General features: G+C 52.3%; 1 protein-coding gene across 1 annotated transcript; it reads right to left on the bottom strand.

Moving 5' to 3' along the window:
• Positions 1-14,322: 14,322 nt before the first annotated feature.
• Klf13 (Kruppel like factor 13) lies at positions 14,323-66,546 on the bottom strand. The gene is made up of 2 exons (XM_028872846.2): positions 65,494-66,546; positions 14,323-19,491 (listed from the first exon to the last, which is right to left on the bottom strand). The coding sequence occupies exons 1-2, from the start codon at positions 66,071-66,073 to the stop codon at positions 19,202-19,204; spliced, it is 870 nt and encodes a 289-aa protein (XP_028728679.1). The 5' UTR covers positions 66,074-66,546; the 3' UTR covers positions 14,323-19,201.
• Between the last annotated feature and the right edge of the window lie 5,030 nt (positions 66,547-71,576).

Raw genomic sequence — 71,576 nt, 5'->3', positions numbered from 1 at the left:
GCTACCCACAGAAGTCCTGGAAAACAGCTGACCCCACCATGTGCCCCAGAGCCCAGAAGCTGCAAAACCACACAGTTCATCTGGACTCCCACCCCACGGTTTTGAAAAGCAGTATGTCCAGAAAACAAAAAACAAAAAAACCCTGGATCTGGAGAAGCCATGCCCTCCCTGCTCCTGGCTCTCAGTCACAAACACTATGCTCAGATTTCTCCCCCATGCTGTGGGGCAGGGTCTTGGGGACCCACTTTCCAGACCAATTTGCTCTCCCCATAGAGGCAGATCTGAGCTCTCATTCTTTAATTTTCCCCTGGTGTTTATTTTGCACCTTTTCTCAGAAAACCTACCACCAGGAACAACCTTGTTTGCTTGCTGCCTCGTGTCTGTGAAGGTGAGCCCTGGCAGAGGCACCTGGACTCACACACACACACACACACACACACACACACACACACACACACACACACTGTGCAGGTTTAATACAGCTGCTGAATTCCTCTTCTTGGGCAGGAGACGCTAGGACATGGTCTTCCAGGGCTAGCTCTTGTTTCTTCGCGTATGTCTGTTTCCTCATCTGTAGGGCAGGTGGCTGTGGGGAGGAAATGAACACAGACCCGGTCGGTACCTGGAGCTGTTACTAACACATTTGAGCGTCATTTCGGCAGGAATGCTGCTTATCATTACCCTCAGGCCCATACCAGCTGGAGTCTACCTGGTGCCTGCCTCTGCTTCCCAGGTTCTTCTTCAGTCGGGATAAGCGGACTACTAGTGGCCAAAAAAACGGAAAGTGTGGAAGGAGGCTGAACAGCCATGTCACCCATCCTTGGGGCCAAGAAACACTGAAGAGGTTGGGGATGACAGTCTGTACTCTGTACTAGGGATTCTTAGAAGGCCTCCCTCGTGAGGAACATGGGAGCAGAGCCCGAAGGAAGTGGAGTGCACACCCCAACATCCACATCAGAAAGTGCTCACCAAGTTCCCAGTCCCAAAACACTAGTGACTTTTCCTGTAACAAATACTCCAGGTTCTCATTAGAAAAGGAGCATTGGATAAAATGGCTTGCTGCCAAGTCTGACTATCTGAGTTTGATCCCCGAGACTCACACCATGGAGAAACGACTCCACAGAGCACACAAGAGAATGAGCGGGAGGGGAAGGAAGGGATTCTAAAAAGAAAGGTCCTATGGACCAGCCTCCAGCTTGTTAAGGCTATCCAAGGCCCCAGGCAGAGACAGGGGAATGCTGTTCTTGTTCCAGCCAGGGCTGAGCCCAGAGTGGCAGCCATGAGATGGTGTGGCCTCCTCTCAGTGAAATGGAGGTGAAAACTTATACCTGTCCAACCCGGTGTGCAAGCCTTGACCACACACTCAGAGCTATGAAGAAGAGGCCACCTTTGCTTCAGAAACAGACCTTCTGGAAGTATCTAGTAGGGGAGGTCTACACATACATCCAGGGCCTGGAATCCCTCACTTTGAAACAAGGACAGACTCCAGAGTTTCCAAAATGTCACCTACTGAGACCACTCCACTTTGAGGCCCGGGGACGGATCATCCTCCTAATCTGTCCTGGGAAGAGAAGACGGAGCTGCAGTAGCCTCAGGAGAGCCTGGAACACAGGAAGGGACTCATCACAGGGCCACCTGCAGACCTGGAGGACAGGATATGTGGTCAGGGACCGGTGACCCTGGGGGGTAATGGTGACAAGGACTGATGGGGTGAGGCTCAGGGACAGGCTGGCCAAGTCATGAGGGGTGGGGCAGTTCAGGTAGGCCACAGGGGCGGAGCCTCAGCCCTCCTCCCTAATGATGAGGTGGGGCCTCCTCTCTTGTGGGCAGTCTATACGAGTGCCTAAAACTTAAAAGTGCAGAGCTCGAGACAGCTCAGGGTAAAGGCTTCTTCTTGCTCCCTAGACTTCTGGGTCCCATGCTCCCAGATCCACAGTTGTTCTCTGACCAGCCCTTACTTACCCCCACCTCAATAGTAACTTAAAAGCAAAAACAAGACTGTAACCTTACAGGACACTGCCAGCAATTACGGTTACCCAAACATCCGGTTTCAGTCTTGAGCAGCGCTTGAGCAAGTGGATGGCTGCCCAGGTGGGTCCAACAGGAAGGTGGGCACGGTGACGGTCCCATCTCCACCCACCCCCAAGAGGCTGCAGCATATGCTGTGGGAACCAAAGTGAGAGGGAGCAAGAACAGGCCTGAAGCACTCAGGGGATGTGTGGAGCCAGGGGTTCACGATCTCCAGGGACCACTGCCCTAGGGAATCTGCCCCTGTGCTGGGGTGAGGCTCGCCCCTGAGAAAGCTGACCTGGGGCCCTAGACACTGTGCAGGCAGTTAAGGGGAGTAGCAGGTCTTGAGGACCCCCAACCTCCTCCTCACGAGTCTTTGGGTCTCCCGCCGCCGCCGAGTAGGCGCTATCAGCCCAGACGTGAATCATGAGCCTTCCTGGTTTCCACAGAAAACACCAGAGGGCAAGCAGTTCAGAATTCCAGGAATTTACAAGAGCCTTGGGAAGCTGTGGGAGGGTTTCCTGGCCTGGTCCCTCTGCCCTTCCTCTCCCGCTCCTTTGACTCTGTCCCTGGGAGCCCCTGAAGGACTGAACAGGGAAGTACCCCCACTGTCCCCAAAGACTGACGCACACACACAGCTCCCTCTGTCTCCAATGGCCCATGAGCTGTTACCCACACAGACTCTCCCCAATTCACACCCCCCGCCCCTGTAGCTCCATTCAGCCCTCCATAGACTTTACAGCCGTCTATAACTTCCCCCACAGACCCTCACCCCACGTGTCCCCACAACCAATTACCCAACTACATCCGCTTAGCTTCCCACAGCCAATGCAGCCTCCTCAGCCTCCTGCTCCAGAGAAGGGCTCTGCCCGTGACAGGAGTCCTTCAGCCCCCCAGTAAGAATTGAACAGGGAACAAAGTACCACACAGAGGGGGCCATGACACTTCCTGGGGACATGGGACATGCCACAGGTGGTCCAGGTTTCAGAAGATAAATTGGACTTGAAGGCAAAATGACTCTTTCAGCTTCAGGAAAACAGGAAAAAGGAGAAAGTAAACACAGGCTAATCCCGAGAGAAGACACAGAGGATCAAGTCAGTAAGTCTACCTTCCACTAAGGAATTCCTGAGAGAGAAGATGGAGGAAGGGGAATGAGCAAAACTGCTGGAAGGAAACACTTAGGACTGAAGAGGGTCCTCGGATGGAAAAGGTCGCCCACCGCGTGCCCGTGAAGGAGTGACCTTAGAGAGAGGTATGTGGGAGCACAAAGCGGCAAGGAGGGACTGCCTGGCAGATTTCGAAGATGGTAAATGTACATTTGTTACATGGACTGAGAACTTCAGGGCATCTGGCTTCCTGTCTGCAGCAATGGACGCGCAACGGTCAAGAAGCAACATTGAGCCTCATTTTCTGTATCGGGCCAAACTATCAGCTGAGTATGCAACAGAATAAAGATATTTTTAAGATCTCAAACAAGAATAATAGACTAAAACAAATCACACCTCCTATATATCCTTCTTGGGGGTGGTTCCTGAAGGATGTATTCCAGCAATGTGAGAAAGAAAATTAAGCAAGAGAAAGACATGGGATTTGGACTATTTACTCAGTGACCCACCCAAGCCGGTGGAGTCCCAGGCCTAGCAGCGAGTGGCCAGACTAGGGTAGAAGGCGGGAAGGAGGTGTAGCCGTGTAGAAAAGTGATGGAGAAAAGTCACTGCCACACTACTAACAAAGCTATAGAGACGAAAATGTGTGCAACCAAACCACGCTTCAAAACCACACGTTCAAGCAAAACATCAGCTTTCAGCTACTGGGTGGAAAGGGAGTCATCTCATCTCCTTTTAAAAACATAAATATAGATTGTGTGTGTGTGTGTGTGTGTGTGTGTGTGTGTGTGTGTGTGTGTATTTGCGCACATGCACAGTAGCCCAAAGAGGCCAGAAAATGATGCTGCACTCCTTAGAGCAGGAGTTACAGGAGGCTGTGAGCAGTTCAAAGTGAGTGCTGAGAACTGAACTCAGGTCCTCTGGACGAACAGTGAGCGCTCTTGAGAGCTGAGTTATCTATCCAACCTGTTTGGTTTGTTTATTCTTTAGAGTCAGGTCTCCCTATATTTCTGAAGTCGGCAGAGAATTCCAGAGGACCTTGGATCAGAGGTGCAAGCGACCATGCTTGGCTTCCAGTTTGCTCTTGACGTTAGAAATATCTTCCTTACATGGTATGAGGTAGTGACCACATTAGGCTCACAAAGAAGGAAATGTTCCTGGGACCTTTAGCTGCTCAGCCTGTCTGTCGGTAATGTGTAACCTGGTTGGGCTGCATCCCTTCTGAACCATTGAAATCCACCCTTATGGGAGCTGGGGGAAAGTGGGCATGGTGGTTCACCGGTAACACCAGGGCTGGGGCTGCAGGGTGGCGGAGACAGGCAGATCCCTGTGGCCAGACCCAGGTCCCAGCGAAAGACCCTGTCTCAAAACACAAGGTGTGCAGCTTCCAGGGAAGGACACCTAGGTTCAACCTCCCATCTACACACACACACACACACACACACACACACACACACACGCATGCATACATACTGGGACACACCCACAAATCTGCCTTTAGTGTAGACAAGTTTACCAAAGCAAGTGGCTCAGGAGGGCAAGAAAGGGAGGCAGGAAGGGGGGCGGTCAGCAAATGGGAGGCAAACAAGAGGAAGAAGAGCACTGTGTGTCATAGGGCAGAGATACCCTAGTGAACCCTAGCAGCAGGGCTGGGAAGCTGGAGGAGCAGGAAGTTAATTACCATGTTCATTTTTTTCAAGTCAGGAAGGACGGGGGGGGGACTGGAGAGATGGTTCAGCAAATAAGAGCACTTGTTCTTGGGGACGACCCAATGTAGGCTCCCAGCACCCATGTGGCAGCTCACTGTAACTCCAGCTCCAGGGGTATCCAACACCTCTGGCCTCCATGGGCACCTGCACTCACGTGCATACCCCCACACAGACCACATAATTAAAAACAATAAGAACACGCCTTTAGAAAAAGGAGAAGGACAAACAAAGTACTTAGGAGTTGTAAGAGACCTATCTTACTAGTGTGTAGGGAGGGGTGGCGGCGTGGGGCAAGAAGGAGAGAGCTTTCACCACGAGGTTTGGGAAGGGCACTTACTTTTTAAGGTTTTGTTCCTTTGTGTTACTTACTGGAGGTTGGCCGGGCGGTGGTGGCGCACGCCTTTAATCCCAGCACTCGGGAGGCAGAGGCAGGCAGATCTCTGTGAGTTCAAGGCCAGCCTGGTCTACAGAGCGAGTTCCAGGACAGCTAGGGATGTTGCACAGAGAAACCCTGTCTTAAACTGCCCCCCTCCCCCGCAAAAAAAAAAAAAAAAAAAAAAAAAAAAACAAAAAACAAAAAACTGGAGGCCATAGTCAAATTACTTCAAAGTCTCTGAATGCCTTGACTAGCACTCTAAAATAAACATTTGGCTGTTCGGCATCTTAAAGCATTTCCACCAGCATTTTCTCAGTTTTACAATCATCACAAAATGTTTGTTCTTTTCCTGAGTGCTTACATGGAGGAAAACAAACCATCTCCACTGGTTACCCAAGGGCTTGATGACAGCAGGGAAGAGCAGTGAGCACCCATCACCTACCTTCAGGTACCAGTGACCCTCCCCACACCCACAGCATCCTTCTCTAGGCTCAGATCAATGAAACCTGCTCCTGTTTAAGAGGCTTCCCAGCAAGCAGCAGGCCTCATCTCCCTGCCGGAGCCAGATCATTCTATTTTTACTCTGTGTCTCTGAATGGCTTGAGTCCAAGCTGAGCAGTGAGTGATCCGGGTGCCAGACTCCTTGGCAACATCCCTCCTTTGGAGCACCACTCTGTTCTGTGCAGGGAACAGCCTGGTCACTGCCATCTGCACATCCGTGGTCCTCACATCATAGGGAAGGCCTTCAGACCATCCTGAGCATGACCAGAATGCACACAAGAACCCCTGTTATGTACCCTGGAAAATTCACACACATTGAGCACAATAGAGGGAGAACATGTCCCTTTCTAATAACCCTTACATGTCATGTGTGGCATTGATGAATCCTTGGACCTTTGGAGCCACCTGACTTGATAGTTAATCTTCACCATGTGCTTTCATATTCATGGTTTGGACTCTAGAGACAGTTTGGGCTGCTGAAACAAAACATCCCTCGCCAGTTAACTGAAACATTAATTGCTCACAAACCTGGTGGCCCAGAAGATCAAGGTGGCGCAGATCCAGTGTCTGGAGACAGAGAGCCTCCAGGCTCTCGGAGTGCTGACTTCCTCCCAGTGCCCTCCAATGGCCAGGAGAGATCATCTTATGAATGTACCAATCTCATCGTGAGCACTGTACAGTCACAATTGCTTCCTGGTGACTTAATTCCTTCCCTAGGGACTTAGCTGCAACATTTGAAGAGGGGCAGGCGACATTCAGCCCACAGCAGGCAAAGCTGCTGGGGAGGCTGGCTGCATGGCTCCCACTGTTAGGTAATTCTATTCCATTTCCTGGAACAGCCAGTTTGAGATGTGACTCGGAGGATGGGGCATGCAATTCCTTGTCCTTTCTTCATGCTGCTGTGCTGGGGGACAGGGGCAGGGAGGCCTGGAGCACATCTGTCCTCCTGTGGACGTTGGGGGCATTTAGGGTGAGTCCCATCCTGTTCTCCCTAAGGGCAGGCCATGGCAGCTGGTGGATGGTAGTTGGAGGTGGGGTGGGGCACATGTCACCAGCTGGCCTCTGGCAAGCTTTTGCCTCAGACAGAAGAATACTATTGTTGCTTTTCCTGACATAAACCCTACCTGAGCAGTTTTGAAATTTTAGAGAGTAAAAGCAAGCAGATAAATAACCATCTGTGTCTTCGGGTACCTAACAATAATGAGCGCCGGAGTTTGTGTCCCATGCACCTTTCTTCTTTGAACGTGTAATGCAAATATCGAATGACTGTAGATAAACAGTGTTTGTTCAAGGCCAGCCTGGTCTACAGAGCGAGCTCCAGGACAGCCAAGGCTGCATAGAGGACCCTGACTTGAAAAACACACAAACAAAAAACATGTTTGTGTTTGTATGTACGTGGAAGCCAGACATTGATGCTGGATGTCTGTTTTACTCTCTACCTTATGATTTGAGGCAGGGTCTCTGGATGAACCCAGCCCGCACTGATTTGGCTCATCTGGCTGGGCATACATATACCCACACCCCCCTTTTACAGGGCTGATGGGGATCCAAGCCCAGGGCCCTATGCTCACACAACTAGCACTCTACGCATGATACCATCTCCCCAGCCCCAAGAACGTTCTTATAGGATGTGATTCCCTTAGAAATAAGCTGGAGACTTGTGTGTGACTCACTGGGTAACTCCTCACCCTGGACATTAAGGATGTTTTAAACATCGTTGTTTCCCTTTTTACATTTCATAATTTAATATCTGCGACATTCACAGACATATACGCATGAGGGAAGGGTGAGTTCAGATTGACCCCTCCCACCAGCACCAGCCTGCAGGCGATGGCCACTGGATCACCATTACCTGCCTGGATCTGAGGTTTATGATTCCATGAACTGCCATCTGCTCGTGCCACAGTTCAGCCACGACAAAGCCATCTTCCCGTTCCGACCGTGTCGGGTGCTACAGTCCGGGAACTGATCTTGGAGAACCCTCTGAGGTATGTGTGGTTAAGAGTAAAGATCAGGACACAGACAAGAGGTGTTTATTCTGTTTACTAGAATAGACACGGATTGACCTAAGCATCAACAGCAGTCCATCAACAACCCTGCCTCCATGGTGTCTGTGATGGTGGCTCCCTTCAGGGGGTTCCAGGAGACAGCTCATCACAAAGGCCACGCTGACACATACTATAGATTCTCCCACCTGGTGCTTCTGGAGAACACACAAGTAAGTCACGCCCCAACTGGGAAGGCAGGGCATGGAGGACATTAAGACCCAGATAGTTGTAAAGAATGACTCCGACATTATCAAAAAACCCAAACCAAGCCAGGCGGTGGTGGCACACGCCTTTAATTCCAGCACTTGGGAGGCAGAGCCAGGCAGATCTCTACGCATTCAAGGCCAGCCTGGTCTACCAAGGGAGTTCCAGGACATGGTAGCACACACCTGTATTCCTGACACTCAAGGGGCTGAGGCAGGAAGATGGAGAATTTTAGGCCAGCCTAGGCTAACCAGACACTGTCTCACAAAACAACAATAAAGACAAAACCAGTGTCGGTGAGGATGCTGTGAAGAGTCCCCTTTTCTTGACTTGTACAGGCAATGGGGATGAATGTAAACCAGCACAAACATTATGGAAACAACAGAGAGGAGCCTCAAAGCAGGAAAAATTGAACTGCCTTGTGAGCTGCCAATCTCACTGCTGAGTGTATGTCCAAAGGAAGTGAATTCACTGTGTTGGGGAGATGCATGCATGTCTGTGATCACTGCAGTGCTGTTCTCGGTGGTTAGGAATGAACGTGATGGGAGGACCACGAACTGAGGAGTGGATACAGAAAACATGTCACACACACACACACACACACACACACACACACACACACACACACACACCACAAAGCTATTCAGCCATGAAAACATATTTAATCCTGCTGAGAGCAGAGAGGACAGTGCGTTAAATGGAATAAGCCAGGCACGGGAAGACAAGTGTCACATGTCCCCACTCACGTGCGGTGTCTGATACAGAAACTGGGAGCAGCACAGTGGTCATCAGAGACCAGGTCAGGTGTTGAGTTGCATGGCAGGCTAAGTCCAACAATAATGTAGGCCGGAAGAAAGAGTTCTGAATGTTCTCATCATAAAGACACGATAAAAGTTTGCAGTGTGTATGCAGTGGTCATACATATCATGCAACACAGTGCAAGACCCTGGCACCTATGCGTAGTTATGAGTTGTTAAACAGCTTCCTTAAAAAAGAGGACCTGGATTTGCCAGCGATGTTGTGTCCGGTGTCCTCAGCATCCTGGTTCCAGGAGGACTGAGTGGAGGCATGCAGACCCCTGGGTGGGGAAGTCATTGCTGCTTGACTTCATGGAGGGCCTTACCCTGCTGTGCCTAGCCCTGGGTCCCCAGAGACAGTAGTACTTCATCTTGGAGGCCATGGCAGGTATCGGGGTAAAAGCCCACCATTGGCTGTGGCTTAGGCCCTGGAAAAAAAGGAGTCAGAAAAGACAAAAGTATTGAGCTCTGTGTCATGGGGTGGGGGGACATCCTTATGTTATCAACAACCGGGCAGGAGCAACCCCAGAGAGGTTATAATAACTCTTAACTCAAAGCTTGAAGCCAGGAATCTCTGGCCTCTGTGAGAGGCACAACCTTGGATGGCACCTTACCTCTCTGGGCTTATCTTTTCTGTGATATGAATCAGAACTACTCGTGCCTCTTGCTGAGGGTGCTCACGGAGCAGCACCCGGCCCATGGGTGCAGATGCATCAATCAGACAGTAGTGGGAAGTGGAGAAGCCGAGCTAGGTGCTGGTCCAGGTGTCTAGGCAGCTGATCAAGTGTGAGCCAGACAACCCCTCATCCTGGGTTCGTCTTGGTCCTCATCCACACTGAGACAACACGGCAGGGCTGCAAACGGTTTCCCCAAAGTGTCGGGGATCCAGGCCAGGCCCTGAGGGAGGGGCCTGAAGGCTCCGCACAAGGCCCTGCTCTGCTGACTTGGCTCCTGGTCCCCGCCGCCTCACTGTGAACTTCACCCTCCACAGACCACAGCCCAAGCCTGCTTTCCAGGAGGGAACAAAATCCAGAGCGGGCTCACTGTGGCTGCACAAGCCAGTGTGTTCAAGATGGGAAGCCCAGGCTGGTCTCAGCACGGAGACCCAAGCCCTGTCCAGGGCTGCATGGTCACTGCTTTGACGAAGGTTGGGCACACTTGCAGGGATGAAGGGGCAGGATGGGGACCATTTTCCAGGAGCAATCTGGAATCAACGATGAAGTAAAAACCATGAAGGCCCACACAGGGTAAAGAAATACCCAGTTCTGGGGACCATGTGGGAACTGGGGCCTTTCCCACCCCCTTCCGATCCTTCACTGCAGCCTGGCTACTGCTCTGCTGTAGACTCAGAAGGGTGCAGGAAGGGCATGCAGGCTGAGATAGGTGGAGAGATGGACGTGGGCTACCAGGTAGGTCAGATGCAATCACAGAGGCAGGAGATGCCAGAGGAGAGATGACTACTCTCCCCCGATGCCTGATGGCTTGGAAGAGACCATGGGGTTACAAGTCAAAGAATGGACTTGGGACTCGAAAAGCCTTCAGAAGGAACCAGTCGTGCTGACACCTTGAGGACAACTCAGTTTGGACGTTTGACCCTCAAAGCTTTTATAAGAAAAAAAAAATTCAATGTGTGTTGCCTTCAGTGGCTGTCTGGGGAAGCTTATTAAAGCAGCAGTAATAGGGAATGAGTCCAGGATGAGCGTTTTCAAAACCACCTGTCAAAACCGGCCTAGCCTTTATACCACTGCTGTGGAGTCCAAGTCCTTCACCCTTGTTGGAGCAGGACAGTCAGGCAGACAGGATGCGGCTGTCAGAAGTTGGGTCTTTACCTGATCATACTGCTTTGCATGTAGCAGACCTCAGGAGTGTTGCTCACAGTAAGTGTTCTATCATGGGCCGTATGAGATTTGATTGGAGAGGTGGAGTCCTCTGTATCTCAGTACAAATCACATGCCTAACCTGTGGTTTAAGGTCCTGTGCAAGTGACCGGAGTGTTTCCAAGGCTCTGCATGATCATGCCCCGGGAGTCGCCTAGAAACAGAACGACCCATCTCGTGCAAGCTCGGGCTACTCTTCTAGAACACAGCTTTCTTCGCGGTGTTCCTGCCAAGCAGTGTTTTACCATCTGCTTGAACGCCTCAAGTAATGGGGTGCTCACGGTCTGCGAGCTGGTACGAAGTGTGGTGCTGTGGTTTGCCTATGGCTCATTCCTGACAGAAAGTCATGCTCGAATTTAACCATGGTGAGTGGTAAAAATGGTGGAAATTCAACCCAACTGTGATGTTTGGAGTGTGGTATTTGGGAGATGGTTAGGTGTACGTTATCAGGGTGAAGCACCCATAATTGACTGGTTGATTCATTCATAAAAAAGAGAGTCCCAAGGGGATATATGCACACACGTGCCTCATGGCATGTGCCTGGAGGAAGGCTATCAGATGTGGGCAGTAGACCTTGCTTGCGTCTGCAGGAAGGGTTGAGCCAAACAAACCTCATCTTTATAGCTAACCTTCACTGTGACACCACATTCCCAACAGCAGAGGACAGATTAGGACACATGGTAAACCCATCCTTAAAGAGGCAGATTCTCAACTCCTCACCAGCTGCAGCACTAGGGACAACAGGTCCTGCACCTCGCCTGGGCAGCACAGTAGAGTTGACCCTGTAGACGGGGGCATGGGTGAGCCAGCTTTCAGGGTGTGAGAGGGGCATGGCTGCTGGTGCCTCTTTCCATCTGTGGTGTAGTGGTGGGGTCCAAGGAAAGATGTCCTCTCTCGTCCCTACAGCCTCCAGCTGTTGAGGGAACTGACTCTCCCCATTACCAGCTGCAACACTCAAGAAGGCGGGCCCTGCATCTTGTCTGGGCATGAGAGATCTGGTCCCACTCATCTGCCATATGGGTGGGGAAGAGATGCACCCCCCACCCCTCTATACCTGAGATGGGTGAGAGAGCTGCCCCTGCCCCTCACCAGCTGTGGTACTCGGGAGAGCAGGCCCTGCACCTCACCTGAGCAGCACAGTAGAGCTGACCCTGATGATCCAGATGAGCCAACCCTGAGGGTGTGAAAGCAGAACTGGCCCAGCCCCTTGCTCATTGCTGCAAGGGGTGAACTAGCCAGGGCAGTGCTGGAGAGCTCACCCTGGTGGTGAGGGCAGGGGAGAGCTGGCCAGCTGACCAACCCTGCAACTACCCAGGCCCAGAACCAGGGTTATGAGTTGGCCCACCCCAACATCCACCCCATCTATGATCTGAAGGAGCATGTGAAGGGGGAGGCCAAAAGCTGCAGAATCTCCACGACACAGGGCAACAACAGGATATCCAAGAAGAGTCCCAGTGAGGGCCCAGCATTGATGGTGTGGCAGAGACCAGATGCCTCGAACCAGACCAATGACTCTTTGCAGTGAACACCTGCAAGTAAAGATGCCTGGACAAAAGGATTTATATTGTGTGACTGTGTCACACTACAGCTTCCATGACAAAATTGTTCCTTTTTTCTTCTTCTCTGAAATTTATTTTATTTTTACAGAGATGTAAGGGCAGAGGGCAGATATGAAGGGACAGGGAAATGTCCAGGATCACGATGCTTGATGTTAAAGATATAATGAATAAATAAAAACTTAAAAAAAAAACAGGCAGAATCAGCTCCCTGGGATGATGGTAGCCTGCCACACCCCCAATCTGACACCTCCCCTCCCCTGACCTGGATACAGGCAGATATGGCACTCCACCAAACTACCACAAACTGCACAGGGGCCTCTTTACCTTGTCCCAGGAAGACAGAAAGGATGTGCTACTTGGATGTCCCATGTACTAATGAATTCCACTTTCAAGTGTCAGAAAAAACTGAGGCTTCTTAGAAGATGTGTTTTGTTTCCTAAGGTCTCAGGAGATCCCCAGTTCCTGAGGTGGGCTGTCAATGCTGCTTCCCTCTTGGAAAGAACTCTCAGAAGTGACGTCATGACTGACGGGCATTTCTTTTTCCTGTGGGTATTTTTAAAGCATCCAGGATCCTTTCCCCCACACAGTTTATGGAAGCTGACCCACCTATCTGCGGAAGTTCCTACACAATACGGGAACTTTGCAGAGGAGGTGAACAGTGCTGCCCTGGGGCAAGACTCTGAGAACTGGCGGCAAAGTATCTTGGGCCAACACGTTTTAAGATGAGTGTTTGTCTATAGCTGTTAATGTAACTGGTGCTTTAAGCACATACATCTGTCCTGATCTTAGAAACCAGTGTCTATCAGGAAGTGATGACAGGGTCAGTGTGGCTTCAGGAAAACCCGTGTTCAACTGAAATGCCTTCTTTTGTTAATATTTCTTGGTGGGTTTCACTTACAGGTGCAGATTGAAACAGCATGGATGCCACTGTGGATGAAAGCTGAGGATGTGGGTCTCAACTATACCACCCCACCCCCCCAATCTCCCAACCCACATGCTACTGTTGTTACAGACCGGGGGTGGGGGTGGGGAAGACCCAGTCACTCACCTGACCCTGCTAGCTGTTTTCCATTGCTGGCATCCACAGCAACCATGGACAGTAAAAGATCACAGAGAACTTGGCCTCTGGTGTCGACAGGCATCAAATCTCTTCCCTCTTCCCTAGGCAGTGAACTTTGGCTTGTGACTTCTGTGGCTAGAAATGGGCATTTTCTAGAATCTTAGACAAAGAACAGCTGCATCCAGGGAGCGTGCAGGTGCTTACGGGAGCATTAGGGTTTGGGTTGGAAGCAACCTCCAGGTGTCCATGTGGAGACTTGCTCCCCAGGGTGGTAACGCTGGTAGACGGCAGAGCCTAAGTCTTCAGATCATGATGATGTGCCCATCATGGGCCCAGGGGGAGCTGGGTTCCCTCTCCTCTTCCACCTCATGGGGAGGTCAATGGCTCTGCTCCACCACTCCCTCTTGCTGTGACACCCTGCCTCACCACAGGCTTACAGCAAAGGAGCCAACTGCCTATGGCGGACTCCGTGAAACCCCCTTCCTCTTTGGGTCGATTATCCTATTTGTTACAGTGACTACTAACAAAAAGGACATTGGAGGACACACATATAACCCTCTGAGGACACGGGCATCATGTCCTCTGTGTCCTTTCTGCTGGCTTCGAGAGTGAGAGAAAGTCAGTGAACTCAAATGTCTCCCACACCCAAAAGACAACCCACGATCCCCAGAGATCTTGTGTAAAGCCCCAGCTGACGTTCTGCCCCTCCAGTCAGTGGATGGCATTTCTCCAGATTTTAACTTGTCCCCCTCCCAGAGCCTCGGCTGACCACACCCCTCAAGAGAGTCACCTAGGCAAATAAAATAATGAATCATAAATTTTATTTCAAAATGTAAACGTCACTAAACATGCATACATGTTAAAACAATAAAATTTACAATTTCATTAATTTTTTTTCTTTTGCATAGGACATTACAATATAGAATCTATGCCTTACAAAATACATAACAAAGTTTTATCCGAGCAAGCCAAGGCCAGATTGGGAACTGTACAACTGTAATACTTCACTGTAGTGATCCAGGAAAGACAGAACATGGCCTTTGGAAGCATGTTGGGAGCTAGGGTTTTGTTTAAAAAAAAAAAAAAAAAAGTTCCTATAGGAAAGAAAATCTGGAACTTGATGGAAATGGCCTTGGACCCTTGGATTTTGCCTTGGGGTTTTGGCAAAGGATCCCCAGAAGTTCCACCGATGGCTTTGGATGAGAAGCAGTCACCTGGGCCTAACCAATGAAACCACAACAGGGATCTCCAGTCACCACGGAAGGCCAGGAGCTCCGACCCCACAATGCAAGGAGGCTTGTGTTACTGGCCCTGGGGTTCCCCTGCACTAGGCACCCCGGGTCTCTCCAGTGTGCAATAGGGGACAGAGAAATCCTTCCACTCACATACCAGGGTAGTTCTCGTGACTCAAGTGGCCCTCGCTTCTCCTGGGGAATAGACACTCCCAAGTCTAGGCTCTCAGTTCTGAGAAGGGCAGCCTGGCTCACAGGCTGACCTTGCTAATGAGTACAGGCAGCAGACCCACTGTAGGTGTCCTGGGGAAACAGCTGGGAGAAACCCCACCCTCACGCCTGACCTATGTTTCCTGCCCACCCCCAGGGATGTGGGGGAGGTGTCTTCTTTGCCATCCTGTTTGTTTCTAAATAAAAGTAGTTAAGTTTTTAAAGCTGTGTGAGATTGGGGGTGGAGGGGTGGGGGATTGAGGCTGAGCTAGAGAGTTCCAAGACAAGTCCACTAACCCTGTAGGGAGTCGACAGAAAACAAGCCAGCCTCCTTCCCCTGGTGGACTGGGGCCTCCAGGCCAGTTCTGCTCCTTTCGCTGGAGGTCAATTAGCCAGCAAGAGGAAGGGCCTCTCCCTCACCAGTGCTCAGGCCTGTATCAGTAGTTAGCTGGATTGAGCATCCATGTTTGGGTACAAAATTCTCTGGAATGTGTCCAGGACAAACCTTCGAAGACTCAGAATCAGGAAAATTAGTCATAGGGCCTGGCTCTTTCTAGTGCCATCCTGATTTCAAAACAGTGAGTCCACATCTGGATTTTCACTTTGAAAGATACGGCCACCAGGACTCACATATGGAAACTCTGGACAGCAAAAAAAAAAAAAAAATGTGGGTGACCTACAAAGCATTTCTTACTGATCACAACATGGCTATACATAAATCTTCCAGCACTGTCTCTGACCTAATGACCTTTTGTAAAGTGTGTGTATGTGTGTGTGGGGGAAGGGGTGTGTGCAATCAGTAACACCTGTCTGAAGTCCAAATAGGTAGCCTTGTAAACAAAGCCACAACCGGGAGCTGAGAAACGAGGCCAAGCTATTGCTCAGATTTGTCTTACATGGACGGTGCCCCTGCTTGGTGGGGATCCCAGATGAAGCCTCTAGGAAATGTTGTCACCCTGTGCACATTGTATGTAGCACCTGCTTCTGGCAAGAAAAGGGCTGGCCTCCTGGACAGAATGAGGCTGGGAGGAAGAAGTCTGAAACGGTAACCCCTCTGTTCTGCCCCATTTCTCTTAGAACCACAGGATGTCTCCTTCCCTCTTCCCCACATCTAAATCACCCTTCACCAGGGTGCAGGTTTTTGCACCTGGAGGCTGCACTCTGGTGAATCCTGAGCCTGTCCCAATGCTGGCCTCAGAACAAAGTTGAGATGGGATGAGCTGGAGGTGGGGACCTTGAAGCTCAGGTCCTGTGGGTAGGGGACACAGCAGGACACAGGTAGGGCACCTCCAGGACCACACTCCCATCAAGGGCATCATTGTCCATCCCTACGTAGCACCCATCAAGAGAGAACCAAGGGCCCTCTTTGGAAAGGGCTGTTTTCTGTATGGCTGTAGGATTCAGTAGGCATCTGGGGAACAGACACTGACCCCCTAATATGGCTGATGCAAAGAGGGACTTTCTCATTTGGGACATGGGCTACACTCCAGCCCCCTGATGGCTGAAGTCCAGAATTCCTTTTAGACACTGCTGTAGGGAACTCTCCCCTCACTCAGGCACTTTCATTGTGGGATCTCTGCCTCCCGCCCTTTAAAAAAAAAAAAAAGATTTGACTTTTCGTATTATTTCTGGGCACCCTATGGGTTCCTCAGTCAAACTGAAACCAGAAAATATGGCCATAACCGCAAAAAATCAAAGACCCCGCAACAGACCCAGGCTGGAAAGCCTCTGCATCTTAGAAGGTATTCCTTGTTTATGACAAGATGGGAACCTAATGAGAACCCACTGGAAATGAGCCTAGCCATGTTCCTCCCTTCTTCCCACCCCCTGATGAGATGAACTGAAGCCCCAGATGATATGGGGGGGTCCATGAGGGGTGCCTCGGTCCCATGCTGAAGGACCACACCCTGCCATTAAAGGAGAACCACTTTGGGAATGAAGACACGTTCATTTGCCAAAAAATAGCCAACGCCTGCATATTTCTGTTTTAAGGCAACGTTACCCTTCCATCCGTCCGATGGAACAGCCCTGGGTCATTCAGAGGAAAAATTAAATTAAGTGCTCTTTGGAAATAGCCTACGCCCGCTTTCCCCTCCCCCACCCACCCCCAACCCGCTCTATGACAAACCAGCTCTTTCTTTTATTCCAAGATGATGGGGCTTAGAGTCCTTTTTACCCTTCCTAGGTGCAGGCAGGCAGTGGCGGAGTTGGAAAGGCTCCTTCTGTGACTCTGGGGGAGAGCACAAGGAGACAGAGACCTCGGCTGGCCTTTGAGGCACACTGCTGCCTCCCTCTGTCTTCAGAAGCGTGGATGCAGGTGCACCAAAGGACTTTGGAATAAAATTCCTGAATCTGGAATGTGAATTCCTGAGACGTGAAATGTGTTCAGAGTGTGGCTTTCTCTGCCTCACACACCGACTTTGGGAGGGACGACGCTTTGGAACTGAGCATGAAGAGCGCCACACCCCAAGCACCCAGGGCTCTCTTCAGTCTAGGTCCCGACCACATATTCCATTCTCTTCCCCAGATGAAATGCAAGCAGGGCTGTCACCAGCCCTGCACTGGACCAGGGCAAGGGACCCCCCGACACCCACCACACCTGCTTTCGGTGTGCAACAACACCACAGCCCAGCTCAGCACCTACTGCGCTCCCAGAAGCCACCCTATGCCATTAGCCTCTCAAAGCTGACATGGGAAGTTAGAAAGTGGTGTCCCAGATCCACAAGGCGGTCACATGACAACAGCCAGAAACTGCAGACAGACCCGGCTGGGCATGGTCTCCGGGGTTTTCCCTGTGCCACCCCCCTACACTGTGTGAGGGCTGGGGTACAGGCAGAATGACCACAACCAAGGCACTCTGGGCCCAGGAAGCCCATCTACGGCCCTCTGAGTCACAAGGGCTGATCCTCCACATCAAAATGAAGAGAGGTCTCTGTCGGACACCTCAAGTCCATCCCAAACCCACCCACCCAATACATACGCGCGCACGCACACACACACGCACACACACGTACACACATACACATATATATCCAGTCCTGGGGCCTTATGTTCCTAGGCCTCAGCTCTTAGGAGAAGGGGAGGAAATGTCTGGGTCTCTGCAGGGTGGGAGTAGATGGACACTCCAAGGATCTGCAGAAGAGTCACCAGAACATCGTCTTGCTAAGGAGGCCCAACACCTGAAGCCAACGCAGCCCAGCCCCGGCGTCGTGGGCTCCGGTTTCTGCTGTTTTCCCGGCAGCCCCTCCCCCATCCCCGCCCTGCAGACTGGGTGTGGCTAGGGTCCTCCGAGGCAGGGCAGGCAGAAAAGAGGACCAGAAGTGGGGAGCGCAACAGTGTGGAACCGTGGGTTTGCTAAAGTCTCCACTCAAGGTTCTGAGAAGGTGACCCCCACAACTTTCACCAGGTGTCCCCCGCAGAAGCAGAGTCCTTGTTTCTCCAGGATCATCATCATCATCATCATCATCTCCTATCACATCTGCTGGGCTGCTCTGAGGAGGTCCGGCCGATAATAATGCCTTTGCCACCAGCGGTCTCTGTGGGATGTGAGCGCTGCCACCCACGGGGCCACACACACAGACTGAAGAGGCAGAGGGGGCCATGATGGTCCTGCTGCAGACAGAGGCCTCCACAGTGGCCCAGGGCACGAGAACTTGGGGAACTGGATGAAACAACACCAATTTGGGGGGTGGGGGGTGGGGGCAGTTTCAGCACACCCTGCCCAGGGCACTATTTTCCCAGTCTGAGAACATGGTGTGAGGGTGACGGGTCCCAGGTGCCTTCTGTAGGGCAGGCAGGGCCCAGGCCGCCTCCCTGGGTTGTTGGCAGCAATGGTGTCCCAAATCCAGGCGGGGTTTGCATCTGGCCTCCATTGTTCTGAGGATTTCTGCAGGCAGAAAGCCAGGCAGGACCACGCTTACAAGGCAGATGTCCTTCTCCACAGTTGCACAGGCACGTGCTCTCATGGTCCGTCATGGCTTACCACATCCCTGTGAGGTGGCCAGTCCCTCAGATCCACCTGTGCTCTGAGCCAGGCCAAGGGGCAGAGGACAGCAACTGGGTGGTAAGCAGGAAGAGGGGTACAGGCCTTTGGGGGGGGGGGGAATCTGCTGGGAAAGCACAATGTCAGTGGCCACATCTGTTCCCAGCTGGCCTGTTCTGCCCCAGTGATCCCCAACCTCACAGAAAACTCCAGAGTGCAAATCTATGTACAGAGTAAGGCGGCAGAAAGACGTGCCCTCACTGACCTCGTGGACCGCGTCCATCCCTGAGAAAGGGGGGGGTTTCAACACCGCTGAATCTCAACTTCGTGGATAGCTCTATTGTGCAATTTGTGGGTCGTGTATATATTTTTTTTTTTTGAAAAAACAAATTTTTTTTTTTTTTTGTTAAAAATTGACACCTGAGGTGAAGAAAAGTGTTTTGCTGTGGACTTCTCAAGTTCGCTCAGCTTTCCTATTACCGAGGGGGGCGAGGCGCGGTCCGGGCGCGGGCGGGCGGGCGGGCGGGCGCTCAGGGCGAGCTGGCCGGGCTGATGGTGGGGCTGCTGGCATCCGAGCGGCTGTAGTCGCTGAGCGAGCCGGTCCGCGAGCCCCCGCCGCGCCGCTGCAGCATGCCCGGGTGGAAGTTGGCATGGCGGCGGGCGTGCTTCGTCAGGTGGTCGCTCCGCATGAAGCGCTTCTCGCAGATGGGGCAGCTGAACTTCTTCTCGCCCGTGTGCGTGCGGTAGTGCCGCGCCAGCTCGTCCGAGCGCGCGAACTTCTTGTTGCATTCCTGCCAGCTGCAGGCGAAGGGCCTCTCACCTGCGGGAGACCGGGGGCAGAGGTTAAGTCTCGGTCACACCCCACCGTCCGACCAGGCCACTGCCTCCCGCCACCCTCAAGGCCCATTTTCCCACCCTGTGACCAGCTCTCAGCCCACGCCTGAGATGCAAGCGGATGACAGGTCCCAGGGAAGAAACAAGCATCATGGCCGACTCTGGCAGGGGCGCTCAGGCCAGGGAAAGCATGCCATCAAGACTCCCGGGCAGGGCCAGTGGTACCTAGCCCTGAGAGGGGAGTAGGAAGGAGGTGCAGGCCCCAGGGGACACTCTTCTTCATCTTGTCCAGCAAGAGGGGGTCAGAGAGGCCATTACCCAGAGCCTGCCAGCCAGCCAGCACACTGCCCCTGCTCTGACAGGGGTCCTAGGCAGGCCAGGCATGCAACAGACTTCAAAAGCTCCTGCAGACTCAAGCAGGATGACATACAAAGGTGATAGATAGCTCAGAACAGCCCAGCAGGGGCCTAGGCAGGTGTGGAGAAGGCAGACCACAGGGCGACTCCGGTAGTGTGGATTCACTCACTCTAGACCCCATCTACTCCTTGCTCAGATCAAGAGACAAGCTAGCATTTACCCAAACTCTAACGCATGCACACACATTTGGTCGCACCCCAGAATGAAGCCTGTCTGGTACTGGGGCAGTCACACACTGCTTTCCCTTTTCCTTGCCCTGCAGAGGATCTAAGGAAGATTTCCAGCCCACCTAAGTCCAGCAAAGGAAATCCACACAGCCCATCCATCCACCTTAAATACAAACCGACACTTGGGGGGCCACCTGACAGCCAACGAAAATCACTAGCATGAAAAGGAAAGAGCAATAAAGCCACCAACTCCAGAGGAAAAAGAAGAAGCCAGGAAACAAAATATTAACCTATAATTTCTAATTAGTATTCTCAACAGAATCTGAGATACAGTGGGATGCACAGAACAAAGAGAATGCCATAAAAATCAACTTCAGAGAGAAAAAAAAGCACCAAAATTAAACAGAATCTTGACTAAATAATAATTCTAAAAGGCTACAGATATACTCAAAGAACTATCCTGAAAAACTGAAAACAAAAAACAATTCTAGAAAATATGTGAATGTTGCATTGTTCCATCTCCTGGGACTGCTGAAGACAAGGCCCTGTGTGGTGCATGTTTTCCTCATTAATTTTCACATCATGGGGAGAGATACTGAGAGGTGATTCAAAACCAAGCAACCTGGGGCATGGCCAAGAGTGGTTACTTTTTGGTTCTATTTTCCAAGACTGTTCTATGAGTAGATTCCTAGCTTTTCATGGAATTTGTTTTGTTTTGTTTTGTTTGTTTTTGGAGACAGGGTTTCTCTGTGTAGCTTTGCGCCTTTCCTGGATCTTGCTGATCAGGCTGGCCTCAAACTCACAAAGATCCGCCCGGCTCTGCCTCCCAAGTGCTCAGATTAGGGGCATGCGGCGCCACCGCCGCCACCACCTGGCGGAATTTTTGTTTTTAACAGAAAGCAGAGGACTAAAAATCGAGAGCTCCAGGAATCAGTACAGGGGCTTTAATCTAAGAAGAGGTATAGACTGGCAAAACAGAAGAAAAAAAAAAAGAATGCAGGAAATTGCTAAGTGGAAAGGAAGACAATTTGTTGTCAGTGTGTGTGGTAGGGGTGAGGAGAGTAACAGGAGAGGATGCTGGGAGAATCAGGCGGAGGTGTGAGCTGAGTGCACAAGAGCATCCCTTGCTACGAGAAGTTCTGCATAATTACAACAGTGAGTAAAAAAAAAAATGAGATCTCAACCCTTAATGAGTGGTACGTGAGAAACAAACATCAGGCTATCCACGCCAGAACAAGACACTACATGTCTATGTCATACTGGACACGCTGGAGGGCAGGGAATGGGGATTTTATGTGTTATATATTCCATACAGGAAAAAAAAAAAAAAAGAGGAAACCAGGAGTGAAGGGCAAGCCGGAGGCTTGGGGAGGCAGGGGCCGAGGCCCGCGGGGGATGATCCTAGGAAGAAAGTAATTCTGTGCAGACATCATGATCAAGATATTAGATAAACTTGAGGACACGGCAAAGGCACACTACTTTTCCTTCTTTTTTTTTAAGGTGACCGTGAACTCCAGTAAATACAGGAGCAATCTGGACACAAGACAACAACGATCCAATGAGAAGCACACTCAAGTACCGGCGTGCAACCAGTGAAGTGTGCAAAGGCTCCAGCCGCTTTTCCTATGTAGAAGTACTTATCTTTCTCAACAACCCCACGAAAAGGTAGAAGTAAATAGAACCCCAGCACAGGCCTCAGCAGGTCAACTCTGCCTATCAGTCCCACACACCACTGCTAGATTTCAACACTGTGCAGAATCAGTGTCACAGACAAATCCCACCGCCCCATCAGAAAAGAAGTTACACGGTGGGATTAAAATAATATAATAATTAAAATTATATATTCATCAATTCAGGAGGAGGGTGGGCATAAGGGTAGGAGTGAGATAATTTCTTAAATTAATAGCATGAAAACAACAGATTAATCTGAGAAATTAAGAAACAGAAATGTATATTATACCACACACACACACATATTCTTTTTTTTTTTTTTACAATACCCATCAGGACAACTAAAATCAGATCAGGGGAATAGTATTAAATTGAACACAGTTTTATGATAAGCTTCTCTGTGCTGCGGACTTACAAGAGCAGCAGGTGAAAGTGTTCACTTGACCAAGCCAAATGACCTGCGTTCCATCCCCAAGACCCACACAGTGGAGGGAGAGAACCAATTCCCAAAAGTCATCTCCTGATCTTTACACGTGTGACATGCTATTCACATGTACCATCACCCCCCAATTTAAAAAAAAAAATGATTAAATACATTTTTAAAAATATCTAATCCAACCATGGTCCAAGAAATGGCAATGTTGAATACAAGAAATGGCAATGTTGAATACAAGAAATGGCAATGTTGAATACACTGCTCATTGGTTCCAGGGGCTGGGAGGTGTGGTGGGGGTCTTATCAACAAAACAGTGAAAAACGTCATATGCTAATTCTATTCTCGGACATTCAGCCAGCAGCAGCACCTTGGGCAGGTCTGGCCTCGCTGCGGTCAGGTCAGATCCGGTCTCCATTATACCGATGGTATGATACCAGACAAGCTCCAGACTGCTTGCAGCAGGCCGAGCAAAGAAAAGAGACAGCCACCCCGAGCCCTCAGAATCCGTAAGGTAGCCTAATTTGAAATGGGGGGTATAGAGGTCTTTGTAGATAAAATTGGGGTAAAATCTTGAGACGAAGTCACAAGTTACAGAGGGAAGTAACGGGGAGACGGCGCTAAGAGACTGGACCAACCCACCCCTGAGTTCTCAGCGGCCAGCTCCAGGACTGGAAATGAGGAGGGTCGCACGCAGCAGGTGCTCCCTTGGAGCATCCAGGAAGAACCATCCCTGCCAGCAGTTTGCTCTGAGACTTCTGGTTTTCATTCAGGAAATCTGAAAAGTAACGTTCAGCTGCTTTCAGCTCTCCACTGGTTCTGTTACAGCAGCTACTGGAGACAAACATGCTGTCCCATTCTCACAGAAGGGCCCACATGGTGATGTGACAGGCTGTACACAGCCAGCTCTGGTACCAGGCTTGCCATGGTCCAAAATGGCTGTTACATGCTATCCCCATCCCTGTCTTTTTAGACTGGAGTGGGGGTGGGAGCTGGGTTCAGGGTGAAGTCAGAATGCACTGAACTCAGATTCTCTTGGATTCCTAAGAGCCCTGGATCCTTGTCCTTTTCAGGATCTTTCTGCTCGTATCCCCGGAAGCCTATGAGGTGGGTACTATTAAAGATGGGCCAGGTAATGTCAGGGCTGCAGACAAGGGCAGCATCTGAGCAGACTTGTCACTGGAGTTTCTCACTGGGGAGGAAAGTGGGAAGTAAGTACCTTCGCCGAGTACATGCTTAAGGCAGGACCTGCAGGACATGGTCCTCACCCCAAGAGAAGACACAACACAAACAACACCCAGGCTCAGGTTCCAGCAGCTGCCCAGAGTGAGGCCATCAATGATCACACAGCCTGGAAGAGCAAAGGTAAGAGACTGTCACTGCAGTCAACAGTTTTTAGCTCATGGTGCCATGCAAGGGTCTCAGGGGCCGACAGGTACCCACCCTCCAGCATCATTCTGAAAGCGCTGTTCTGGAGACTGGCCTCCGGGTGGAGTGGCTGGACTGAACTAATCACAGGACACCCTACACAGGCAAGCCCAGCACCACAGCTGGTGACCCCACTTCCATCACGGCAAAGGGAGTGTGATGGCTAAAACCCCTCACTGCTGGACTGGAATCCCGCATGCGCCCTCCTGAGTCCAACGCAGCAGACCCCAAGGATAAGGTGTCGCCTAACTCAAAAGGAAAGACACTGGTCATCTCAAGAAGGTAGCTGGATTAGAGAGTCAGGTCTTTTTGGTCTTTTTGGAGAATCCCAAAGCCCTCAGGGGACCCCATTCTCAGAAACTAAAAGGGACCAGGGAACAGGGTGTTGGATGGCCAATACAGGTGCACGGGGAGGTGACTGGAGCCACCCGGTAAGATAGGGGTTAGGTTTTGTCCAGGCAGCCTGGGTGGGAGGAAGGGGGCTGGCGGCTGACTTTGAGGCACTCTGACTGGGTGGGCAGGGAAGTAGGGGAAGGAAACTGAAGGAAGGCCAACCACTGTAGGGGGCGGGGCCAGAGCTAGGCTGTGTCCGTGTCTCAGTAAGGTTAGGGAAGTGCCTGGGAAACTGAAGGCCAAGGCAAAGTCCAGAGGGGGCTACGGAACTGCGACCCTGCATACGGAGTGAGGGGGCTTAAGCCTTGTGCGGGGCTTCAGAGTGAAGCTGGGGGCGCGGGGATGCAGTGTGTCCTGGGGATTTAGCGGGAGGTGGGACTGGCCAGGGGCTCTTGGCTCGAAAGGACCACAGTTACATAAATGTTCCCTGGCGCCGCCGCGAGGCCGCCAGGAGCAGCAAGCAGCGCATGGCGCAGGCTGAGCGTGATTGCCTCATCTTATCAGGGAACACAACGTCCCACACACGTTCTTGCCCAAGCCGCAGGCCTGGGCGGGAACAGCGTGTTCTCTGTGAGGCTGGCCGGAGGAGGGGAAGCGACCGCAGAGGCTCTCCTCCCGCCAAAGCCCTCGCTGGGATTGGGCGCGCACTGTCCAGCAGCCGAGGCGCACACGTCCTGTTGGCTTCTCAAAGCGCTCCAGCTCAGAGTCTGAGCTCAGTCCCGGGCTGCTACTGCTGGATCCTCCGGTCCAAAGGGCATGCTCCCGTTACCTAGCACCACCCAGATAGCTAAGCCTCACGGCCACTCACTCCTCCCCACCAGCTGAGTGGGACTCTTTGGGTTCCAGCAGCACCTGCACAAACCACAGCGCTTTCCTGCTTCGTGTGGACCTCTCAGGAGCAGCAAGTGTTTCCAGAGACTCTTCAGCTGCCCTACCCCCACCCTATGTGTGCTGGGGAGGGGACAGAGCAACCTCCTGCTTGATCTTGGTTTGGGTTTACTGCCCAAGCCACAGCACCCAACTGGAAGCCTACCTTGCTCTCTTATTGTGGAGGGAGAAGGGAGAGCCTGGGGATGATGCCCCTCTGACCAGGAGAGCCTGCAAAAGCAGATCATCCATCAACCTTATGCAGTATCCCAGATTACAGGAACAGTCTGTCAGCACAAGGAATCTATGTGGGGGTTACAGAGGCAGGGAAGAACAACCAGAAGCCTTTAAAGAGATCCTACACCTCACAGACTCTGTCTTGGCTACCCATATCAGAGTGGGCTATCATTCTTCAGTTAACAGCTTTGATCTGTGGTCACTGGCTTGGGGCTATTTCTAGCTTGGACCTCAAGAATGTCTTCACTCCAGGAAGGCCTGCTTGCCCTCCTAGCAAAACTGAGCAGACAGCTAAATATTTTGGGATGCTCAACTGGAGACCTCCAAGAAAATTCAGGTACACAGCCTCACTGGGCTATGAAGGTACCTCACCAGGTACCATCTAGTTGCTAGTGGCCAAGATAATTCATCAGCAGATGACTTGTCTTCCTCACCCTCAGAAAAGGTGAGAAGTATACACCCCAGAAGGAAGGCAGGCTAGTGGCAGAGCCAGAGTCACAGCTAGGACCCAGGACTCAGTCTGCATTGGGAGGGATGCATACACCAAGGAAACTGTCTTCCCTGCCCCCATTTGGCCGTTGATGCCTTGAGTGGTCATCTTACCTCTTTCCCAGCCACTGTGAGGGGTATGTGGGAGAACTGGAGGGCATATGCCTGCTGCACAGTCGTGCTGGTAAGAGATATGCCTTTATCGCCTGTGGACCAAGGGGCCCCGGATGGTGCATGCCTGAGCAAATGGGTGGCATGCAACAGCGGGAGGAACCGCTGGCTACAGATGATGCTCTAGCCCCTGGCCCTACCTCATGGCTCTCTGGCCTGCTGTTGCTGTTGTGGGAACCAATGTCAATGATTGCATCATATTCCCTACACTTGATCTTAGCCAAAAGGCTGAAAAGTGGCGAACACACACACACACACACACACACACACACACACACACACACACACACACACACCATCCAGATACAGAAGGGAGAATAGTACTACTCAACCTCAGAATCCACCTTGAACCAATATGTGTCTTGGCAATTTCTGCAATGGATGCAGGGATATTTCTTAAACTTGGCATTTTAGTTGTAATTTGGTATGGGATAACTTGCTACTAAAATGCACATGGAAAATAAAGTCAGAAAAGCTCTGCGAAGGGACCACCGTGTTTGAAGACATAGTAACTGGCTGCTGGAATGGGGCTGGAGGTCAGAGCTGGATTTGAACAAGTGGCAATTCCATCAGCTGTACTGAGTGAGGGGGGAGTCACAAATGGTATTAAAACAGTTGGTGTCTGTAAGGGTCAGCACCGCACTTAATACATTATGCCAAAATCAATTCTATGTGGCATCAATGCATCACATGGTCCTCCATAAATATATACAATTTCTATACGCTGGTTCAAATTTCCAAAATGAAAAGAAAGTCTAAGCTGTTAAGGATGTGAACATGAAAAAACGAAACCACGGAAGTTCCATGAGCAAACTGTGCTACACCACCTGGGCAGAAGTTCTTCATAGAAATCCAAGTCCAGCAGCCAGGAAAGAAAAGACTGAGAACTGGACCACACAGAACTTAGTGCACAGTCGTTCTAATAATGACCAACAGGAAAAAACACACACGAAGCTCATCATATTCAATATGGTGTTTATGAAAACTGGAAGAAGAAAAAAAGTGGAAAACCAGGCAGGAGCCGTTCTTAAGGAGGGTAAGGTAGATCTCTCATACAACCACAAACAGCTCCCCACCCCCACGTCAGGATTTCAAAGCAAAGGATTCCACTGATGTCAGGCTACAGGGACGCAGCCACTCTGTCCCTCTGCTTAGAGAGGGACAACTGCGGAAGTTCCTCTCAGGGTGACGGGCAACAACTAGCAAGGTTATGCCCGTGGTGGCTGAGACTGTGGCTCAGTATCAGCCGTCATGCCCAAGGCGCCGGGCCAGCCCCCACTGCTGCGTTTTAAAACACTGCCTACCCTCCAGGCCTCTAAACCTTTCAGTGCCTACCTACAAACATACCTGCACACTTAGAAAATGGTATTCACACCTGACTGATCGGCAGGGCTGAAGCCCAGAAATGAGCAGAATTCTTCAACAGATGTTGAAACTAGGGAACATGTGTACCAGAGAGTAACATGAGTAAGTTGGTGTTCTTTGTGGACCGCTACAGACAGGCTAACAGCCTGGTGAGGAAAACAAGGGCCAGAACAAAAGCATGGAAGCATTTGGATAAACAGTATGGAGTTGCACAAGCACCTGCCTGTCTGTGCAGAAGTGAGAACAGGTTCTCTAGTGCAGGCAGAGGACAGAGAGGGCTGCAAAACCACTTACAACCAAGCCAGGCCAAAAAAAAAAAAAAAACATTCCATATGGTCAACTAGGAAATGATGCTAGTCATGGGGTTGGCACGATGGTACAGCGGGTAAAAAAGCACTTGCTGTGCCGGCCTGACAACATGAATTAGAGTCTTGAAACACAGAGTGGGCCGAGAACAGCCTTGGGGCGATTTGAAAGAAAATGGCCCCCAAAGGGAGTGGTGGTATTAGGAGGTGAGCCTTGCTGCAGTAGGTGTGGTCTTGTTGGAGGAAGTGTGTCACTGTGGAGGCGGGCTTTGAGGTCTCATATATATGCTCAAGATTCTGCCCAGTATTTTAGTCCACTTCCTGTTGCCTTCTGATCAAGATGTAGCCAGCACCAAGTCTGGCCTGCAGGACACCCCACCCCACCCACCCACCCCCCCCCCCCCCCCATGATGATAATGGACTAAACTTCTGAAACTGTAAGCTGCCACCTCATTAAATGTTGTCCTTTATAAGAGTTGTTGTGGTCATGGTGTCTCTTCACAGCAATAGAAACCCTAGACAAGGCTCCCCAAAGCTGACCTCTAACTTCCACATGTGAGCAGCAGCACACACGCACCAGCATGCATGTGTATACAATACACAACAAAAAAATAAAAATTTAAAAATAGGAAATGCTGCTCAAGGGTCATGTCTACTTAAAAATTAGACCTTAGGGCTAGGAGCACAGTTCAGAGGAGGAACACTGGCCTGACATACATGGGGCATTGGGTTGCATTTTCAGCACAATGAAAAGTAAGAATAAAAATTAGACTTCAAAATATCTTTCAGTTGGACATGGGACCTCATGTCTGTAATTCCAGCGCTTTGGAGACGGAGGCTGAGATTGCCCTGAGTTGGAGGCCAGCCTAGGCTATCTAGTGGATTCTAGGCCAGCTTGGGCTAATGTAAATACTCTTATCAGTAATAATAATAGTAATTTATCTGCACATCTTCTGGCCAAGCCTCGACTCAGCTTCAGCTGCATTCTACTCTGTACAACACCCGTCACACACCAGCTCTATTTTTAATTATGTGTGTATGTGTGTGTGTCACTGTCTAGGTGGGTGTTTGTGTGTGAGTGCAGGGGCCACTGGGGGCCAGCAGCACAGAGGCTGGGTACATGCTGCCTGACATGGGTTCTGGGAACTCAACTCAGGTCCCCTGCAAGAGCAGAACATGCTCTCAACCGCAGAGCCATCTCTCCTGCTCAATCAGCTCTCTTAACGTAACGGTCATTCAGGGGACTCTCTTAAGACCATGGGGAAGGGGTGCTTAGATTATGAGAGACCCCAAAGAGCAACAAAGTGCCATTCTTACTTATAGGAGCTGCTCCAGGGCGAAGTTTCGGGCTTTAGAGACCCTGGGTCTCAGGCAGGTGGTTCTGTTCAAGGGCATTCCCAGATAAAGGCTTGACAGGCAATCCAGGAGAGGGAGGCTTGAAAGGGACGGATGACAAATACTCAGTCAAGAATGTAAACAGCGGCAGGTCCATGACGGTGACTGGGTTGGAGGCTCCTCCCAACTGTCCGTATCCTTCAAGACTATCCCCTGAACACCTACCTGCGTGTAAGGGCAGGTGCTGGCATCCTGGAGGCCAAGTCCTACCTGCAGCCCTAACACACACACCCCCACATCAAGCAGGAGAGCTGGTCCCTCGGTAGGGGCTGGAGCGGTGGGCACCAGGGAGACAGCAGACTTCCGGGCAAGAGTTTACTCTTGGATCACAAAGAGAAGGCCGAGGGAGGGCAACAGGTACAAGGTGAAGAAGCCTGAGTACTTCCCTCTGGTAGAGTGGGTCCCCGTGGTGATGTTCTGGGGCAGAGCCGGCAATCAGCAACCTGTGGAGACTCCCAGAGAGTCACCCACTGCTCAACACTGGACAAGCCCTCTGCCCACCCAGGGGTAGGGGCGGAGGACACACCTCCTCCGTGAAAGAAACTCTTCAAGGGCACCGAGCGAGGCCTTAGGGGACAGAGTGTGGCGCGGTGACGGTGTCTGCCAGCTGCACCGGTGGGAGCTCTGCCCTGCACCCCCAGGACTCTGTCAGCCGCTGAGAGAGAAGGCCACCTCCCTGCCCTGTGGTCATCAATGTGCCTCCCTCCTCTTTCCTCTTCCTGTGTACCCTCACCCCTACCCTGGGTGCCCCCTAGAGGTGCCTGGCCAGCAGGGGCATGTACCTTGCTCTTCTCGGATATTACACCCTAGTGGTAGGAGCCATCCACAGTGGGTCAGCTTCACCCTCGCATTATGCCTGCCAGCTTACCTGCCTCTACCAACCCTGAGACCCGAAAGTGTGGGACCCACCTCAGATGAGGAGTCAATGCCCCCTCAGAGCTGGGCCTCAAAGCCTACATTTCTGCCTAGGAAGGAATTTGCATATCCTTCCTCACCACAGCGGTGATGCCGGGAAATGCTATGGCCTGCTGCCTCCACACTCATACTGCAGGTGAAACATAGGAAACCAGTGCCCCATCTGGCCCAAGACAGAGGCTGAGCACAGGTCACACTGTGAGGCCCCTGGCCCCCAGCCTCACCAATCCCACCCTCAGCACCCTGGCACTTCAGGTTCTGCAGAGGAAGGCTAGCAGCTATCTCAGAATCAGGCTGTAGCAGTTGGCCAATCCCTGATCACAGTCGATCGCCAATGCTCTGGCTGCAGCAGACAACCCCTAGCCTGCAGAAGGGGTCAGCTTCCTCAACCCCAAGGCCCTACCCGTGAGAGGAGAGCTGTGTACTGCCAGTCACCTGCCCACTCCAAGCAGCAGAGTGTCGGGGGAGCCTGAGAGTGACTACCTGGAAGTCCTGAACCTCCTACCTGGCTGGCCTGCCCCCAGTCACACAAAGTTCTAATTAATGGGGGGGGGGACGACGGGACAGTTCTATGGAATTGCCAGCAGGACATAACAAACAGTTTATCCAGAGCTGACTTCATAAAGCAAACACATTGGAATGGTCATTTTTACTGTGGGCCTGAGGAAAAGGGAGGACAGCGACCTGTCTTTTCTAAGAACAGCTGCAGAGTGGTGGGGATTCCTGCTTCACACCCTCAAGGCCCGCCGGGAAATCTCTACAGGATCGGCGGCCCACTGACCCAGCAGATGCCTCCAGTTACTGGCAATTTATACCCAGCATACTTTCTGGGAAAACCATTGTGTTCAAAGGTCTAGTTTGAGAACGGGCTTTCCTGCAAAGTTCCCTCAGCCCCAGGTATAGTCAGTCCCTCAGTTCTGCCTGCAGCTGCTCCGAAGTTTGGGAACTCTGCTCCGGAAGCCGTCTAGGAGACAAAGCCAGCCCCGTTCCCGTCCCAGTCCTGCCCAGGGCTTCCACAGAGTCCCTTCCTCCTGGAACTCTGTTTGGCCCTCCACCCTATTTCCTCTACCTTTTGCTATCCTTGCCTGGAGCCCAAGGGAGCTGATCCAAGAGACACCCAGCAGGAAGGAAGGTAAGTGCTACTGTGTAACACCCAGGACTAGAAAGACCTTTCCCAATGTCCCCCTGCAAGGGATTCCACAACCCAGGTCGACCTGGGTCTGCTGGTGGTGACTAGGGAGGTTGGATGACCTCCCAGAGCAAGAACCCTGTCCTGAGGCCTGCCCCTCTCCAGCTGACTGTGGGTGGAGCTCAGTGGCATCTACATTCAGCTGGAGGAGGGCTAGATTGAGGGTGGGGGTGGTGGGAGTGGGTGGGTGGAAGCACATGGAACTGTCTGATGTTCTCATAAGCCACAGACAGGGAGATTTAAACACAGCAGACTACATGTTTGGATGCAGGCAAACTGCATACTCTGTAGCCTTGAGCGCAGGAAAGAAACATGGAGTATTCTGGGGGAAGATAAGGTGTGTGATTGTCCTTTCTGAATTTCTTATATTTTCAACTGATCTGGGGGTTCAGACAATCATAAAGAATACAACAACACTCTACACAAAGCCTACACACACCTCCCTCCCCAGCCTCTCTCTCTCCAGCTCCCAACCAGGGCTGCTTCTACCAAACCAGCACCCCAACCCGACAAGGAAGCAGCACTATCTTGCACACATTGGTACCCTTGCCTGGAGAGGTCAAAAGGACCACACGCCAGACATTTCATAATGGTGTTTTCTCTCCTTTTACTAAGGGTTACAAAACACATTTGAAAATTTCCGTTTCCAGGGTCCCCTATAAAACAGCAACCAGGAGGCCAGCAACCACCACAGACAGGCCCTCCCCTACACAGGCGTCCTTCCCCTTGTTATGTTGGAGGAACACCAAGGAAGTAAATATCCACCCTAGGAGTTCTCAAATGTGGAAATGCCACATCAAAGGTCTCCTCCGGGCCATCGAGGCCACGGGGAGCGAGCTGAGCCCGAAGAGCAGACATTTCCACTTCTCTCTCAATTCTTAGGTCTCAGCACTGCGTCCAAAGGGACAACAGTGTGTCTTCCTGGTTCATCCTCCCCAAGCTGCAGAAAGCCAGCCGCACCTGGGCCACCCTGAACTGAAGGACTACATCCCATTTCAGAAGCCAGGATCACAGTCTCTCTCTGGGTATCCCACGGGGACTGCTGCACATTTACACATCACAGACCCATCATAGTGGCTGACAGCCCAGGAATGATGTGCAACCCACCCGCTTCAAAGTTCCCCAGCTACCAAAGAAACACAGGACCTTGGTTTCACTGTCTGATGAAAATATTCTTTATTTGAGGATTATCTAAAGAAAAAGTAACTCAGCCAGGTGTGGTAGCCCACACCTTTAATCCAGCACTCAGGAGTCACAGGCAGGAAGATCTCCGTGAGTTCAAGGCCAGCCTGGTCTGTAAATCAGGTTCCAGGAAAGACAGGATTGTTACAAAGAGAAACTCTGGGGGGTGGGAAGGACTTGTAACCATCCAGCATATATAAAGAACTCTCGAGTCTCAACAGTAAGTACCCAACTTCAACAAGGAAGGAAGAATCTGAGCAGACACTGAAGGAGGTGATCAACACCTAGGGGGTGCTCAGCGTCTTGTCTTCCCACCTTATGGAATACGAAGAACAAGGAGAAGACAGCAGCACAATTCACTCTCACGCACTGGGAGGGAGGGAGGGAGAAGCAGCCACTGTGGAAGGTCACTCAGATTCCTTCAAATTCACACAGCCTTATACACAACACCCTAATCTCACTGGCAGGCCCTCACCAAGGTGAACGGCAAACAGGCTCCACACGAAGACCTGTGCGCAGACCTTAAACGGCTATTCACGACCATCACAAATGGAGACAAGCACTGTCCTCAGTTGGAGAAACAACTTTCGGTGTATCCACACAATGGAATACTATCCAACGGTTAACAAAGAAGCTACTGACTCACAACAACAAAGTGGGTAATTATAAATGCACTTTGCACGTTGAAGAAGCCAGACAGAGAGGGCTGCACTTCACATGGCCCCGTTTAGACTTCATTCTGCAAAGCACACACCTATAGGCAGAAAACCCATCAGGAACGGGGGAGGTGGGGGGGGAATGGGGGGATGGGGACTGGTTAACGCCCATGAAGGGACACACAGGGGGATTTCTACAGTGGTACTAGGGCAGCAGACAGAATCTGCATCTGTCAGTTCTCATAGAACGAGGGTGCTGGGGAAGGACCTGAGTGGAGTCTGGATTTCAACCCAGCACTGTAACAAAACAACAAAATCCCCAGTACTCGGAACTGTACTCACAAACAAGGCACTTCAGTCCACACAAATAAACACCAACCAGGAAGCTGGGGAATCCCAGGCTGGAACTCACACTCAGTCACATGCCTTCGTGGAGGGCGGGACAGCAGCTGACCTGAGTTACTGGGAACACAGTGTTGTGACTGGAAAGGCTAAGCGCGCTAAGCGTAGGCAAAAGGACGTGCACCTTAGTCAACACATCATCTCAACTAAGCGTTACCAATCGACACCAGCCTCCAGGTGCACTGGGGAGGGGGTAAACAGGTGAGGGAGCTGCTGGGGGGTGGGGGTGGGGGACAGAGGGTCAGCAAGAGGCAGTCAGTCCCAAGGGAGTTCAGTCCCATGACCTGGCCCCAAGTAAGACCTGGATGTGGATTCATGCTTAGCACGGTGTGCAAATGCAAGGAAGAGAGAAATGGTATATTTCACTGATGTGTTAAACAATGTATAAAGGGCACGCGCACGCACACACACACACACACACGCACACGCACACGCACACGCACACGCATACACTCCCACCTCTGCTCACTGAGTGGCACAGCAGCAGCCACACCCCAGTCACCAGGAGCACACCCAGATCCTGGATTCTGATACCATTCTGCAGTGAGAGGAAACAGGGTCCTTTGGATTTGATTTGAAGGCTGGGACAGGAAAAGTCCATGAGCCCGAGCATCATGTAATGCCAAAAAGTCAGGAAACAGACAAAAACCCAAAACGAAGGGGCATGTCAAAAGGACACAGGAACCAGCCTGAAAAGAGTCCTCGGCCAGGGCTGGGACATTTGAGTAACAACACCAATAGCACTAAATTCACAGGAACTGCACCCCCCCAGGGGCATGAAGTGGAGAGAAGGACTCTTCCTTTCGGTTGTATTTACGTCAAAAAGCCACACACACCTAATCCAACCCCAAGAGAAAGATCAACCAGCTACAGGCTGAGGAACAGTCTGCGGCACACGCAGCCAGTGTAGGGTCACTCTCCTTGATTCTGTGTTGGAGGACCTGAGCAAAGCTATGTGAGGAAGCAGTTATTTGGGGGTCACAGTTTGAGGGGATAATGCCCACCATGGCCGGAGCACAGGGCAGCTGGTCACACTGCATTCTTAGGCAGTCCGGAGAGATGAATATTGGAGCTTGTCTGCTTTTTATACAGTCTGGGACCCCAGGTCATGAGATCGTATCACCCATACTCAGGGTGGGGTTCCCCTCCTCACACCCAGAGATGTGTCTCCTGGGGGATTCGAAATCTAGTTGGGTTGACAATGAAAACTGAACACCACAGTCGATATTATCCCTCCAAACTTCTCAAGGTCTGCTGCGGAAATCTGTCTTTCAGACCTGACCTGACAGCCTTACTCAGGAACTCTGGGCGGCTAAGGTGACCTGCACAAGATCAAGCAGTTAGCATTCCAGCATGCGCTGGGGGTGACTCGTGAGGTCCTACCCCTAGCTGACAAGTGACTGGCATCTGATGGCAAATGATGGCTTCTCATTTTTCTTAGGGTTGTGGCCACTGGTAAGCTGTCCGTGCTCTGGTGGGTGAATGGCTCCATACCCAGATGCATGAGGTCAGCAATGACTAAATTCACCGAGTTCTTCTTAAAAAGAACGTCTCTGGGCAGCTTTAATCCCAGCACTCGGAAGGCAGAGCCACTCGGATCTCTGTGAGTTCAAGGCCAGGCTGGGCTACAGAGTGAGTTCTAGGAAAGGCACAAAGCTACACAGAGAAATCCTGTCTTGAAAAACAAAAACAAAAACTAACTAACCAAATGACTAAATAAATAAATAAAAAGAACATAAGAGTGGGAGACAGACCAGCTGAAGAGGATTTGTGGAAATGAGAGAGATGAGTTGGGGTGGATAATCAATCAAGATACACAGTATTTACATGTATGAAATTGTCCAAGAATAAATAAAAATATTTCATTTCTTTCTTTCTTTTTTTTTTTTTTTTTTTTTTGTTTTTCGAGACAGGGTTTCTCTGTGTAGCTTTGCGCCTTTCCTGGAGCTCACTTGGTAGCCCAGGCTGGCCTCGAACTCACAGAGATCCGCCTGGCTCTGCCTCCCGAGTGCTGGGATTAAAGGCGTGCGCCACCAACGCCCGGCTTCATTTCTTAAAATGCCAAAACTAGGCATGATGGTGGTGTATGCCTTTAATCCCAGCATCCAGGTGGATCTCTGAGTTCAAGCCCAGTCTACATAAGCAAGTTCCAGACAGCCGGGGCTCTATAGAGTCCATGTCTCACAACAAACAACCAAAAACCAAGACCATGAGAAAAGAGTAAAGAAAGACAGGGAAACAAGTTCTCCGGGTCCTCAACGACGTTGGGAGCAATCCCCAGCGGTCACTTCTGTCAAGCAGACACTTCCCTCGTGATTGCCCACCTGGAAAGGAAGCACATGGGAGTCACCCGGCAACAGGTATCTACTGGCCTAGCCACTGTCCTTCGAGAGACTGACCAGTTTGAGAGGCAATACCCAAGGATGACTCCCGTAGACCCAGGCCTGGCTCTGTCAACTGCTTCTGACCAACCATCTAAGAGCATATTCCCTTCACTCTCCCTTTCTTCACGTCCGGGTCATGTTCCAATGCTACTAATATCATAGAAGCAGGCGCCATCATGTACCATGGAGTGACAATGGCCCAATCTGAATGCTGAAAACCACTTCAGAGGAAAGGAGGAATGAGCCAGGGCCTCTGTAACCTCCTGTGGCTGCTACACCAGGCCTGGATTGTCACTGGACCTGGAACCAGAGGAAAGGCAACCTGGGACCTCAGGCCTGGTAGAAGAGAACCAATTCATGCAAGTCCTCTGACTACCAAAGGCATGACCTCCCCCCACACACACACTAAACAAATAGTCTGTTCATCATGTCTTTTCGAGTGCTCAGTTCTCCCTAGACCTCCTATGCTAGACCTAAGGCCAAACAGGAAGTCGGGGTAAAGGGGGAAGCTTAGCCGTGGACATCGGCCACTTTCTGATCTCCACTGACACAAAATAAATGAACAGATGGATCAAAAGAGCAAGGGTCACACTTAGAAGCTGGATCCAAGACCAGAGAGGCAGTAAAAAGGGGTTCGCTTTACCATGCACAATGTACCCCACCCAGGGGCTCAGGAGCCTCTGGCAGGTGTGGGAGGAAGAACATTATTAGAGACCGTGCAAACACAGGGTCCCTCTCCTCATGAATGGTGCCTGACCTTCCCCTATCTGCTGGGGCAGAGGCCAGCGGATGGCAGGCTCTGGGCCCTTCTGGCTCAGGTGGGGCGGCTTCCTCAACACCAGCTCATAGGGTGGATACCGCCACCTTAATGGACCCATCCCAACTGGCTCTGAACCCTCAGGCAAGGCAGAAGACTCCTCCCTGAGGCGAAGCCCTGAAGGAAGAGGCTGAACAGACCACCACCATCAGGGCAGCAGTCCCAGACACCAGAGATGGGCTGAACACGCAGTCCCTGGCCCTGTCGGTCAGCCCAGAGCAGGAAAGGGTGCACCAGAAGAGACTCCGTGAGAAGCACGCTTCCCAAGTTAACATTACAGTCCCGTAAGACGAGATAGGGCACGGCAGGAGAGCATGTGCACCTACACAAGGGACCCAGAAACCCACAGTAGAAAACTACGTTCCAACAAGAGGAAAGCGGGTCGGAACTGAAAACCCCAGCAGCAGCGTTAGAAGGGAATGCTGAAGAAACTGTAGAGCAAACAGAACGGGACACATGGGGGGTAAGATAGGAAACCGTGAAGGCCAGCCCAATAGTTTCGAGACCCTGACAACAAAACCCACATCTCTACCCCAGGCCAGTCACATGCCACGGGGGGGGGGGGGGGGGGGGGCGCACGGACGGACGTACGGACACAGCGCCAATGCAGTTAAGTCTACAGCAGGCATGCTCACAAAATCGACACTGCTGAGCCCTAGGATAAATGCAGCCTGTGGAAAGTTCAATAGAGAGCTGAAGAGATGACTCAGTGGTTAAGAGCATACACTGCTCTTAGAGAGGTCCTGAGTTCAATTCCCAGCACCCACACTGGGCAGCTCACAATTATCTGCAACCCCAGCTCTAGGGTATCGGACACCCCTGGCCTCTGCAGACATCTGCACCCACATGTATAAACCCACACACAGACCCATACATAACATACATAATTAAAAATAAGGAGAGGGAGTGGAAGGATGATGTAAATACAGTACTCCGTAGATGAAAGTCTCAAAAAATAAATTTTAAAAAATAAATCTTTTTTGAAAAAGCATTTGGGCTGGAGAGATGGCTCAGTGTCAAGAGTATTTTCAGAGGACCTGGATTCAGTTCCCAGCACCCACATATGGCTCCGTTCCAGGAGATCAAACACCCTCTTCTGGCCTCCACAGGTACCAGGCACACATGTGATACACACGTACATACATGCAGACAAACGTCCATAGATACAAAATAAACAAATCAGGAAGGAAGGGAGGGAGGGAGGGAGGGAGGGAGGGAGGGAGGGAGGGAGGAAGGAAGGAAGGAAGGAAACGTTCCAGAGTGGAGTAGACCATGACAGTCACAAACGGCCAGCAACAGAAGAGAGCTCCAGCCTTGCAATGTGTAGTTCACAGTCCCTTGAGAAAACTCTCACAGCCACATCTGAACCGCCAAGACCAAGATGGAGACATTTCCCATTCTCTAAGCCTATTCCACACCCTCTTCCAGAAGCAGTGGGGGGAAGGGGTACACACCACCGAGATGCAGGGCAAGCAAACAGCCACCCTTCAGGAGCCACCCTGTCCAGGCCATACCCAGCAGGGGCACAGGCCCGGGACAGCATCTGGAAAACCAACAGCACAGAGGAAACGGTGCCAAAGATGGATTCTAAGGTACATGTGGCACATGTGTCCCTCGCCGCTTGCATTCGGTCACCTACCAAAGGATCCTATTACCACAGGAGAGGAGCACAGGAACCAGGGGTGGGTGGTAGGGAGCCACATACTCCTTTGCCGTCCTGGTAAGATGAGAAACAAAGCCTACAAGGCAGACTCCTCCTGGAAGGCTACCTCAGAAGGAAATGGCCATGAAGCCGGCCGGCCATGCTGCCTCGAGGAAAAGAACAGTGGAAGAGGCAACAGGAGACCCATCTAGTATATAATAAAATGTGCACAATAACCTGCTACTTAAGCTGTACAGATTGCCAAATGTGCACACTCACCGAGTCTTTTAAATAATAGGTTTTTGTTCCATTTTGATTTTATTTTATTTTATTTATTTATTTATTTTGGACACAGGGTAGTTCTCCTGGCTGTCCTGGAACTCACTCTGTAGACCAGGCTGGCCTCGAGCTCAGAGACCCACCTGCCTCTGCCTCTCCAGTGCTGGGATTAAAGGTGTGCGCCACCACCGCCCGGCGAAATAAGTTTGTTTTTGTTTTTGTTTTTTTGTTAAATCCTATTGCAAAATGGGATGGGTGCGACATTCTCAGCCTGCCAGATGTTCCTTGGAGAATCACTCACTTCCGAAAGCCCTAGGAGAGAGAGCTAGCTGGCCCTGCTGGTCTCTGAAGGTATGTGCAGTCTAAGCACTTCCCCTGCTCTGGGAGAGGCGAGGGGCCATCCTAACTAAAGCTCAGGGCCTTCCCCGGCTGCTTCACAAGACTCTTGGCTTCAGACACATCGGGGCAGCACAGCACTGGTACCAGGCTGCTGCCCCTTTCCCCTCACAGCTAGTTAGAACATGAGGCTGAGAGTCTGCGTTTTTTTTTTTTAAACTTCTTCTTTTCCAGTGCTGGGGCCCCGTGAGTGCAAACAAACCACACACTCAACCAGAGGGGTGCACCCCAACTCTACAGCTCTGCAGGTGGCTCTGACGTCAAGGCGAAGGGGACCAGGTTTGGGGCGTCTTCAGGCGTCACAGGGTGCCACCCTGCACCAATAGTAGACATACCCGACTTTCATGTAGAAAAACAACCCGGCATTTAAAGACTTAGGGTAAAGTAATGGGGTGCCCCAGATTTCGTTCACAACAACTGGGAGGGTGGTGCCTGTGGGATCTTCTTCACCATAGGTGTTTAGCAATCCCAAGCAGCAGGCCCAGCACACTGGCCACACTTCCTTCCTGGCTGAATGTTTCCCTCCCTGAAGGCCTGCTCCGGGGCTTTGGGTTGGGTCAGTTGCTCCCTGGGTGGGTGCCATCCTGTAGTCTCTATCACGGTTCCTCCATGGCGGGGTGGGGTGGGGGGTGGGGGGGGGGGGGGGGGGGGGTCCAGCGTGCTTCCCATGGCTGGGAGGGCAGTGCTGTGTAAGCTCTCAGGCCTCACTCGGCAAACACGGGACACGCTTGGGTCCTCTAGTCTGAGGCATCTTTTGGGCCTGGCTACATCTGACCCGAGACTGCAACTTGGGTGCTGTAGTCAGCAATTCTCGGGGGGTAAGGCAGAGCTGTCTGTTTGTGGGGGGGGGGGACCGTTTTCCTGGCTTTAGCCTGGTTTTGATTTGAAAGGGGAAAGGAATGGAAAGAGGCGTCCCCTTGTGCTCAAGGCCTGGGATTGCCTTGGGGTACAGGGCCTGGGGCTTAGCGCAGAGCCTGGGGCTGGGGCCCTGGGCTTGCGCCTACAGACATCCCCTCCTCCAAAGCCAGGCAGCAGCAGGAGCTGCCTCACACAGGCTGCTGATCGCTCACTGTGGGAACGCCGGCCACAACCCCTGCAGCCCCCCTTCCCAGCAGCTATTCTTGGTCTGTGTCTCCCTTTGGGGGGGCGGGGGGAGGATAAGGGTGGAAATGATCAGAAGCTAAAGTTAGCAAACTGCAAACAATTGAGGCCAGGAATCCGAGGTCAGCTGAGGACAACAGTTTGTTCTCTGTGGCCCTGAGGTGGTTTAGCAATAAAGGGAATTGAAAATGAAAACAGATCTGGAAGCAGCCCAAACCCTGCTGGGACCAGGCATGCTGAGGTCGGCCCCAGGTGGGCCCGGCCAGATGGCAGAGCAAAGGCCGAGTCGAAGGCCCCTCCCATGGCACCCCACTTGGCCAGGAGATCTTATATCCCCGCAGACACACTCAAGGGCACCTAAAACGCTGGCTACATTGAGTTTAGGACGGCTCCCCCCCAGCCCTGAGCTGGTTGTGATTTTTTTGCTGGGTGGCCAGCACCCTAGCTGTCAGGCCCACAGCGACTGCACCTCTCAACCGAGGTGGCACGTCTCGCTTCTGACCCGTTGGCCATTCGCCTTTTAACACGACCCACTGCAACTGCCTTGGTGACAGGCAAAGGGACTAATAAGCCAAAGGGGAGACCGAGGGGTGCCAGGAGACTCACAGACAGCAAAAGGTGGGACAGCGTTGAGCCCACAGTTCCCTGGCAAGACACTGCCTCCCTGTTGCCACCCTCCGCAGCCCCGCCTCTTGAGGGCCCACCCAGTGTCTGAGCAGGCCACAGGCTCAGAGGAGGTGCCAGTGCGGCCCACGGGCCAGGCCAGCTGTGTCGTGGCTGCAGACAGGCAGGAAGGACACAGTCTAGCTCTGCCCTGCTCCACACTGGAAAGCGTCCCTTCCCGACAACGGCTCCTACTGACTCCGCAGGGTTTCTATCTGGTGATGTCTACCACTGGGGGCTGAGCAACCATGTCTTCCTCTTCTTTAGGAAATCTAGCTTGGCCACGTGATACAAGAGACTGAATACACTGTGTTAAGTTTCTTTCTGCCCATTTGCAAATGTTGAAAGAAATGAAGCGGCCATAACACATATGAGAGCTGTGGGCCACCCCCCCCCCAGAAGCCTAGAAGAGTCTAAATGGAGATCCCAGCCCCGAGGACAGGGGTCGTGTCGTCGTGTCCCCCCCCCCCGTCCCCCGCCCCCACCTTGGGAGGGAAGATGCCAGAGGCCCTCTCTGAGTATGAGGAAGGTCCATATGTGCACTCTTTTCCTGGAAGCAGCCTCGTGTCCATTTAAAAGAAGAAACAAACTCAAGAGGGTTTCTTCTTCCCTCCAAGAAATAGGAGTGTCATGAGGGTATATAATGGGGGACAGGGTAATTCTGCCTGCAGTGCCCTGGCCCAGAGTCAGACCAACACCAAGTGATGCTGCTTACAGGCCTTAACTCAGTAGTTACTTAAGGCTGTTGTCCAGGCCACACTTAGTCCAGGCGGGGCTGGCCCAGCCCATACTTTCTTACTGTGGCTACTAAGCCTGCATAGCAAGCGGCAGCCAGAATGCTAACAGCCTGCAGGGTACCATGGCAGAACCCATTCCAGGATACGTAACCAGTCCCTGGAGCAGGTGGAGGCCCTTCCTGCAGACAGCTGAGAAGAAGGATGGAAAGTGGTGGTGTGGCCCACTGGAGGCACTCGGTGCGCTAGCCCCAGGTCAGGCCTCCGCTGGGAAACATCCTCCTTGCAGAAACTCCAAGATCTGAGGATCCTGTCTTTCAAGGCTGGGTCATAAAGCATTCAGGGTGTGAGGCAGGGCCACAGAGTGCACTGTTTTCCTGGAAGCAGCCTCATTTCCCTTTAAAAGGAGAAAGACTGGAGTCCCTGGGTGAAGGGTGGAGTCTGGGCCCCTCTTGCTACAAGCCTATTTAAACAGTGACTTCTGCTCACTAGAAAACCCTCTCAGTATCTAACAGAAACATACTTCCCTCTTTGCTGAGGTATGGACCACAGGGGCCCTCAGGCCTTCCTCAAAGGCTACTGGCCCCTGAAAGGCACATTCCTGGTTGGCTCCTAGGAACTGACACTGAGATTACTAAGGATGGCTGCTGCAGGAGGACACACCACCACAGACGCCATGCTTATCTGACCCAAGGCTGGAGTAAGGAGGAAGAGGGATGGGCTGACAGCCGCCCAGGAGCAACTACTGAAGGTCAGGCTAGGGGTGTGTGATGAGTTAACTCAAGGCTCAGAGTGTCTCTAGAGGAACACACAAATACAAGTCAAGCAAAAAAAAAATAAATAAAAATCCCTGGGTACCTTGTGGATGCTACCACGATCAAAGGAATAGCAGAGCACTTGCCTCGTGGTCTAAGGCTCTGGGTTCAATTCCTAGTACCATCCACGACTGTGGTGGTATTGTGTTCCCCAAAATATTGTGTACCTTAATAAACTTATCTGGGGTCAGAGAACAGAAAAGCCACTAGTTAGGCAGTGATAGCACACGCCTTTAATCCTAGCATTCCAGAGGCAGAAATCCATCTGGGATCTCTGAGTTCAAGGCCACATTGGAAATGGCCAGGCATGGTGACACACGCCTTTAATCCCAGGAAGCCAGCCTTTAATTCTAGGGAGTGATGGTAGAAAGCAGAAAGATATATATAAGGCGTGAGGACCAGAAACTAGAAGCATTTGGCTGGTTAAGCATGTGGCTGGTTAAGCTTCAGGCTTTTGAGCAGCAGTTCAGCTGAGAGCCATTGGGATGAGGACACAGAAGCTTCCAGTCTGAGGAAACAGGACCAGCTGAGGATCCGGGGGGTGAGATAGCTGTGGCTTGTTCTGTCTCTCTGATCTACCAGCATTGACCCCAATAACTGGCCTCAGGTTTGATTTTATTAATAAGAACTTTTAAGATTCCTGCTACACACAACAGCCAGAACAGTGATGGCTGTGGGTAAAGGATCAGTGCTGGATTTCCTTCCCGATTCTTTCCACACACCTTACCCGCCCAGGAGCCCCCACAATCAGCCTCAACTGTCAGCGCTGGCCTTTCAGGCCTTGACATGATTTGGAATCTGCCACCAGGTCCCGGGACGGTGGATTGGGTGTTCTTTCAAAGTGAGCTGTTCTAGAGACAGAAGACTTCTCCTGTGGGACATCCAGGGCCTTACCTTCTCAGCACCATGTTCCCACAGGAGGGCCATGAAAACTATTGCATCCCACGAGGACCCCGAGCCAGTGGTTGCCAGGTCTAGGCTGTGGCTAATCTGTGGGGGATCCTCAGGGCTCAGTGGGCTTCACAGTATCTGCAGACCCGAGCCACCTGAGGCCCTTCCAGAGAGCTGACTCCAGACCTGAGCCGCCTGGTATCCCTTGAGGTCTATAGGCTGGACAGAACCTGTGCAAGTCACAAGTTCCACCTAGACACAGTCCAGAAGGCTGAACCCTAGACCGCATTATGCACCAAACAGCTTTGTCTAAACACTCTGTGAGTGGACCCCTCCCTCGTTCATGTCCTTTACCATAAGCCATGGTAAAAAAAACAAAACACATTGTGGGGAAACACATAATTCCTCCTAAAAGCATCTGGGGGAGATGGAACCTCGGAGAAGCCTCCTCACGGAGAACCACCCTCCTCCTCTGAGGTCACACTAAGATCTATTCAGAGAAGTCCACCTGCCTGGCAACAACTCCCATTCCACTCATGCAGACGATGGACCTACTATGTCTTGAGTGGGCATCTAGGGGCCCTGTGCTGTTACTCTCCTACTTTCTCTAGCCTCCAAAGCCTCGGGTAATTGTCCAGGATCCGTGGGTCACAGACACTTGATGTCCACGGACCTTGTTCCCTTCCCAGACTATTATGTTTACATCATCAAGAGCTTAAGAGCAGAGGCTGCATGTCCGAGGACAGCTGAGGGTCAGAGCACCTGGCCCCAGGACTTCACAGGATGAAGCATGCATCATCCAAGAGACAGTCACAGCTCTGTGAAGGCTGCGGGTACGGTCCAGCAGCTTCAAGAACGTGATGAGTACTTGCGATGCATTCAGCAATACGTGGGTGATCGCATCCTACCACCTAACCTTATAGGTAGAAGTCCAGGGGATGTTGAATTAATCTGCTTTTTGTGGTTCCACACCCAAGTTTACATTGGCAGGGGAGGCACTGGTAGCTGTGACACACACACACACACACACACACACACACACACACACACACACACACACACACCGCAGCAATAGACCATGTCTGCCCAGGAGAAACAGGCTTCAAGCAGCCCCAAGGACCCGGGCCACAGGCATAATGGCACAGGCCTGGCCACACCACTTGCAGAGTCTTTCCTGCCATAGCCATCAGCATGTGGCCTCTCTGGTGCTGTGGGCTCCAGAAGAGACATAACCCACGCACTTAAGCACCAGGTACTCTAGGAGTATGAGGGGGTGAGGAAGTAACGCAGAGGCCAGAACCTGACTGAGGCCTAGGGTCAGCAGAGCACAAGACACACTCCCGTCTCCCTGTGTCCCAGTGCTGCCCTACAGGACACAGGCTTCCACATGGGTGGAGGTGGCTGTGGGTCCATCTGGAGTTCTGGGGAAACCATCACAGACCAGGCAGGCGATCTATGACAAATCCAGTTTCGGCTTCCTCTCCCTAAATGGGTGGCAGGAGCATTTCCCAAGGGGTCTGGAATGCCCCCAAGATGAAGAAACAGAGTTGTCTGTGGTCCTGCAGAGGCAGAGTGCAGGAAAAGGTCCCATGAAGAGGAGTAACAGACCTGCAGAAGACACAGAATCTAGCTCCACCACCATCGTGTTCACTACCTGATTCCACGAGCTGCACACACTGCGGTCTAAACGTCTCCCTCTGAAATTCATGCTGGAGTCTTCACACGGAACAGTGAGACCTCTGACAGGCGATCAGATGATCAGGCCACGAATCAGTCTCCATGGTTGGGATAGGGACCCCAGGAAGAAGAGTGTGTCTCAGGAAAATCTCAGACACTGAATCTGTAGCTGGCCTGACCTCGGCCTTCTACTCTCTAGAACTATGACAAATTCCTTCTGTTTATCAAGATTTCTGACCCAAGGTATATGACAGCGGCCCCAAATGATGAAGACATCGCCCTCCAGAAATAGCACATGCTAAAACTAACTCCAGCACAACTGAGGCACCTGGATGTAAGGTACCGGATGGGAGTCAGAGATGCAGACCGCAGTGGTTTGAATAAGGATGGTTCCCATAGCTCATGAATTTGAATGCTTAGCCATCAGTGAGCGGCACAGTGTGAAAAGGATTAGGAGGTGTGGCCTTTTGGAGGACCTGTGTCCCCGGGGGCGGGCTTTGAGGTTTCAAAAGCCCATGCCAGGCCCAGAGTCTCTCTCTGCTTATGGATCAGGATGTAGAGCTCTCAGCTACTGCTCCAGGACTACGTCTGCCTGCATGCTGCCACGCTCACCACCAAGAGATCATAAACTAACCTCTGAAACCGTAAGCAAGACTGCAGGCCAATGCTTCCTTCTGTAAGAGTTGCCTCGGCCATGGTGTCTCTTCACAGCAACAGAACTGTGACCAGGACACAGACTGAGCCCCAGACTCCCGCAGCCTGCAGCTCCTCTGCGGCCAGAGCAGGCAGGCAGCTTGTGCCTTGGCTGGCAGCAAAGGCTCCCGGGGCCATTTATTTCTAAGTCTTCAGTGAGACCAAAGCCAAACAGCTCTCCTCTCGGGTGTGCATCTTCGGGTGCTGCCAAATGTCTTCTTTGAGCATTTCTGTATCTGCAAAATGGTCTGCAGCAATGTCTCTACCACTTCCTGTAATAACGTGGGTACCCACGTGCACCCACACGTGGGCTTGCCGCGCATGCTGCAGCTTCCATCCAGAACACACAAACAGCCGCCAGCACTGCCCTCTGTGTTCTGTTGTCAAGCCAGGGTGCAGTCAGGTGAAGGGGTTGGCACAAGGCACCTGCTGCTCCCGTGTGCTTCTGCTGTGAACTTTTTTTTTTTTATATATATATACTTTATCCCTTCCAGGTTATTCTGGCAAAAGAGGTTAAGTGTCCGCTCCAGCTCCAGGCTTGACTTCAAGGAAGAAGCAGGGATCACCCTTATCGGAGACCTCCTCCACCAGCAAGAAAGCTCTAGGCTAAGTCTCATCCCTAGCTTTCAGACAAGCAGCAGCCTCAAGGGGGAGGGAGACCACAGAGTGGGGCCAGGGCCCCACTGAAAAGCAGGCCTTTGCTGTCTGCACTGGGGACCGGCGCCATCCTCGGGGGCTGGTAACCAGAAGCAGACACATTCCTACTCTACTAAACTGTATCACAACACGAAGGTGACCCCATTCCACAACACCCATGCAGCACAGGGGCCCAGACGTCAGGAGGGAGCACACTGGGCCCTTCAGGATACCCTTGAGCCCAGTGATCACAACTGCCTGTCGCCACTTCTTCCCTTGGCCTCCCAGGTCACCTGCCTGCCCCTCCTCAGCCTTTCACACTGGTGGGAGTCTGCTGTCGGTCTCTTTCATTTCTCAGAAGAATCATTTAACCCACAGACTAGGATCACACACCACCAGGGTCAAGGCAGCGTGTACAGCCAATCTCCTGAGGGTCCCTGTAGACTTACAAACGTTTGCCCTGTTCTAAACGGTTTACCCCCCCCCTCCACATTGTCATCCCCAACTCAAAATACCAAGGCAACTCCTCCGGCCCTGCACCCTCAGACTATCTCTGGGGGCTGAACCTTGTTTCTAACTCTAGCCAGACTCTCTTCTCTCATTCCCCACTCATATATGCTGATGACAGCAATTCCCACAGTGCACTAGCCCAGTGGGTCTCACAAAAGAAGTGGGTGGCCTTGGCATGCCCCAGGTAGTTCCCGGGGTGCATACAGAAGCCTTTTTCTCACAAGGCTAGTTCTGCGGCCCACAGAGCTCTCTGAGGACACCTGCTGATCCCTAAAGAGTGTCCACATCCCATACGACTCTCTAGTTTCTCAAGCCGAGCTTGCTCTGTGCCGTCACAGGCACAGGGACCAAGGTCCCAGCCAGGCCTGCCTGGTGGCACAGCCTGTTCCTGCTGCAGCCTTCCCTCTCCCTGGACCCCAGGGTGCCTCTTTCCCTGGGGCCTACATGGCCCTAAATGCACCTCCCCAGACCTTTTCTGAGCTGCTGGCGCACAGGGGTGGCACACAGGGGTGGCACACAGGATGCCCGTTAGGATGCACTGGCCATACCACACAGAACCCTATATATGGCCCCAGAGTACCCAGGACCCTCTACGGAGAAACTAAAAGATGTCGAGAGCATATTCATCTCTCCATCCTGGAGAAGGTGATAGATATCCTTGAAAGGGAAAAGATACAGACATCCACCATGGCCCTGTGCCCTCGCACCAAGGGTGGCCTGAACCGGATCACAGGTGGGCAGCAGGAGGCTTTGAAATGTGGGAGCAGCAGAGATGGAGGGGAGAGAATGGAGAGCTGTGGCCTGGGACTTCCCACTGCACAGGAAGCCAGGGTCCAGGCAATATACTAAGGGACGGGAAAGGAGCCAAGCTAAGGAAATCAAGTCCAGGATGGGCAAGGGTAAGGTGCCCACTGTAGAGGGTAACCTTATGGACTCTTGGGAGACAGGTCTGGACAGGAAAAGCCTGTTTATTTCAGGGTGCATTTCGCAGATCAGCATGGAGGTGCAGCCTGGTGTCTATGCAGAACCATCCCGGGGTCTGGCTAGCTCTGAGCACACAGGTGCTCTGGATGAACCCCCACTCTCCTCCTTGAGATAAGAAGGGAGCATACATACCCAACCAGCAGAGGCTCACTGTCCCCACAGGGCACCTGGTGGTGGGCAGGAGTGCAACCGGAATCCTCTCTTACGGATCATCATCGGCCTTCTGTGGAGCCTGGGGCAAACATGATTTCATGTGACTGAGAGTGTACGGAGCTGAGCTCATGCCAAGGCGGCTGTACATGAAGCAGAAGGCGACCCAGCAGTGTGTCGGTCCCATGACAGAGTGGGCGCAGTAGGCACAGCTGTCCTGGGCTACTGCCTCCCAACAGTGATGGCTCTCAGGCCCAAAGCACAGGCCCACCAGAGGAAGCCTACCCATTCGGGGACAGCAGAACCCAGAGGTAAGGAGAGGGCCACGGTGTGGGGCCAGAAGGCCCCAGAGCAGCTCATACCCTTCTTCCCTCAACCATGCCCACACCACATACTCACTGAAGGACTTTCGGTCCAGGATATGATCTGGTGACATACTTCCCTTGGGCCGCCCCTTACAGCTTGCCTCCAAGCACAGCACAGTCACTTGGGCCTAGACCTGCCCCACCCCAACACTCTAACCAAGCACATCCCTCCAGGCCCCGAGGAGGCTGGCCAAGAGGGCTGGGGCAGGAGCACAAGCTTCCCTCCCAGAAGTGCTCTCAGGCACCCCGGTCCTCAAGGGACAGGGGAACCAGACAAGCCAGGGCCCTCACAACATTCAGGGAACAAGGTCCCCATGTCACCTACCCAGCCCTTCCCAGTCACACCCCGCAACACACTAACAAGAGTCAGGTTCAGCATGTGCCACTGGTCAGAATTTCCCAACCCCTCTCTCTGCCTTTCACCCTCGACCCTGCCCATCCATCATCTCTCTCACAAGTCCAGGGCTTCTCCCAGGCTGCAGGCCAAACTCGGAAGGAACAGGAGGTGGCAAGTACCTGCCTCACACCTCCACAGCTCACGCCCAGCCCAGCCCTCTTCCTGAACTTCCCAGAAGCATCATGGGCAGAACACCTGGGGGTGCCAAGCAGCTCCAGACCAGGGCCTCAGCCTCTACTTGTCACCAAGAGTCTCCGCTCCACCCACTGGCTGCCTTCCCTCACGCGTCAGGGACAGGAGGGAGGGCCCTGCACCAGCCTTACAACAGCATGGCCACTTGGCCATGGACTGTGCTTCGTGTGTGTGTGTGTGTGTGTGTGTGTGTGTGTGTGTGTGTGTGTGTAAGGAGAAGAGACCCAGACAGGACAAAAGCATACCAAAGCAAAACACAAAGAGGACCAAAATAATAATAATAATAATAAATAAAAAAATAAATTTAAAAAATCCATGGAGTCCATTTTGTGTTAGTCAACTACTCCTGAGCATGGGGCCTGCCCTGGAGTGGGGTTGATGTTATCCACTGGAGAAAACTTAGAATTTCCTTTGCCAGCGGGTATCGATTGCACTAGTTTCTTCCTTAGGGGGTGGGATTTCGTATCCACTTTCCCTTCTCTATGCTGGGATTTTCTCCGGTTTGAACCCGTGAATGCTCACAGTCTCTGTGAATTCTTTGTTTCGATGCTTTCATGAGACAGAGAGAGAAAAAGAGAATGAGAATGAGAAAGTCAAGTTGGGTGGGCAGGGAGGTGGGGGGTGGGGAAGAGGACCTGGGAAGGGGAAAGATTTTCAAACTATATCATTAAAAATTTAAATTAAAATTAACGTAAATAAATAAATAATAATAATAATAAAAAGCCAAGCAGAGAGCGGAGCCTCGGCCCCTGAGTGAATATGAGGCCTCCTGCCCACAGGTAACAGGACAAAGGCAAGGCCATTATTGGGGAATCAGAAGAACCAAGGCTCTCAGGTACCAAGTGCTCACGAGGAGCTGGAAGCTGTTACTGGGTGCGTCCTCTCAAGGCTAAAGGCGGATTCCCCCAGCCAAAGGCATCCTTGAAAGTCAGGCCTTTTGTATACAAGTCACATTGACTTCTGTGGGCAATGACAATACACCTCCCATAGAGGAGAGAGGGGGACCAGCCACACAGAACCAACCCATGGCCTGAGTGGGCTGGACCAGAGACCACTCCCAAGCTGGATATCGTTCAGAGTGCTAGCCTTGAGATCCAGAAGTCTCAGCACCTCCCAAGCCTATTAAGGAGGCTAGGTTGGCTAATTCTATGTACTGGAGCCCAGGGTGCCTGCAAGCCACCCACTCAGGCCGCCCTAGGGAGACCTTCTAGAGGCACCTCCAGCAGGAGGTACAGGGTCATCATGCTGTGTTATGTGGGATGAGGGCAGAGCCTGAGCCCAGCTCTTTTTCCAGGCCTTTTTCTGTAGTTGTAAACTGTCACAAGCAGTGAAACCTAGGCTGAGATTCTACAGACCAGGGTGGAGTCTCCCGGACAGACACCTGGTCAGTACCCGACTCCACTGGTCTTCGTGTCTTAACATTCTCCTTATTGCTAGAGACAAAAAACTGGAGGCAAAAGCTCAGGATAGCACACGGCCTAGGCACATACAGTACAGGAGCGGATCTGGGAGGTTTCCTGGAAGATGGAGTCCGTCTTGTATGCCTCTGTCCTAATAGGCTTTCCTAACTACTCCACGGTCTTCACAACATCTGAAAGTGGTCAACAAACAAATGGCTTTGTCATTGCTTCTCCCAGGGTGGTGCTGAGCAGACACCTAAGCAGCAGGTCCTGCACAGGGTTCAGGGTAGCATCTAAAGAGGCACAGCGCAAAAGAAGGAAGAGACTGTCCCAAAGACCACAGGGACAGGACACAGAGATGCAAGGCAGCATCATCCGCTGTCCGAGCAAAGGGTCGGGACAGTGGAGAAGGCCAAGGCCACCTCATGTCCCAGGAAGAGTCCCCCTCCTGCACCCATCAAATAGGCGCCGCAGAGTGGCACCTTCTTAGGCACCCTCTGGAGCAATGAAATGGAGGGAGAAAGACAGGCCATGTTCTTATTTATAGTCATTCAACACATTCACCTCAGACCACACAGGAAGCATTTTCGTGCCAAATACACTAACTCAAAGATGCCAGGAGACAGGAAAGAGGTAAGAAAGAGTGTTTCACAGTCCAAGAGCCAACCTCAAAAACACTTCCGGGCTTCCCTTTAGGAAACAATTCTTGCATTCGCAAACAGAGTTGCTGCCCCAAAAAGAAAAGAACACACACACACACACACACACACACACACACACACACACACACACACACGGGGGGGTGGGGGGGGTGTTAAAGCTCCCCAAAGCAATCACTCAATCACTCTGGGAAAACAAGAAGAATGCCTGCTGAAACCATAACAGCCGAGGGAGGCCACAGATAACAGCTCCTTATGGAACTCATGTCTGCTCAAGGGTTCTACAGAAATACTGGGTATGTTTCTACAAACAGACTGCGAAGGACTCTCAGGTACAAAACCTGCCATGGCACCTCTAGGGTGTTAGTCTCCCTTGTCCAGGACTCTGGAAAGTATAGCCCACAGTACATACACCTGGACCCTGACTGTTTCCCTTTGGGTGGAATCACTCAGCAAGGCTCGAATTGCTGCCTACCGCTGTGAAACTGTTCAAAACTACAGACATGGAGGCCGTGGGGGGGGGGGGGGGGGGGGGGGGGGCACTGGCCCTCAGCCCACCTTGCCGTACCCAAGCCTTTCACCTTGAGGTTTCAGCTCATCTGCTTCTGATAAACTAGTCCAATTGAATACAATCTGCTGGTACCTGGGAGGTCTTGGTTACCTAGTAACAAACGAGACTCACCTGAGAAGAGGCTGCCACTCTCTCATCTGAGCACAGCTCAGCACCCAGCAACAAGGTCTCCATAGCAACACAAGGATGCTCTCGGAAGCTTCCTGTTCTGACGGGCACGACAAGAAGCAAAAACATCTATCTAGGACCCAAGCACAAAACTGCAGGACATGGGGCTGGAGAGATGGCTCGGTGGCTAAGAGCATTTGCTACTCTTACAGACGACCCAGGGTTCAGTTCCCAACACTCACACGGTGACTCACAAATGTCTCTAACTCCAGTTCTATGGGATGTGAAGCCCCTTTTGGCCTTTGCAGGTACTGCAATTCACGTGGTGAACTTACGGGCAAAATACACCCTAAAAACTGCAGGACATGAAATTCTGTTTTTTCAGGCTACACACACACACACACACACACACACACACACACACACACACACACGGAACCTGGGCACAAACCCTTCTTGGATGCCTAGGTCATTTTCTCTTCTGCCCTTAGAGGTCAGCATGACTACAGATGGAAATTAAGGACGAAAACTCAGGGTGGTATTCAGCCCACTCATACCTCAAGGCCAAACCTCCACGTTAATAAGACATATTATCTTTGTTTATGTAATAGGGCATAGCCAAGTGCATTCCTCAAAGCAAAGTGGCACAATAGGTAAGGAAATCGATGCCCAGTCTGGTGACCTGAGCTTGATTTCTGGAACCCACATGGGAGGGAGGGAGGAGGGAGGAGGGAGGGAGAGAGAGAGAGAGAGAGAGAGAGAGAGAGAGAGAAGTAACTCCCCCAGACGGCCTCTGACCTTCACGTGTATGCTGTGGACTGTGCGCGCACGCACGCGCGCACACACATACACACACACACACACACACACACACACACACTAACAAAACGTATAACTGTAAAAGCAAATTTTAAAAGATGAAACGCTGAGAGGTTTTTCGAGAAGGGTGCTAAGATGCGCCATCTGTGAAGCCTAACCTCACACAGCTGGTCAGGGATGGAGGCAGCAACACCACTAGGCTTCCTTACACATGGCACACGAAAGTCTCGAGTGATCGTGCTTTGGGTCCCTCAACACCCCTCAATGCAATGCTAGCAACTCAAGTGGTCTTTCTAAAACCTAAAAATAAAAATAAAAACAAAGAACAATTCTATGCTTGAAAAGGGTAGTATTAGGAGGGCCACATCTGACTTACAAAGAGTTGGGGGGAAAGGCATTCTCAGTCGAGGGGGAGCACCATGCAGCCCTCTACCCAGGAACTGGGCTGGGTCCCTTGCTGGGGGCCAGCGGCTGCTCCCTAGTGAAAGCAGGCAGAGCTGGGCCGTTTGGACTGTGGAAAGCAATGCCCGTATTGATTCTGAAATCGGCACAGGGAATCTGGAGAGCCCTTTGGTGCTGGGTCGGGGGCTCTGCCACACACGGCAACTCTAAGAGGCTGCAGAGTGCTTTCCCGGCAGGTCCACACTCAGGGTGGGCCCTGAGGACAGGGGATAAAGGGTCCATCAGACAGCCCAGCCCCCTTGGGACAGGACCCACGAGGCCCCGCGTGACCACTGGATAAACCATCCACCAGGTGACCTAGACCAGCCATTACTGGTCGGAAAACGAATGAATCAGCTTTCCTGCACACTCACCTGGCTCCTTGTTGGGGTAGGGAACTCTATACAAGGTGACCAACAGTCAGGCAGGGCACAGACCCCCACAAAACAGGAGGCCTGGGAACCTGCTGCTGAATCCACTCATGGGCCGGCCAGTCCCACAGGGACATCCCCACCAACAGCCAGGCATGCGGGCAGGAGAGCCTGGCCAGGTGCAGCTGGTCCAGGCGGCCAGGCTGCCTACAAGAGCAGTTGGAGTTTAACAGTGAACATGATCCTCCTTGGCACGGCTGAGGTGTAAAACCAGCTCACACCCCAGCCTCCTCCAGGAGGACTGGCCCTGGGCGGGAAGGCAGGTGGCCCCTGGGCTCTGGAAGCTCCACTTATGGGCATCTGAACACTCCAGGAGAAGAGAAGCAGCTCCCCAAAATTTTCCATGGAACTTAATCAGCCTCAAAGCCAATAAATCCTGGTGTGGTGTTTACGTAAGCGCTCCCAGCCTCTGGCCCCCAGCCAGTACTCAGAAGCCTACGCTGTGCCAGCTGTCGACAGTGGGGTGCCCTCTGTGCTGCCCCCACCCTGCCTCACCAACCTAAAAGAAAAAGTCAATGAATCACAGAAATGTTCCTCCTATAAAAAGAATATAAATGTTTATTAAGAAATTACAGGAACCAGGTCAGGCATTTTGCAATCTTAGTCATACTAGCTAATTAAAAAAAAAAAAAATCAAAATAGAAACCCATCTTAGAAACTTGAGACAATGAAAGCTTCTCTAGCCAGGAGCACTTGGAGCCCAGACTCGGCTTGGTTGTCAAGGCAACTCAGTATTTACCTCCAGTTCTGCTGTGTAGGAGGACCCTGACTGGGACCGGGAACAGCCAACCCAGCCACCTCCTCCCCAACACCACACAGGATGGGTGCCAGGGTGTCCCCAGAGGACAGAAGGAGGAAGCCACAGCTTCCCCCATGGCTGTGCAGATCTCCCCAGCAGAGCCACCTTATAGCACAAAGGAGAGATGCCTATATTCTCCTTCCTTCCAGGGCCCTGTGTCCCTGGTTCCTTGGGGATTGGAAACCACTGAAGGCAGGTTAAAAGCAGGTCGGGTCCAAAGTACAAGGAGGAAATTAAGAGTGGATGTGTCCAGACTGTACCCTCAGCTGGACAGCCCATGCCCACGCTCGGAGGCCCGGAGGAATGGAGAGCAAATTCCCCCTGTTCAACTACAGGTCCCTCTCCATACATGGAGGCCAGGCCCGTCCACACAGCCACTGCCAAGCACATTCCCTCCTGGCCTGCTCTTGCAGGGCATCAGGCTTGCTGAAGGGTTTGTGGTGTCACAGCAACCAATATCCCTGATACAGCCTGCACAACTGCCAGACATCTTCTGGCTGGCTTACATCCCAGGGAACAATTGTCCTGTGTGCTGGCTGAATGGCTCACACAAGTGCACACGTACACGCAAAGGCACATATGCACACAGGTACATATAGGCACATGCCCATACACACCCACATAAACTCTTTCTCACAAGCTGAGCTCCACTAGTAACTAGACAAGTGAGTTCAAAACATTGGATCATAACTCAGGTCAAAGCCAGATGTGAGAGAGAAGACCCGTAATTTTAGCTCCTGAGAGGCTGAGGCAGGAGAACTCCAAGTTCAAGCGCAGCCTAGCCAACTTCTTGAGATCACTGAAGGAGGAAAATCACTGGAGCTCAGGGGACAAAGTACTTGCCTAGCATGCACAAAACATGGGGTACAATCTCCAGAAGCGGAATATTGGGGCTGATGTTTTTCAAAAGCTAGAATGTGAACTCGGAGCACTACAATTATCCAAAGCAAAGTAATGCCAACCACCGGGACAGGCCACATCAGAGCCCGGTCTCTCCAGCCCGGGAGCTCAGGAAAACCAGCTTCAGGATTGTTAACATGGTAGAACCATGCGAGCATGGGGAACACTCTTGACTGCTCTCTTTCAGAGAGCCACACCCTTCCACAAAGCCTGCCAGGCACAGCCTTGACATATGGACATTCCGCAAAGCCCAGGGCTCACACACAGAAGACAGGAGCATGTCTCAAGCCAAGCAGCAAAAGGAAGCGCTCCGGGATGCAGATGAAGGCCCAAAGCCCCCATGTGTCTCAGGGGCTGCCACTTCTGCCCATTGCAACTTCACTTGGGCTGGTAGTCAAAAACAGGCTCAGAGACAACATCCTGAGCACGACACCTCTATGATGGGGACCCAAAAGCCACCCACCCTCTTGCAGGTGGGAGAGGACCATGGGAGAAACACGTAGGTACCATCACCAATAAGCAAAACCAAGGCTGTGGTGGTGGGGTGCTGAGGGCAACGAGAGATGCAGGCTGGAGAAGCACGGACCAAGACAATGGAGAGCCTGCTAAGGGCCAGACTGCACTCAACTTTACGTATCTGCGTGTGACTGGCCACTATGTAATTAACTCATGCTCACCATCCTTGTTCAGACGACATGTCTGGGGTCTGTGTTGGAAAGAAGCCCAGGATCCCCCTGGTACTCACCTCCAGGTCCTAGGCCTAAGCGTTCCCACAACTCCAGTCAACCTTCCGAGCATACACTTCTGGGCCCCGCCAAGAGCACCTAGGAGTTTGGTCTCTGGGCACCAGTCTCCTCTGACCCCTTCTTCCCAGTGCCTCTTACACAACCCTATTTCCTACTTCCCAAGCCAAGCTCTTTGTTGTTTCTCTTTCCCATCCCTTGTGTGTGTGCATGCGTGTGCATGGGTGTGCATGTGGAGCAGGTACTTGTTAGCGTGAATGTGCATGCATGGGGTGCATGCAAGTGGACATGGGCAGTGTGGAGACCCCAGGTCAACTGTGACTATCTTTCTACTTTTTTTTATTTTTTTCGTTTTTTGTTTTTTGGGGTTTTTTTGGAGACAGAGTCTCTCATTGAACCTAGAGCTCACTGATTTAGCTAGGCTGGCCAGCCAATGAGGTTGGGGGATCCTCCAGAGTCCACTCCCGCCCCCTAGGCAGGAAGTGTTGGGGTTACAGGACCACGGTGCCTCCACAGCTTTTCACACAGGTTCTGGGGATCTGAACTCAGGATTGTTTGCTTACATGGAAGGCAAGCCATTTTCCCAGTCCTATTCTCTTTAGAGTTAAGAACAATTAGGGCTCAGAGAAGGAATTCACAGGAGTAGGACATTCCTGCTTTTATCGCAGGCCTGACACATACTCAGGTGTAGCTGAAAAATGACTCTTAGGCTTCCCTAGACCCACCTGTACACCTAGAGAACTTCACGGGAGATTTGTTCCTTGCCAAAGACTGGACCTCCCTCACCAGGAGGAAACCCAGTCCCCATGAAGAAAGGCTCATCTGCCCTGGGATCCTACATATGAAACCCTAAGGGTCCCTCAGTTCCGTAAACCTAGGGGCTTCTGCTGTGTTCAAAGGCTCTCCTTCCTGTAGGGAGAGAGACAGGCCAGGGAAGGACCACATACCCACAAAGTTTGAACTGCTGCTCTCCAGAAAGCAAAAAGGAGGCCCTATCTCAGGCCCCATGTGATCTGTGCTAGCCACTTGGGTGGGGCAAGGTGAGACTGTGTTAAGTCTCTGGCTGCTTCCAACTGCCATCCACAGGCAGCCAACCAGTGCCAAAGCTTACCTTTACAAGTCCCCTCAAGACAGGAGCCCAATGAAGGCACTGAGCCACTGACTCTTGGGCAAGTGGCTTTTATTACTCGGGGATCAAACAGAACCTCACTCAAGCCATACAAGCATTCTACACTGAGCCACACCCCCAAGGCCCTGGTGCGTATCTTGGGTCCCCATGTCTTGCAAAAGCTCTTCCATGATGCACCCTGGGTCTGGCTCCAAGGAGACAAGCCTGCCCTGTCCCCCATACCCCAGTGGCAGCTGTACAAGGACATTTAATCTAGGGCTTCAAGCCTCAGGGCTTTTCTAAACAGGTCACCTTGGGACAGACTGGCCAATGGCCACGGAGTGTGGCCAAGTTCCTGGTTAGCAAGTGTTTTTGTGTGATGAAGTTCAAAAATGAGAACAATAAACAGGTGCCCACCCCCACCCACAAGGGAAAAAAATCTCTGGAAGTATGCTCTTGGTTTGTTTAAAACAATGCTGGAAAGGAGGGGCCTGTCAAAGATACATTCTGGCCCACGGTACCATGCTGTGTTCCACCAAATGTGCATGTGCAACACACCAACACACACACACACACACACACACACACACAAATAAAACTGACTACAGATAGGTAGTACTGAGAGCATTAGAATACACACACACACACACACACACAAATAAAAACAATGACTACAGATAGGTAGTACTGAGAGCATTAGAATACACACACACACACACACACACACACACACACACACACACACGCATCACTCAGAAGGAGCTTAAGTTCAGGGCAAGCCTGGGCTAAATAGCAAGACCCTAGCTCAAAAAAAAAAAAAATCAAGGGAAAAAAATGAGAACTGACTAGGCATATGGATACTTCTTTACCACAGCTCTACTTCCAAGTGAGGGAACCCTGTGCCTCCCTCAGGAGCAAGACTCATAAAAAGCTCAGGCACAGTTGTTGGGGGTGTGGGTGGATCCTGAATTAAAACGAGAAATAGAAAGCAGAGTGTCCATATAGCCACCATACCCCCTGGTTCTGGATGCCTGGCTCAGACACGACGCGGACACTACGTTTACCTGTCTTAGGGTGTCTACTGCTGCGATAAAACACAAGGCGACTCTAGGAAGAGTGAGTTTATCTTGGGTTTACGGTTCCAGAGGACTAGGTTCCATAATGGTGGGGCCAGAGGGTGGCAGACACGGTGGCTGGACCTGGAAGTTGAGAGCGAGAGGGCTCACACCTCAAACCTCAAGCAGGAAGCTAAGAGAGCAACTCAAAATGGTGCCAGTTTTTAAACTCTCAAGGCCTGCCCCTAGTAACATGCTTCCCTAGCAAGGCCACATCTCCTGGGCCTCCCTAAGCAACACTAACTAGGGATCTTCACAACACGTGTCTATGTGTGAGTGTGTGTGTGCGTACACACACAAACATTCAAAGGGTAAAGGCAGAGCTTTTGCTTGAAAGATCATCACTCTGGCTTCCAACAAGTACCTTAGACCTAATCCATTCCTGCCACGGACAGCCAACAGCTGGGGTTCAGGTCCCCATTACACTGGCCTATGACCATGGCTGGAGTACACTCTGTGCCTAGGAGCCTGGTGCCAGCTGCTTTATTGCCCCAATCTGATACAGAAGTTGCACACACAGCCAACTTCTGAACTGCCAAGCCAACTTCTGAACTGCCAAGGTGGAGAGACATTTATTTCCACTTTGATGGGAAGCTGATTTCTTGAGGAAAAACCCCATTTAGAGATGTAAAATTAAAAAACAAAAACCAAGCTAACAAATTCTACAGACTCAGGTATGTGGGCACAAAAGGGTTCTGTTTTCTTGAAAGTAGGTAGATTCTCATCAGGACCTTACAGGTGCTGGTGATACCAACCATCCAGACATAAGAGCAAGCCAAGTGAGGGTATAGGAGGTCAAGCCAAAAACGATGCCAACTACCTTTGAGCTGCTATAAATGGACCTGGAAGCCCTTTCATTACAAGCAATGTGCTGCTGTATTTGTCTGGAGAGGGCAGTGCCTCAAGTTCCCTCAGGATACTGTTAGATTTTATTTTTATTTACATTTCTTTCTTTCTTTTCTTTTCCTTTTTGAAACAGGGTTTCTCTGTGTAACAGCCCTGGCTGTCTTGGAACTCCCTCTGGAGATCAGGCTGGCCTCGAACTCCGAGATCCACCTGCCTCTGTCTCCTGAATGCTAAGATTAAAGGCGTGCACCACCGCCGCCGGACTACCCTTTAACTTTGAAAGCCATCAACAAAAGCAGCGACCCTCAACCTCCAACACTTGTTCAGTCAAGGATGTAAGAATATTAGATAAAGAAACCAACCAGGAGTATGCAGGCGGATGAGCACAAGGCCAGTGGCCAGTCTCAGGGCAACAGCCCACAGGCTGGTTAGTATTAAGAAAAGCATGTCCCTCTACAGTGGAGAGTCAACAAGCACCATCTTAACCATGTGATAGAGCAAGGGAACTAGTTGACATTCTTTTCCCTGCCAGTTCTGGTAACAGAGATGCCCAACATCACCAGTCACTTTTTAGTTTTGTTTTGTTCTGTTTTCTGAGACAAGGTTTCTCCAGGCTATCCTGGAACTCACTCTGTACCTCAGGCTATCCTCAAACTCACAGAGATCCACCTGCCTCTGCCTCCCAAGTGCTGGGATTAAAGGTGTGAGCCACCACCGCCCAGCTTGATCAAACTTCTTAAAAGTTATACTTACTAAGTGTGAGGTATCAAATCAGTCCAGGCTATGGGATGTTCTCCAGGACAAATGGGCTCCATTCTAAAAATGCCAGTGTCTCAGGTTAGAGAGATAGCTCAGTGGTTAAGAGCACTTGCTGCTCTTGCAGAAGACCTGGGTTCAGTTCCCAGAACATTCATGATAACTCACAACCTGTAGCTCCAGTTCCAGAAGATCTGATGCCCTCTCCTGACCACCTCAGGCACCAGGAATGCACAGGGGACACAACATACATGCACGCAAAATACCCATACACTTAAATAAATAGGGGGAAAAAAAATCTTTTAAATGTCAGTTTCTCAAATGGCCAGAAGACGGGCTGTTGTTGACAAAGTGTGTTGCCTAGACAGATCCTGTGTGGAGATTTTGGGGACCCTTGTGGAAACAGAAGACAGAGCCTTACAGAGAGGGAGTAAGGGAACAGAGCATGGTACAGTATCAACTGCCCAGTCTGGGGAGACACACAGTGCTGCTCACTGCCCCACCCCCTAGGCACCCGAGCAGTCATACAAACGAGGGCAGGGGTGACCATAGCTCTGTAATACCAAGGTAAGCTTTGCCTGCCTGTGTCACTCAGAATGCTGGTCCAAGAAGTGTGGCAAAGGGGCACATGGTAGGTGTGTCCAAACTCAGAAGCACACTGCCCAGGGCAAGCAAGCCCTTGATGCACCCGCACCTGCAGTGTGGGCACTTTTTAACCATCCTTATTCGAAATGAGTGCTTCTACTAGTTCTACATGTGGCTGCACACTCCTGAAATCCGAGCTACCCAGGAGGTTGACCAGAAGTTGAACGTCACCCTTGGCTACATGGGAAGACCCTGCCATGCAGGATATAAGTAAAGAAGATATAAGGTAAAAAACTCGTAGGGATGCAGCTCAGTGATAGAATGCTTGCCTAACATGCCTAGGTTTGACCCCCAGTACCACAAACACAAACAACCAACCCTTCTGAAGACGTACAAAGAGGCCTAATATCCAGCATGTAGTCTGGGAGTGTCAGAGCTGTGGTTGAGAAACGACCTTGTCTCTCTAGATCCACGGTTCTCAACCTGTGGGTCACAATATTTACATCACTATTCCTAACAGATATTTATGTTATTTACCAAACATTTACATTACTATTCATAAGAGTAGCAAGATTACAGTTATGAAGCAGCCAACAAAAATAATTTTACGGTTTTAAGGTTGAGAACCACTGGCTTTCCATGTTTTTCGGGAGCCATTTAAACTGCCTTCTCAAAGTACAAACCAGATACACTTTAACACTCGGGCACCTGGAAATCTCTGTGAGAATGCTGGTTTGTACAGGGTCTCTAAGGCAGGCCCCAGGGCTGCTGGAAGCAGAACCATAGGCACCCCGGCACTGAGCGCCTCCCGTTTCTTCAGGTGTGTATTTAAAGGCACACACATCCACAAGTGCGTACATGAGTCACTTACAACTTGTTTCCTCACTCGCCTTTTTTTTTTTGGTTTTTCGAGACAGGGTTTCTCTGTGTAGCTTTGCGCCTTTCCTGGGACTCACTTGGTAGCCCAGGCTGGCCTTGAACTCACAGAGATCCGCCTGCCTCTGCCTCCCGAGTGCTGGGATTAAAGGCGTGCGCCATCACCGCCCGGCTCCTCACTCGCCTTTAGCGGCTTGGGATATAATTCACCTGTCCCTTTGCCCTGCTACATCTAAGAAGCAAGGAACCACGGGTGGAAGGAACCACGGGTGGCAGCAGGAACAAGCAGGACCTGGGGGCACAAAGGCTGCCACAAGCTCCTTCCCATGACTGCCAGGCAAGGCCCCTCTCTGGAGGACTGGAGGACTTCTAGCACTGTGTACCCCAGATCCGAGGCCTCTTCTGGAGTGGGCTCTAGCCCAGGACTTACTCTTGCCTGTCAGTACACCCCAGCCCCCGTCAGGCAAGCAGCCTGGGTGCCAGGAGGCACACTTAACTGCCACCGGGACTGAACAGTGGGTGAGCACTTCCGAGGGCCTGGAAAAGCCAGAGCAAAGGAAGCCAGGAGAGGAGGCACAGGGCAAGTGGGAGCTAGCCTGGTCTGCAGAGTCCAATGTGGGTCTGGACTCTAAAGCTCTCCATGAGAAAAGAACGGGAAATAAAAACTCTTTTTGAAAGGCGGTGGTGATACAGCAAGTCTCTCCCTCCGCCCAAGGGAGACCAAGAAGTGCAGCTGGTTCCTTGTCCTACAGGCCAACGGGCTCCACATGTGCTATAATCAGCTCGTGAGTAATGTCACCAGGTCTCTATAGAATCATCCACTCCTCGGCATCAAGACGGTCACCTACCAGGTAGACAGCAGAACCAAATCCTGTGCTTTCCATGGGTGACAAGAGGTCACAGAAGTCATGGCCTGGTCCTATAACTGACCATACCATCAAACACTCACACCATAAAGAACACTATTGTCTCCTTAAGTAAGCACATGGAATGAACCCCGCAGAGGATCCTACTGATGCACTTCTTAAATGGCAATGCGGTATGCACACATGCAAATCCACAGGAGATGCCTGGAAAGAGACGCACAGTGCAGGTAGCAATAGGTAGCTGGGAGACAGTTCTGTGCGCTACTTGTAAGGGTTCAGAAGAGACCACTGGCAGTCTGGGGTTTGGGGCAGGGCTAGGAGCCATTGGTAGAGGCATGTTCCTAGACAAAGGGCTGCCCATCAAGGAGCTTGGCTCTACCCTAGGTAAAAGAAGTCCTGCCTAAGGCGGGTGGCGGTGGTGGTGGTGGTGGTGCACGCCTTTAATCCCAGCACTCAGGAAGCAGAGCCAGGTGGATCTCCGTGAGTTCAAGGCCATCCTGGTCTACAGAGGGTGATCCAGGACCCAAACTACACAGAGAAACCCTGTCTCGAAGGGAAAAAAAAAAAAAAAAAAAAAAAGAAGTCCTCTCCAAGCCATCCTCTGCTCAGATAGAAGACTGATTTCTGGGCAGTTAGGTTAGAGAGTGCCAGTGAGAAGAGGCCCAGCAGCATCTTGGAAAGGAGGCTCTGAGGTCAGAGCGCACTCCGAGGAGGCTGAAATACACTGTCCAAGAATCCCATGCAGAAACAAATCCCCACCTCAGTGGGGAAGGATAAATTTTCAGGCTAACCTCGACTCTGAATTAATTCAGGAGACAGTGAGAAGGATCTTATTGTACTTCCCATCCCCTGCTCCAATCAAGAGCCGGTGACCACAAACCTTACCCCTGCCTCCAGGGAGGGACTATACTCAACACTGTGCTTACCTTCCTCGGGGTATCTTGGGGGCCACTAAGTAGCCCAGCCCAGGCAACATACAAGGAGATATTTTGGTTCTAGGTGCTACAAGGATAACAGCATGAAATAGTTTTGAAAACAATTCTTTATGGGAACAAAGAGGTCATAGGAATCTATTCAGGGTATGTCAGAAGTCTGAGTGGACCACCATTCCACCGCAGACCCACCAGCCACGCCAGACTCTCCAAATGCAGGAGAGCTTGCTCCTCAATGGACTAGGCCTTCTAGAAGTCCTCCATTTCCACCTCAAATCCCCCAGCCTCCAAAACCACCTGCTCCTGGCCTTGCTACTCCTCCAAAAGTAAGGTTAGCAAATTCCCCAAGTATAAGCTGAGAGGTCCCAATTAAATAAACAAGTGGCTTGGACTTGTTTATTTGCTTGTTTGTGCATTTTCTGTAACACCAACTACTGAAATGCGAGAGGCAAGGGTCCACCGAACTACTAGGGAGGGAGGGGCCATTACCTCGTAGCTAAGCAGGAGGGGAGCTCTTTGCAAACAGCTCTTCAGGCGTCCATATCAGAGGACAGCCTTGGCTAGGGACCCTTGCCCTTTCCAAAGGCACTAAACATCAAGCCCTCACCCCAGCTTTCCAGGTGGTCATGGCACATGTCACAAAACCACAGCGAGGCTGGGGAACAGCTCCACATCACAGAGTTGCCGGCTACCTGTTAGCTAAGGTGGCTGTTATAATCACTCCTGTCAAAAACAATTGCTCTCAAGGCCGGTATTGGGATGGAGCAGGCATGGCACGGCCTCGGTTAGCCACTGCCCGCTGTGACTCACACACCAAACCACATCCACGCCAGAGCCAGCGCCTATGCGGAAGCCCCTGGGACCACCTTGCTGGAATCTCCCCTCTGCCCAACACCTTCACTATTTCCCTTACGAATGTGAGTTAGGTAAGCGCTGCAAGATCTGGCAATGGCTTCCCAGGGCTTTTCCCGATCAGAGGCTGAACCAGACTCCACCCAGAGGCAGGCATCTGAGATGTGCAACTATCGTCATCAGACTCACCTGGGTACCAAATAAAATGCAGCCTAGACATCTGCAGACTTCCAATGCCCCCACCTCCCCCAGCTCTCCAGAGGGCCTGGAACTCTACAGCCACCCAAAGGTGGCGCCTCCCTCTTATCTCAGCATACAAGGAGGGCGGCCCCGGTTGCCTACCCTTGGTCGTACAGCACACTATTGGCACTCAAAAAGAAGGCCGGCTCTATCCTCTTCTACCTGCTCTTGAGTTTCCTGGCGCTCCGGAGAGAATGGCTCCCTCCCCACTACGGAAGACGCGGTCCTCAGCGCCCCCAAACGTTTTCTAAACGCCAACTGAGGCTGAAAGGAGGAGCGAGGCAACAAGGAAAAAAACATCTTGGACCCAACCCGCCCACGACGACCAGCCCCTCCCTACAGGCAAGTCCTCTGCCTTTCACCAGATCGGCTACCCGGTACTGCAAGTGGGAAGCCACGGTGAAATATGCTGCACCCAGATTTCTCAATCCGATAGCTGGTCGCCGAACACCCCAAGCCCCACCCAGCACTCTTGGTCCATCAGGTTCTCTGAACCCAGCTCTGCTCCTCCCCCACGGCCACACCCACCCCGGCGGCCGCTTTTCCTAGCAGAACTGGGAGCCCTACCGAAACCCCACCCACCTCCCGGGCTCACACACCATTAATTTTGACTCTAAATGCCTGGAGATGGCCCGGCCTTCACTCAACCCCATCACCTGCCACGCGGTTTGGGCGGCCATAGCAAAGGGCTAGGACCATCCCCCCCCCCCCAACCCCGCCTCTGCGGAAAAAGTTCGCCTGAGAACCCCTAGCCTAGAAATCGGCAGAGCTCGGGCACGCCCCATTACAAACGGGCAGAAAGGCCTTGAGCTTTAGCCTCCACGGCCTCAGTGTCTTCCTGTGCTTTTTGGTCAGCCACTTAACTGTTTTAGCAACAACAACAAAAGTACAGCCCCTGGTAACAAAGCAACGCAACTAAGTGTTTTGTAGTGAACTTGCCTCAAAGCTGTAAAAAGAGTTCAGGATTACAGAAGAGTTTCCGTGAGCTCAAAGGAAATACAACGAAATGTTTGCACCGCTGTGTTAAAACCAAAAAACAAGGCGGGGGGGGGGGCTTCCATATACGAATCAACTACCGAGTTTGGGGCCCGAGCGCTGCGAAGCGGTGCCCGGAAACCACAGAAGCGAGTGACCCTACGCCACCCCAGGTTGCAGGCTCAGGCGGGCGGTCCTGGTACAGGTGCCACCTACCCGCGCCCAGCCCAGGAGCAGGTGAAAGTTGGGCCAGAAAGGGCGGTGAACAGAGCGCGCCTTCCTAGAGAAAGCGGAGCAGCCCCCTGCGGCCGGGCGCGCCCCCGCCGGCCGGATGGGCTGGGGCTCCTACAAAGAGCCGCGGGTGGGGAGCGAGGGCTGGGACCGCCCCCCGCGTCGGCCAGCGCCGCCGCTGGGTCGGGTTGCGACAAATTAAACCTTAGAGCGCTGGAAAAATTACAGGAAGAAGAGAGCGAAGAATGTGCCGAGTGGCTGAAGGGATCTCTGTCCCCGGGTGAACTTCGCCCGCCCGGGCCGGCCCCTCCCTAGCCAGAGCGCGCCCGGAGGCCTGGGGAGGGGGATGGCGAGGCTCCAGCCCCGGGAGCACCCACGCCCCAATCGGGGTGCGCCGACCGCCCCCCCCAACCACCTCGAGCGCACCTGCCCGCGCCGCCCGCAGCCCGGATGACGACATCTACCCCGCGGCCCCGCCCCAAGAACCCGGGAGGGGGCGTGCCCGATGGGGGCGCGGTCGCCGAGAGGGCGCCGGCTCCAAGCGCCCCGGCCAGCGTCACGCGAGGCCGGAGCGCCAGGGCAGGGGCGCGGCCGCGATCGCCCACAGCTCCCGGCTCCCCGCCCCCCACAGCCCCTCGAGCGCTGGGCCCGGAGCTCTGGGGGCGTGGCCGGCCCCCCGAGCAGTCCCTAGTCCGCTCGTTCGCGGCGTTCGGGCCGCCCCACTGACCTGTGTGAGTTCTCAGGTGCGCCTTGAGGTGCGACGATTTCCCGTAAACTTTCTCGCAGCCCGCGTAGTGGCACTTGTGCTTCCTCTGCGGGGACTCGAGGTCGGCGCGACTCCGGCCCCGCCGACCCCTTTGTCTGAGGCCGGGCTCGCCGCTCCCCGCGGGGCCCGGCTCCGGCTCCAGTGCCGCCTCGGGCTCGCTCCACGCGGGGCTGGGGGGCGCGGCCGGCGCGCCTGCTTGTCCCGGGGAGGCGGGCTCTGGGGCGGGCGGCGGTGCAGGGGGCGCGGGCGGCAGGCGGCAGGGGGTCCTCGCCTTGCGCGCAGCGGCCCCTTCTCTGCGTTCCGCGGGGGCGGGCGCGGGCGCCTGCTGGTTGAGGTCCGCTAGGATCCGCGCCACCACGAAAAGCGAGGCGCTGTCCTTGCCGTCGCGGCGCTCGTCAACACGGGGCAGTGTGGGGGCGGCGGCGGCCGCGCCCTCGGGCCGGGGCTCAGTCCCTTCCCGCGGCTCGTGCACGACTGCGCGGCTGGACATAGACACGAGGCACTCGGCGGCAAAGTGATCCACATAGGCGGCGGCTGCCATGCTGCGGGCTCGGGCGCGCGGTGCTCTCGCAGGAGTCGTCAGCGGCGCATCCGCACCCACGGCCTCCGGAGAGCGGCGGGGGGCGGGGGCGCGGCGCGCCCTCTTCTCCGGCTGGGCTGGGCTAGGCTGGGCGCGCAGCCGCTTCTGCCGTCACCCGCGCGGCTCCGCGTCCGCCTGGCCGGGTACTGGAGGGTGAGCGCATGGGGGGCTCCAACGAGGAGGGTCCGCGTGCGGCGTCAAGGCCCGCTTGTCTTACGGATGTCGAGCGGCGATGTTAGGCAAGACCCCTGCAAGTTGCGGTCGCAGTTCCACCGTGCATTGTGGCAGGCGGGACAGCCTCCGTGCGCGCCGCGGCTCGGTGTGGGCGGACCGGCCCCGGGGGTGGGCGGGGCCGGGGCCACATCTGGACCCGACGTCAGCCCCCAGCCACATCCTGGCGGCGCAGGTTACAGGCGGCAGCGGCCGCAGGGAGCAGCGCGCACGAAGGGGGCGGGGAGCCTGGAGCGCGCACCAGAGGGACGGTGCGGTCGCGCGCCCGCGCCCTGGGGAGGGGCGTGGCTAGTGGCATTCGCGAACGCCATTGGCTCTGGAGTGCTCTATCTCGCCAATCCGGGCCTCCAGAGGGCTCTACTGGCCGCGGGGACCTGCGCGCGCCAGTGGGCGTGTCCCTGGACCGGCAGGAGGCGGGGCGGAAATCGGAGCCCAGCGCGGGGCACGGTGACGCACGACGTTCGAGGGTGGCGGGCCGCGGTGTAGCGGCGCAGGGCTAGGGCGCGTGCCTCCCGCAGCGGGAACCCCGCCGGGCCTTTCCGTGCCGGAGCTTTTGTGCGCAGGCAGCCGTGGGTGGCGCGAGAGGATGGCAACGCTGGGGAGGGCACCCTGTGGTCGCTCCGCCCGCTGGGAGCGCGGGCGAGGTGGCGTATCCGTCTCAGCGGGACCTAGGCGGCCGGCCTCGCCTATGGGCGGGACACTGCCTCTCCTCACCCCACCGCAGCGGAGTTCTCGGGTGGCCGGGCTTGTATTGCAGCCTCCGGCCACCTCCACACTCTGCCCCCATTGAGCTCCGGTCCTCGGTGCAGTCCTGGCGAGAGCCAAGTCACCACCCGGGCCGCCCCGCCCCGCCCCCGCGCGGCCGCGCTGCCCTTGAGCCTATGTTAACCTGGCTGGTGCAGGGCCCACCATTGCCAGTGCTGAGAGAGGGAGCTACGTGCTGGGGCTGCTGCGGTCGCGGCTGTTCAGGGAACATGGGGCCCCTTCCTCCCCCTTCCTGCCCCAGGCCTGCTGCCAACTTCTCCAGGCCGCCCCTCTCCCACCGCGGTCGTGGAGGCTTCAAACACCACTAGCTGCGAGGACCCCGCCCAGGGCGCCCCACCCATCCACTGTCTGGGCCTCTAAAGGAAATGCTCGGCTGCGCCCCGCCGGGGCCTTCCAACCAGGCCACCTTGCTCTCGAGTCTAGACACACACGTTCATAGTCTTTCTCTCCAAACACACTAGGCCATCATCAGAGAAACCATAGCTTCCTACTGCCTTTGAACCAATCTTAACGCACTTTTCAGGACTCTGGTCGCAGCTGGCCTCCGACCTGTGAGAACAGGGTCAGCAGCCTCAGCTTTTCATTGTGGGTGGTGCCTTGAAACAAGTCAGCCACCAGCAAGTCGGGGAGGCAGCCAGATGTCCACCCTAGTGGACTAAAGCAGGGGCAATCATCGCACTGGCAAAATTAAGAACCATGGTTCTGACTTCAGGTTCTCCGCCAGATTAATTGGGAGCCTAGAATTGAAAAGACTTTGACTTCTGTTAATCATGGGAAAGTGAGCAATTTGGAATTTTCAGTTGTGAAATTTATGTTAACGTCTGAGCACCCCTGAGTGCTAACACACACCCTCAATTTCCTCACTGTCGGGCCGCTGTCTGGTGGAGAAGTTGGATCAAGGCTCCGTAGGAGGGTCTCGACTTGGCAGAAAGTAGTCATCTTTGTTCCAGGCAGATTGTGTTGATGACATTTAAGAGACTGTGTCCTGACCAAGTGATGACTCAGAATGTTCCTCTGTTCCCACCACATGCCACAGACAGTCATTTCATTGGGAAAGAGCTGGCCCCTACACTGCCTTTCTGGCCATGTGTTCCTTCCTGACCCTCTGTCGCTGGGGGGATTCAACAGTCACTTGTGCTGTCCTCGTGGGCTCTGCCTGCACTGGGGAACCTTCCTAGGACATGCACTATATTAGGCATCGCATTCCTCCGACACAGGCTTCTGTGGTAGCCTGAGTCAATGGACCCTTACCCTGATGTGCCCCATCCAAACCTCCTTTAGATGGTGGCCTCCCAAAGGTTTCCCGTGAGCCCCCGAGCATTTTAGGTACAACAGTCAGCACCTCAAATGATTTCTGAGCAGTTGGCTCACGAAGAACTTAATGACTGGGGCCCCAAGCCTGGTCTTCCTTGTCCCAAGCCCAGATGGAAATGTCCTAGGGGTCCAGTTCTGCTCTCCGGTGAACACTCACTGTATGGTTCCATATTTCCTTGCTGGTAGGATTTTGACAACAATGGCATAGGTAGGCGAGAGTAGGGATAGTTCCTTTTAGCTGGAAATGGGGAGAGGGGGAGGCAGATCAGGTGGACCGAGTGAGGGCAAGTGAGCCATGAAGAGACTAAAGATGGGTGAGGTTTTGGGGTGGAGGTGGTAGTTGTCTCGACTTTAACTGCCATTTGGAGCCTCTGAAACAACCTCAACTGTAAGACAAAAATCTCAACTATAAGACAAAAGTGCACAGGAGAGGAAGCAGCAGCAGCCAGTAATGCTAAAAAGTCCCCCACAGACCCAATAAAATGGAAGCCTGAAATAGGAAGGAAATGGGTGGCGCTGGGCAACAGTGGAAATGGATGGCGAAGGGACTTGAAATAATAATTGCACAAGAGTCTGTTCCCGGAGATGCTCGGATCCCCTGCTAGCCCTGTGCAGCCTTGCAGCTGCTCCTTCCTCTTCCTGAGGGGGGACCGCATCCATCTGAAGGAGATAAAGACTCCTCAAGCAGAGTGGCAGAGGCAGTGGAGCAAGGTCAGGGTCAAGTGCGCATGCGTCTTCTGACATCTATAAGCCCCTTTCAGAGATTTCATGGCACAGGGAACCAGAAGCCCAGGAGAGGCTTTTGGCTGAGCAAGCCAGGCCAAAGGGAATCATTAGCACGTTTTCACATCCATAGCTGCTCAAGTGTCCAATTAGCATACTACAGAGAAGGCCACACTGGAAGGTGCCACTTGGCACTGAACTTCTGATACATCTCAATCTTCCCAGGCAAACAGGAGTGAGCGGCTGAGCTGAGCTGATGTGTCAAGAAAGCCTGCATCAGGAAATGCAAAGCCTCAATAGGTTTTTGGTTTGCTTTTTTGTTTGCTTTTAAAGTAAGCTGTAGGAAACAAGCCATGTAGAGAGAGGTAAACATCAACAAAACTACCAATACTATCAACAGGGGAATGTAAAAGGATACCACAATCTACAAAAGGGAAATGTGTGTGAAGAAATGGTAGGGAGTGAAAGAAAGAGTTCTTGGAGCTTTAAAAGAAAGTAGCCAGCATATAAATGACCCCAAGTCTTCAGGGGAAAGACTGGGAGAGAGCATTAACCAGAAAGAATTCACAACAGCATAAAATGGAAAGAAGAGAAGGGAAAAAAATGTTAATTAGAGAATTAACCAGAAAATGCTTTAATCGGTTTATAGGAACCCTGACATGGTAGTTAGAGAAAATCATTGATGAATTAGTCCAAAGAAGGTCTTGACAATTGGAGACCATATGTTGGGAAGGCCATGGAGAGCGAGGGCATGAGATAAGGTCTTCACACTGTGTCTTATCACCCTTGAATTTCTGAATATCAGGGAAAGTGGTCTGATGTTGGCTATAGTTCATATACAAACTCAAGTCAGAACAATGGACTGCTCCCAGCTGAGGTACCCGCTAGCATCAAAGAAACAGTTTTGGAATGCTAAAGGAAAACTACCATTGTCTTCACCCAGCCACACGGTGAACCAAGCATAGGCATTCATCAGCAGGGATGCATTCTGGGAAAGTGTCTCCTTAGGCAATTATGTTGCTGTGAGCATTGCAGAGTGTGTCCATGCAGGCCTGAACGTTGTGTGTTAGTAAATACCAAGCTGTGTGGTATGTTTTTACAGTGAACAGAGAAAACATGAATCAATAGGGTTTTTTTAACCATAATTTGGATAACTGTACCCCAAAAGCTATATTAAAGCCTCGGGTCAGTCTGTAGTACTATTGGGATATGGTGAAGCCAGAGACAGGGCTAATGAAACATGTCCTTGGGGATATAGAGACCCTAGACTTTCTCCTACCATTTTCCCTGCTTTGCTGCCGCCATTGTTCTGGGACTGAAATCTCTAAAACTGTGAGCCAAAATAACTATTTCCCGGGCTGGGCAGTAGTGGTGCATGCCTTTGATCCCAGCACTCAGGAGACAGAGGCAGGCAGACCTCTGTGAGTTCAAGGCCAGCCTGGTACAGAGCAAGTTCTGGGACAGCCACGGCCACACTGTCTCGAAAACAAGCAAACAAAGAAACAAAATTCACCCCATATATTACGTTATAGCAACAAAAGGAACACAATACTGTATAGCAATCTTTAAGTAGGAATATACACTGAACGATAAAAGTAACAGGTATCCAGCGTGTCTGGGCCATGCTTTTGGATGACTGACAGCAGAGTGGGCTTGGACCAACACCCCAGGTAAGAAATTCATTGCTCTGTGATCATTGCCACAGTTGGCACATTGGAAATGATAGGACTCTATTAGGGGTCCTTTTAGGGATCATGGTAGTGGATGTTGTCTGTAACCGATAGACCACAGCCTGACTGCATTTTTAGTTGCAGACGGTTTCAAAAAATTTCCTTCCCCCTTTTCACATGATAGGAGCTACCTGAGGTCCTGAGTCACCAAAATGAAGAGGACAGGAAAGGGGCATATGATCCAGGAAGCAGGTCACTAGACACAGGGCAGAGGGGAGAGGAAGCTTCAGCCAGGAGCTGTCCTAATGCTTGCTCACGTGCTTGGAGTGACAGCATCCTCCTCCATCAGTTAGAAGGGGCTGGCTGGGCTGCAGATCTTTGTTTCTGGCATGCTGCACATCCATCATGAGGTGCCTGCTGTCAGCAGGTGGATGGAACAGCCTCTGTCTGCAGTGTGCTGGTTGCCATGGCAGAGGGAAAGGAAGAATGTTAACCTTGCGTTGTTACTTACCTCCTCACCCTGTGCAAGACACAGCTCCTCTCTGGGTGGCCTGGGCCAATCTGAAGTGCCATTTTCATCTGGAATGGGAGGAATTCACCGAGACACACTGTGTGCCAACCACCCGAAAGCTCAGAACCGCTGAAGGATGACGTGTTTCTTCACATAGCCCAGGGGGTTCCTCGTGGTCCAGAGGCTTATAACTTAGAAGTCAGTTGTCAGTGTTCATCCTCCGCTGTGTTTTCGGTGGTATTGAGAGACA

The sequence above is a fragment of the Peromyscus leucopus genome, chromosome 1 (genome assembly GCF_004664715.2).
Source record: "Peromyscus leucopus breed LL Stock chromosome 1, UCI_PerLeu_2.1, whole genome shotgun sequence".
Classification (NCBI taxonomy): Eukaryota; Metazoa; Chordata; class Mammalia; order Rodentia; family Cricetidae; genus Peromyscus; species Peromyscus leucopus.
The sequence above is the reverse complement of the archived record's forward strand: the minus strand, read 5'-3'. Positions and strand labels throughout refer to the sequence as shown.

Excerpts from the sequence above, each read along its gene's own strand:
- Klf13 (XM_028872846.2), bottom strand. The coding sequence starts at position 66,073 with ATGGCAGCCGCCGCCTATGTGGATCACTTTGCCGCCGAGTGCCTCGTG. Across the intron at positions 19,492-65,493 it reads GCACCTGAGAACTCACACAG|GTGAGAGGCCCTTCGCCTGC; the intron begins GTCAGTGGGGCG and ends GGTCTCCCGCAG.